Source organism: Cryptomeria japonica, unplaced genomic scaffold (genome assembly GCF_030272615.1).
Source record: "Cryptomeria japonica unplaced genomic scaffold, Sugi_1.0 HiC_scaffold_187, whole genome shotgun sequence".
Taxonomy (NCBI): Eukaryota; Viridiplantae; Streptophyta; class Pinopsida; order Cupressales; family Cupressaceae; genus Cryptomeria; species Cryptomeria japonica.
In genome coordinates this window covers 4,796-76,884 of record NW_026729009.1, presented here as the reverse complement: position 1 = coordinate 76,884, position 72,089 = coordinate 4,796, and the positions used below count along the sequence as shown (strand labels likewise).

The window sequence follows — 72,089 nt, the reverse complement described above, 5'->3', positions numbered from 1 at the left end:
ATTAGACACTGGAAAGGTTAAGAAAGTAAGAAAATAATTACTTCAATCTACTTCAAATACCTCACTTGTATGATTACATTTCTATTTTGAGCTTACTGTTTCCGTAGATTTGGGTGGCATTTGAGGAGATGGATTTAGGAGGGAAAAATGAACATTTTGTTTCATCATTTTTTTCTCTTTGTTCTCTATGTCTACTAGTGGTTGAAATAATAGAGTATAATCCTTTGAACTGATGCATTTGAGTTACATTTACTAACTGTGAGTTTCCAACATATGTGTCCTACACAACGAAGCATATGAAGTACATCTTCAAGTGGGATTGTGCGACAATCTAGCGGGCGATCATTATTATAGTGGGCGAAGAGGTTCTTAACCTGAAGGCTCCTCAATTTTTTTTTCCTTCTTAGGTTGTTTTTGTATTCCTATCTAATGCATTTGATTTGCTTCAGAATTATGGATCTCTGTTCCATTTGTGTTCTATATGTCAGGTACGGGTTTGTATCTACTGATCATGATATTGAAAGGGTTGTGAAAAAGCATGACTTGTTTAAAGGTAAGGGATGGATAGATGTATTTTCCCTAAATTTTTCTTTTGAAGAAGCCCCATTATGTTAGTCTAGATAATACTATGAAAATAGGTCTTGAATCAAACAACTGTAAGATCTTTGACAATGAACCAAGTTTGTTCTTTGAGCAGATTCCTTCTTCAGAGGCATCCCAAATTTCAGAACTCTTTTATTCACGTCATCACTTGGTTCTACATCAACTACGTCAACATAGGATCGAGAATATCTCAATTTGGCTACACTTTTAAAATATTCTTTTAATTATGAGGAATTATACATGCTCATTTAGACCCTTCTCAATAAAGTGTATTATTTTTTATAGAAATTAAAGAGGGATCTCTTAATAGGGCAAAAATATATTCAAGAAAATGCATGATGGCTAACTTCTTTGAGCCTTTATCACACATGGTTGGAATTAAATTTTATATGGTGCATGGTTTCAGCATACTAGTCGTTATGGTCTTTCAGAGCGTTGTTTTAGATTTAATAAATGGGGCTCAAAATTATGGGCTGCAATACAAAATATATATCAAATCTTTATATTGGTGACCTCCAGAAAGGGATTTACAAAAATGGTAGCTCTAATCTTGACTTATTTTGACAAAACAATTGGATTTTATTAAATTATTCCTTGCAAAATTCCTTTATTACTATGGTTGTTGGGGTTATTTCTATGAATATAGTTCTCTCTTGTGCTGTAGAATTGTGTTGTTTGGTGACTTTCCAGTGCAATCATCAAACCTCTAAAAGTAAGGATATTTCTCAATAGGAAAAATTCCATCCTTTTGAAGATGAGGATCTCCTTCATGTTTCATGTAAGTAGCGCATTTGTTTTCTGAATGAATTTTTGGACCATTAAGATGAATTTATTTGCCCTAACATCACGAATATCACGCTAGACTAAGAGTACGATTTTGATTAAACATTGGTAAACTTGATAAGTGACCAAGTATGAAATCCAGGGTTGAAAAATATAAAATGGAATCCCAAGCCTCTATTTGAAAGGCCTCTTAGTGGATCTCTCAAGCACTCCTTACCAAGAGAAAATTAAAGAAAAATAGTGAAGTCTTTTTGTCCTTTGACATTAAAGCAAAGTTACTTTTAGTCAAATTTTGGAAGGATGGTTTGTTAATATGTTTTAGCAAACTTAAACTTTGTCAACTTCCTCTGTCTTCTTCCTCTTCTTTTCTCCTCATTTTTCAATTAGATTTCACTCTCTATTTTATATGCCATTTTTTATATGAGTGGGCCCTCATTCCACAACTTGTCAATAAAAGAATTACCTATAAATATAAAATTGTAAACAATTATTTAAAAAAAAATCAAAATCATAAGAAGTAAATCAATATATTGCCAGGTGAATGAATGGGAACTTGTAGGGGAAGAAAATATAAAATGAAAATAAAACATCATATTTTCTTTAGAAAAATAAAATAATGTGGTATTCAAAAGCTACATAACCAATTGCACATCGGCGTGAAGGGTTTCTCTCTTCAGCCATTTGTTGATGGCTATAATGTGAATGATGCATTTTATTTATTGCTTTATTATTTCTTTCCAAGGTACTTGGGCTCATGGTAAAAGCATAATTGCTGTTTTCAACTTATTGGCGATTGAGTTTTTATTCATTAATATATTATTGTTGCGAGAATTATTGTCACATTGAGTTATTATTACTTGTATTTAAAAGAAATAGTGAGATGAGTGAATTAAATTGTTTAGAAAATATGCTTTAGAGTAAATAGGCACGGCTTCATTGAGCACCTATGAATTTGTGATAAAAAAGTGCGAGAGACAATGTACAATGCAACAAATAAATTGGTTGATGTATAATAATGTGAGAGACAATGTACAATCCAACAAATAAATTTGGCTCATGTATAATAATGAAGACATGGGATGGGGGATTTCCATTTTTTAGAGGGTGAAAGTATTATAATTAATTGATGACAATGGTTATTGTTGATGAATGTAATTTAAGAAAAAGTTTGTATGTGCACAAGTTATCACCATCCTTAATATAATCATATCACACCTTTGAGCACATTACACATTTCAATTTAGCAATTTTAACAATATTAAATTTCATATTAATAATTGTAACAATATTAAAAAGTAAACTAGTTTCATAATCAAGTAATAATGACCATGATTATTGTTCATCCATGTGATTTAAGGAGAAATTTGTATGTATACAAATTCTAACTACCCCTAATGAAATTGTATAATACCTATCAGCATAACAAAAAAATTAATAATATCACTTTTTTATTATATTAAAACATAAACTATTAATAATATTCAATTCTAATTCTAACATAAATAGATTTATATATTTTTTACTTTAGAACCAACATAAAAGCTGTAACTTGAAAATAATAATTTTTATTGTGTTAATAATGACATGATTCATCTTGGGGGCCTTTTCTCATATAGCCTCCCACAATTGTAAATACTCTAGTGCAACATAATCTGTCATTTCCAATGATTGATGGAAAGATTTTTCCTAGTTCTTTGATGTCCAAGAAAATCAACACTGCCTGTTAGTTTTGCATGTCATTCTGTACAATTTTGCAAGAACACCCACAAGAGGAGAATTTATGTATGTTGTAGGTTCAAGCATGCTAGATTTGGTCCTGAGGTCTACAAAACGATCATATTTATCTGGGCCCCCCACTATTGCCCCAATTAGTGTGTTTGGATTGGAAGAATCTTTGTGAAACCAGTTCATAAAACCTTCAATGCATTTGATCTTCCTTGGTTGTTGATGAATGGAAACTACAGATGCTCCTCTGTGATGTGGTTGCCTTGGATATTTGGAACCGTATCCTACCATATATGAAATGCCCAGAGGATTCCTTCCTAATAAATAATCAATCTGCAAAGGATATGATTAGGATTCGTTATATTGTATGCTCCAAAATACAAAAACAGATAATGTAGTGTGCTTACTTGTAGCTTTGCGAAGCCCATAACGTCGTTGGGTTTAAAGAGAGTGTTGCCGCATGACAATGTTCGCTTCTTAGCTGATAGTAAATCACTGTATCTTGCCATCAAAAAAGCAGCACTGGTAACATATTGAGTGTTGGCGCCATCTCTAACATACAACAAACCTCCTGTAACAAAAGAATTGTATTACAGATATCACTAAGAGAATTTTGAGGGCTATGATTAGAAGAGGAGTAGTAACAGAGGATTTATATGGTTGTGACTAGAAAAAGGATTGATTGTTAGTGGTACTGGTGAAGAGATAGAGAGTTCACCTGGGGTGGTTTTAACAGAACGAATGGGACTGCCTGGAAGAAGTGAACAAACAAAGCGTTCTGCATTACTTCTATAGGCTGAGAATTGAGCTTCCCCTTGGAAATATAACTGGTTGGTGAAGTGCATAAGTTAGCTTTAAGCTAGAGTATGTTTATATTACATTTTATTTAAAAAATTGCACCAATCAGTCTACGCTTACGTCTGTTAGAAGCACTTGAACTCCAGCATATTTGAGGTCCCAGTTGAATTCATTAACATATGCCTTTACATCGTCGTGCTGGATAATATAGTTGGAATAATATGAGGATTTGGTAGCTCTGTATAGCCAAGATGCAGCCCATAGAAGCTCGTCCTGAGATCATATTTACAAGTGCATATGTTAAAAGAAAACCAAATTCTGGTTACAAGTGCATATGTTAAGAGAAAACCAAAGTCTTCTTACATTGTAGCCTGAAACAGAGCAATAAAATGGACACTCTCCTCCGTAGGTGCCCTTGTATCGATCGGCAAAGCTGAAGAGCTGAAGGGAAACATGAATGGCCGGTTAGAAAGAAGATGGATGTATAAGGTTTTTCTCAAAATGGATGGATGAAACTTGTTGATTTTGCTGTGTTAGTTAACAGCTATGTTTTCTATTTTACTTGAGCACCCAAACATACCGATTGAGAACGTTGGAGGAGAAGGTGTGAGTAACGAGGGTTTGTGAATCTGAAAACAATGGAGGAGGCAGCCAAGGCTGCGGCCGTTTCTGCTGCAATTTCTGATCCAGGGGTGTCTTTATCAATCTTGTAAAGAGATCGAGGAGTGTCCATATCTTCTGGACGCTCCCAACAATTATGGTCTGCCTGGGGATCACCCACCTATTTCATGCATCAAGATCAACCTCGTCAGTTTTTCATAATCTTGAAGAATGAATGCTGAATATTTTAGATTAGATTTCTTTACCTGAACCCATAATTCATTTGGAGTTGCACTAGCCTTGAGAAAGTAGTCAGTTCCCCATCTAATAGCGTCCCTTGCATTCTGAATCTCTCCTGCAGCTTTCAACTCTTTCCCATAATCCAGTGTGCCCCAAGCGAGTGTGGTGATAGTGAATGCCATGGGAAGCCCATATTTCACGTTATCGCCTGCATCGTAGTAACCCCCAGCTAAATCAACCTGCAGTTGAGTTGCACATAAAATTTTGTATGGAGTCAATTTGGAATGATAGTATGATCCACTTCTATTTTTATTTCTAAATAAATTGAATAGGGATTTATTTCTGCTTCTACTTACGTTTTGCAACTTCCCATCTGTGAGGCCAGAATCTCCTCTCCACTTTACTCGCTGGGATTGTGGGAGTTTACCGGATCGTTGGGCCTCTAGAAAGAGGATAGACTTAGATAGAGCATCTCTGTAATCGAATTCTCCACGAACCACCTGCCACTCACCACAAAACAGCAACAACACCACTGCCAAAAGCGCTTCCATTGCCTTGGCCATATGGATTCTCTTCTTTCTTTGATATGCAATTTAGAATTGTGCGCTAAATTTATAGACTTGTTAGTCGTGGTATAAAGCTAGTATTTATAACGAGGACTGTGTATGAGTTTCTGTTGCTGAGTAATGCATGGGAACTGCAAGATTTAGAGCATGGGACACCACAAAATAAACGATAAATACTCAGCACCTCAAACAGTTAATACGAGAAATCAGGTTGATGCCTTATATCATTTGTCTTTTTTTCGATTGTTGTTCACAAGAATTATACGTTTCACAAGATATATACGTTTTACCTTCAATTTTGATTTGTTCTTGTTCACAAGAATTATAAGTTTTAGCATTTGTTTTGATTTGTATTATTTTCCGTCTGCACCGCAATGCTACCGTTAGTAATTATCGTTGTTCGTTGATGAATGGTAAGGGAGAAAACGATTCTAATTACAGGCTAAGGCAGGTGAAAGTTTGTAGTTTGATTTAAGATATAATACTATTGTTAAAATTCGGTTTTAGGATTAATGCTTTAATATAATATACATACGTGTAGTAAGTAATTATTGTATTATATATTTGTATCAAGTATTGGAAAAATATTTTTGGTTTACATGATGTTATACTATACTTTAAAAAATACAATCTGAATTTAATTGTTTATTGTAAGGTATTTGTCAATAGTATAGTCATTATCATTCAATATTTTCAATAGGAGTTGCATAAGAGAAAAGAGAAATGAAAGTTGCAATAAGCTGGTCTTTAGCCTCATCATAGTTCTCACCACTCTAGTTCAAAAAAAGAAAAGCCATTTAGAGGACACTCCCTACTTGTATCCTCCTTTGCTTGCAGTGGCTGGTTCAAGCCTCTTCCGTAGTGAAAAGTCATTTGAAGTAAAACAAGAGTTTCTCAATAAGGAGTGGTAGGCCATATAAGACCTACTATTGTTAGATCAATCTTAGTTTCTCTAGTGCTCGCATGTTGGTTTCCTCAATCTTCTATGGTTTCTAGTTGTTTTTTATTAGATTAAGTAAGGAATGACCCCAAACCATTAGACATCCAAATAAAATGGCGTGGGAGAGAGATGCGTCTTTCATCTTTAGAGGAAAATTTCCTTTTGGAACTACTAGGATGAGGAGGCTTCTGGTCATGATCATTAGGAGAATTATACGGTGCAGTGGGGTTGAGAGTGGGGTTTTATCCAAGCAGTAATTGTAAATGGTATAAATGAAGCCCTTATATAAGGGCGGGTAAAAATCTTTAAAAAAACACTTGTCCAGGGAAGAAAATAAAAATAATGGATAACTAACAAGCTTATTATGTCTTAAGTGATTAAGAATGGGGAAATTGTACCTGTGGATTGTTACAAATTGTCCCTCCAATATGAAGTACTTTATCATATGGTAGGTAATGGATCCTCACAATAATGAAATGTTTTCTTTTCTAAATCGATTCTAGTGTCTCTTTAGTCCCTCACCATTCTCTAGAAACATTGAAATGCACTCCTCATAAGAATTTGTTTACTTATTCGAGAGACTTTTTTTCCATCACACTTCAACGCAATCACTCGGACAATAATCTCTTCTGAAACCTCTAAATTGATACCACCCACCATAAATCTCCCACTTTTCATGCTATTCATAAACTAGGACAAGAGGTCATCATCACTACCTTTCATAATTATGAAGAATACAGTGATTCCTCTCCTATCATAGATGTCTCACACTTGTGTATTCTTTTTTAATAAGACATACAAGGTGCATTGAACAAGAAAATGTTGCCCACCACCCCCCCCCCCCCCCCCCCCTCCCCATGTGATTGTAACTTTCTCACACCCAAGAATAGAGCTACATGCCATTGGTCTTAATTATGGCGAACATTCCAGGAACCCTATTGTGCAACCATAGTTTGGAGAGTTGATACAAGTCCTCCTTTTAAGTAGCTTACCTCATGTTGGATGGAGAAGCGTTCCTGCCACTTGGGGCCAAGGTATCATGTTTTCCTCGTTAGATGCTCCACACTCTTGGGCTTAGTTATGGTGACTGTTCCAGGTGTCTTATCGTGCTTCTTCTCCAACCCCTATTATGGTTGATTATGGGAAATGGAGTTCTATATTCTATATTTGTAGGGTTAGTACCAAAGTTTACATTGGAAAGGAAATTTATAATTAATATTCTATATTTCTTATTTTTAATTGAACATTTGATTTTAGGGAAAGATTTAGGATCATCCCAAAAGGGAACATTACACGTTGACACTAACTGGGAATAAAAAATGAAGTAAATTTAGAAGACAATTATTTAGAATTAGACTGATATGAATGGTCTAAATAGGAAACTTATTTCTAGTTTATAATACCTGCATTATTTCTATTTCTCCATTGGGTTGGAGATAAGCTAATTTTCAAAATAGATGATAAAAGGTTTTCCCATTGAGATAACCCACTTCTTGAAAGAAATTTAGAGACATATCTTGGTTCAAGTTTCACAACTTGTGATGATATCAAAGGATCATAGTGAAAGTTGAATAGTGAAATGGTTCGTCCTAAAAAATCCTCTAAGAAAGTTAGAAGTAGTAGTAACAAAGAAATTAGTAGTTGAGTATCACTCAAAAAGATTTGCAGGACAATATGAATCATCAAGAAAAATCAATTGAAAACAAAAAAGTGTAATGTTCCCAATTCTTACGTGACATTTATAATTAAATTTACGTTTATTAAGTGGTAAAAATTATTAAAAATATTTAAATGATGATTTAATGTAATTATTTTAATTAAATTATATATATATATATATATATATCACTTTATTATAATAAAGTTCTCCAAAGTATAATTAACATTTTAATCAGCTAAGACGACCTAATGTTCTAGATGCTTCTTGGAGTTCTTTATAGGGAGATTGGATGGAAGAAGAAAGGCATGATTGATTTGATGAATTTGTCTAATGCTTTACATTATCTCATCAGTGAGGACAAAAACCTTCAATCATAAGGATGGTTGGATGGAAACTTGGATCTTCCAATGGATTAGAAGATTTCCTAGCCGATAAAGGATGTTGGCTAAATTTGGGCGAAATTTTGTTAATTTATGAAGAAATCCTCGTGGATGAAGAATTGACACCCTTAGCCATGTCACAACCATTTAATTAGCCTTATTTTGTTTTGATTATTTCAGGCGAACTGACGCATGCATCATATTTAACGGACATAAGACACAACACATTCAGATGAAGCATGGTAGTGAAGATTTAAAAGACTGTCATTCTTCTCACATCATAGGAAAAGTGTTCTTCAACATGACTGAGGTGGCATCTTTCCAACATTTGTGCAAGATTACCAAGTAGTGTGGGAAATATATATTGGTAACACCATTTAAGGCCGATTATAATTCCTTCTTTCTGATTTGACTGTCAAGTTGCTTTTCCTTAGGAAATCGTGGTACATTCCTAGCGCATCTCATAAAAATGGAAATGATTTTTCGATGTGCAATAGGTTTTGATCAGATACTGGCAAGGTTAAGAAAGTAGGAAAATAATTACTTCAATCTACTTCAAATCCCTCACTTGTATGATTACATTTCTATTTTGAGCTTACTGTTTCCGTAGATTTGGGTGGCATTTGAGGAGATGGATTTAGGAGGGAAAAATGAACATTTTGTTTCATCATTTTTTTCTCTTTGTTCTCTTTGTCTACTGCTGGTTGAAATAATAGAGTATAAGCATTTGAAATAATGCATTTCAATTACATTTACTGACTGTGAGTTTCCAACTCATGTGTCCCACACAATGAAGCATATGAAGTACATCTTCAAGTGGGATTGTGCGACAATCTAGAGGGCGATCATTATTATAGTGGGCGAAGAGGTTCTTAATCTAAAGGTTCCTCAACTTTTCTTCCTTCTCAGGTTGTTTTTGTATTCCTATCTAATATATTTGATTTTCTTCAGAATTATGGATCTTTGTTCCATTTGTGTTCTATATGTCATGGTCGGGTTCATATCTATTGATCATGATAATTAAAGGGTTGTGAAAAAGCATGACTTGTTTAATGGTAAGGGATGGATAGATGAATTTTCCCTAAGAAATGTTTGAAGAGGAAGCCCCATTATGTTGGTGTATATAATACTATGGAAATAGGTCTTGAATCAAACAACTGTAATATCTTTGACGATGAACTAGGTTTGTTCTTTAAGCAGATTTCTTTTTCAGAGGCATCACAAATTTCAAAACTCTTTTATTCACTGCATCACCTGGTTCTACATCAACTGCGTCAACATAGGATTGAGAATATCTCAATCTGGCTACACTTTTAAAATATTCTTTTAATTATGAGGAATTCTACATGCTCATTTAGACCCTTCTCAATAAAATGTATTATTTTTTATATAAATTCAAGAGGGATCTCTTAATAGGCCAAAAATATATTCAAGAAAATGTATGATGACTGACTTCTTTGAGCCCTTATCACACATGGTTTGAATTAAATTTTATCACACAAGATCCCTCCAAGGATCAAAAACCTCTAGGCTTCCTCATAGTCGGATCTAGGGCCATCTCTGTTAGTGTTTTCCACAATTCAATTCAAATCCGCTTCCTCCTTGGTTTGCAACACCACCTGTATTTCTCCATCTTCCAGAGTATCACTTCATTGTTCCTCCTGATCGGTGTTTTTCCGTTCTCTCTCGTATTTTCCTGTTTGATCCTCTTTCCCTTCTTCAACCATCTAGTTTTTGGGTTTTTCCATGTTAGTTTTCCCATGTTGCTTGAAGGTATCAGGGATGCTAACACTTTGGGGTTCTTCTGCCATTTTTTTCTTTTTCAGCAATCTTCGGTTGCTTAGAAGGTTTTTTGGCTCTCCATTGCGTTGTCTTATCTTTCTTCTCTTTCTATTTGACGACCTGTAGAGGGCATTTTCTAGAATTATGCCTCGATTTTTTGCAGTGAAAACATGCAAAAGGGACACTTTCATATTCTATAGGTTGGATCCACTTCCCCAATCTGGAGTTAATCTTGATAGATAATGGCATATTCGTGCCTTGCATAACTCCCATACAAATCCTTGCAAAGGTAAGTATTCTTCTAGCTATTGTGATAGGATCCATAGATAAGAGTTCCCAAAAGGAACTAGCGATTCCTTTAAAACATCCTCAACCCATAACTCTAGAGGAAGGCTCGACAATCTGACCCAAACAGGAGCTTGTACAAAAAAAAACTCATTTAGGTCCATCTTAGGCGACCATTTTGTGCAAGCGTAGATTTTCCAATCAAGCAAGGACCATCACAAAGCACCCTCAACATGTCTTCTTCACATGAAAATGGCATCAATAACGCACCTTTGGATATAGCCGTTATCTCCACTTGACCTTTATGCGTCCATTTATGTTTCACAAATGTCCCGACAACATCAATATTCAGCGTCGGGCACAAAATTTTTCCAACCCGAGTCATTGCCATAAGGCTAATGTTATGCTCAATTACTGGGTCTGGAACTGCAATAGAAGATCTACCCTTTTCTGGTTCTGAGATATTATGAACTGGGAGTAGCGAGGACTTTCCACTCGGTTTGACACCGAATAGAGACGTCTATGACCGACCGTTGTCCCTACAAATAGGTCCCTTCCTTGGGCTGTGTCTAGCACATGATGCTCCATCCCCCCCATCAGGATCGAGAAGCTTGTCACCAGCTTTTGGGTTCCCATCCACTAGGTCCTTTCCATTTGGCTCAGAGGAATCAGGCAGTCCTGAGATCCATCCTTTCCGCCCTCCCCCTGGTTTGCTTGTCCATTGCAGGGTTTCCCGCCTAGTCCTAATTTCAAATTCAAAGTCTCTCCCTTCTCTCGGTCCCGCATCGCTCTCTAATTTTTACTTTGATACAAATTGTTGAACACACCATGGGGGATTAATTGAAAGAGAACCGTGCACTAGTTTGTTGTTTCTAAGAGTGATCTCACTATATATCACAATTTATATTTCAATTGTGTGAGATATTTTTCACATCAACATTTTAGATTATACTCCATCATCCATCATCAAGATGGAGGAGTTTATAAAGATAAGGAAACCACATCTACCTTCCAATGTTTAATTTCATAGCTTACTAGATAGTAGAAAAGAAGGTCGAAATAGGTTCAAACATCATAAAAAGTAGTTTAGTCCAATAACTTGTTGAAATATGTGCAAACACCTCTAAATTAGTTTTTCCCAATAACATGTTATTGCGATAAACTAATTTTAGAGGTGTTTGCACCTATTTTAACCTTGTTATGAGGTATCTAGTAAGCTGTGAAATTAAACATTGGAAGGTAGATGTGTGTTCCTTCTATCTTGTATGATTTCTTATTTGGAGCTACGATATATCATAGATCAAGCATTTGGGGTTAAATTGTATTGAGGTTCCAATTCATATAGCTGTCATGATTGGTTTAGGAAGAGGACACGAAAACCATCATGCAAGTAATTGGAGATGCTAGTTGTGCTACAAGCCCTTTTATTCTTATGCAGCCCATATGTATTGTTTAGATTAGTTTCCTATACGTGTTGTAAAGACCAGAAGGATTTTGTTTTTGCATACTATAAGCTTCTTTTCATTCTTGGTAATTGTATGTTCTACTTGTTTTTTGCATGCTTCATTTATCCCATTTGACTATAGAGATTATTTTAAAAATTGTTAGTGCTAATCGAGGAAATGAATATGATAAAGTACTAAGTCAAGTGTGGTTCGAGGGTATTGTAATAATTGAACTTCAATAATGTTCCATCCTAGAGAAGATTCATGCATAAAAAGTTTAATTGCATATCATCTTCTTCTTGATGACAACTTGCATGAATTGTATCTAGATTATTTAGTTTTTCTTGAGCACATCATACTCATAACATCACACATTTTAGTACATTTGAGATAACATCTCATATTTAGAGCATTTGGTTAATGATCTTGAATATGTCATTTCATTTGCATCATGTCACATGTTAGTTTGAGGGTCATTCATTATGGTTAGTGTGCTTGAATCTTTGTGGTACTTGTTACCATATATCAGTTTTAGTCATAACTCAAGATCAACATCAAGGTAGGCATGAATATTCAAGACTTTTTCATTAACATATTATGGAGTTAATCTGCTTCCATCCTCTTTCCACATCAATGGGAAGTCTTTCCCACTAGGTCATTTCTCTTTAACAACTTTGTTAGGGTTTCTTTGTACTTTTCAAGACCCTAATCTCTTTGTATCCACCTAGTTGTGCATGGAGGGTGTTAGTGTAGATATTTTTTCTAGATAACCTTACTTGTGAATACTATGTACTTTTTATATGATTTGTTCCTGTGTGCTATCTTGTATGGTCATCACATGTCTCTATCCTAGATAGAAAACTTTCTATTCTAGATGACAAAAAATATTTCAATTTAAATTTATATCTTATTAAGTTAAATATTTCATTGAGTTAATGCATTAAGCTATTTATTTACATATTTTTTGTCTCTCACTATTGTCTCAGTTTGACTATACATGTGGTTGACTTATGTGGCTTTCTAATATTAGAGATATATTCAAAGGTTCTAGCCAATCCAAAAAAAAAAATCAATTTTTAATATGCATTGCCAAGTGTAAGCTGGTCAATGACGAGTGCAATATTATAAATGAAAAATGAATTAGGGAAAATGACATTGAGAGGGAAAAGGTGTTTTGTATAGGGTGGTCAACAGTGGCTAATGTAGGAAATTTCAGTCATTGAAATAATGGATTTGTTATGTAGGGAAAGACCTAAAAAAATAAAAAATCAATAGGGTGTTAAGGAGTAAATAACGTAAGGGTAAGAGTGAAATGAGTTGAATTTAAGGCAGTGAAATCACATGGAAATGATTGTGGACTCATTATCTGTTGTCCACAATAGTTGCATCTTTGATGAATTATTACTTGACACAATTACTAATTCCTTGCGGGAAACAATCTTGTCGTGCATTTTCCATTTTTATAGAATAATATGGTTAGATTGGAATGATCACAGAGAGGTCGATCTAAATATTTGTGTTCCCCCTAACAAAAATACAAGGACTCTAGTTCTATGTTTCTACCCTTAGCTCAAGCTACCTCTCTAGAGTCTCCCTTTTGGTAAAGGAGCCTTTACATCTATATTGATACACAACACTAAAAAAATGTTTCGAAGCCTTATTAGATATATAGTGTTTTTTAGAATCCCAAATTTATAAAATAGCCCACATTAGACATATGGTTAAATTATAAAGTTGAGGTTGTGTGTCCTCCTTATATGTATGGGGAGAACATTCCTCTTTCTCTCACTTTTCCTACCCTTCATTAGAACTGGAAATCAACCCTACCTTTTATCTCTTAGGGATATTAAGGTCACCTTTCCTTTTGAGCCTCTTGATTTTAAGATCTATGATGATTGTATCTAAGAAATGTTTTGGAAACTTGACTCTAGGATTATTATCTTGGAAATTATGGAAAAGCATCCTTTTGTGAAAGAGTTTTCAGGTCAATCCAAATGAAATTGGTTAAACATTGAGTCTCCAAAGGTTGACCTACTTTATTGTGCCCTCTTTTTGGTCATCTTCCACTATTTTGTTGCTATCATGAGAATCACTAATTTCTATTAGGACTCTATTTGATTGTCCCTAAAATTCTGAACAAGTGTTGGGATTGTGTTGGAAATAGAGATTTGTCAACTTAGTGTCTTGATTTATAACTTGCAATCAAATTTGTTATCAAAAGATACACATATAGTCCAACAAGTTATAAAGACAATTCTAATCATAATCCTAATAATTATAAATACATGTGAGTTTTCTTTGAGGATTTACCCAATGACTCATCCATGCTATGAAGCCCACGAGAGATCATATAAGGCTCCTTGAGCCTATCCATTAAGTTCAAGGACTTGAAAGTACATTTGTCATTTGACCTCCTAGCTTAACTTGAATGGACCATTTGTCTACTTTCTTTCCTTATATGCCCACATCTCGCCTCCATAATGGGATGACAAATTGGATGAAACTTTAAAGAAATTAATTATTTGTTTTATTATACAGTGATTATATACATACATATATGTATATATATGTATATATGTATATGTATACATACATACATACATATATATATATATATATATATATATATATATATATATATGTATGTATGTACATGCGTGCACGCACGTACACACAAACACACACACAGATATATGTATGTATGTATGTATGTATATATTAGTAACACCATTTAAGGTCGATTATAATTCCTTTTTTTTGATTTGAGTGTCAAGTGACTTTTCCTTAGGAAATCATGGTACTTTTCTAGCGCATCTCATTAAAATAGAAATGATTTTTTGATGTGCAATAGGTTTTGATTAGACACTGGAAAGGTTAAGAAAGTAAGAAAATAATTACTTCAATCTACTTCAAATACCTCACTTGTATGATTACATTTCTATTTTGAGCTTACTGTTTCCGTAGATTTGGGTGGCATTTGAGGAGATGGATTTAGGAGGGAAAAATGAACATTTTGTTTCATCATTTTTTTCTCTTTGTTCTCTATGTCTACTAGTGGTTGAAATAATAGAGTATAATCCTTTGAACTGATGCATTTGAGTTACATTTACTAACTGTGAGTTTCCAACATATGTGTCCTACACAACGAAGCATATGAAGTACATCTTCAAGTGGGATTGTGCGACAATCTAGCGGGCGATCATTATTATAGTGGGCGAAGAGGTTCTTAACCTGAAGGCTCCTCAATTTTTTTTTCCTTCTTAGGTTGTTTTTGTATTCCTATCTAATGCATTTGATTTGCTTCAGAATTATGGATCTCTGTTCCATTTGTGTTCTATATGTCAGGTACGGGTTTGTATCTACTGATCATGATATTGAAAGGGTTGTGAAAAAGCATGACTTGTTTAAAGGTAAGGGATGGATAGATGTATTTTCCCTAAATTTTTCTTTTGAAGAAGCCCCATTATGTTAGTCTAGATAATACTATGAAAATAGGTCTTGAATCAAACAACTGTAAGATCTTTGACAATGAACCAAGTTTGTTCTTTGAGCAGATTCCTTCTTCAGAGGCATCCCAAATTTCAGAACTCTTTTATTCACGTCATCACTTGGTTCTACATCAACTGCGTCAACATAGGATCGAGAATATCTCAATTTGGCTACACTTTTAAAATATTCTTTTAATTATGAGGAATTATACATGCTCATTTAGACCCTTCTCAATAAAGTGTATTATTTTTTATAGAAATTAAAGAGGGATCTCTTAATAGGGCAAAAATATATTCAAGAAAATGCATGATGGCTAACTTCTTTGAGCCCTTATCACACATGGTTGGAATTAAATTTTATATGGTGCATGGTTTCAGCATACTAGTCGTTATGGTCTTTCAGAGCGTTGTTTTAGATTTAATAAATGGGGCTCAAAATTATGGGCTGCAATACAAAATATATATCAAATCTTTATATTGGTGACCTCCAGAAAGGGATTTACAAAAATGGTAGCTCTAATCTTGACTTATTTTGACAAAACAATTGGATTTTATTAAATTATTCCTTGCAAAATTCCTTTATTACTATGGTTGTTGGGGTTATTTCTATGAATATAGTTCTCTCTTGTGCTGTAGAATTGTGTTGTTTGGTGACTTTCCAGTGCAATCATCAAACCTCTAAAAGTAAGGATATTTCTCAATAGGAAAAATTCCATCCTTTTGAAGATGAGGATCTCCTTCATGTTTCATGTAAGTAGCGCATTTGTTTTCTGAATGAATTTTTGGACCATTAAGATGAATTTATTTGCCCTAACATCACGAATATCACGCTAGACTAAGAGTACGATTTTGATTAAACATTGGTAAACTTGATAAGTGACCAAGTATGAAATCCAGGGTTGAAAAATATAAAATGGAATCCCAAGCCTCTATTTGAAAGGCCTCTTAGTGGATCTCTCAAGCACTCCTTACCAAGAGAAAATTAAAGAAAAATAGTGAAGTCTTTTTGTCCTTTGACATTAAAGCAAAGTTACTTTTAGTCAAATTTTGGAAGGATGGTTTGTTAATATGTTTTAGCAAACTTAAACTTTGTCAACTTCCTCTGTCTTCTTCCTCTTCTTTTCTCCTCATTTTTCAATTAGATTTCACTCTCTATTTTATATGCCATTTTTTATATGAGTGGGCCCTCATTCCACAACTTGTCAATAAAAGAATTACCTATAAATATAAAATTGTAAACAATTATTTAAAAAAAAATCAAAATCATAAGAAGTAAATCAATATATTGCCAGGTGAATGAATGGGAACTTGTAGGGGAAGAAAATATAAAATGAAAATAAAACATCATATTTTCTTTAGAAAAATAAAATAATGTGGTATTCAAAAGCTACATAACCAATTGCACATCGGCGTGAAGGGTTTCTCTCTTCAGCCATTTGTTGATGGCTATAATGTGAATGATGCATTTTATTTATTGCTTTATTATTTCTTTCCAAGGTACTTGGGCTCATGGTAAAAGCATAATTGCTGTTTTCAACTTATTGGCGATTGAGTTTTTATTCATTAATATATTATTGTTGCGAGAATTATTGTCACATTGAGTTATTATTACTTGTATTTAAAAGAAATAGTGAGATGAGTGAATTAAATTGTTTAGAAAATATGCTTTAGAGTAAATAGGCACGGCTTCATTGAGCACCTATGAATTTGTGATAAAAAAGTGCGAGAGACAATGTACAATGCAACAAATAAATTGGTTGATGTATAATAATGTGAGAGACAATGTACAATCCAACAAATAAATTTGGCTCATGTATAATAATGAAGACATGGGATGGGGGATTTCCATTTTTTAGAGGGTGAAAGTATTATAATTAATTGATGACAATGGTTATTGTTGATGAATGTAATTTAAGAAAAAGTTTGTATGTGCACAAGTTATCACCATCCTTAATATAATCATATCACACCTTTGAGCACATTACACATTTCAATTTAGCAATTTTAACAATATTAAATTTCATATTAATAATTGTAACAATATTAAAAAGTAAACTAGTTTCATAATCAAGTAATAATGACCATGATTATTGTTCATCCATGTGATTTAAGGAGAAATTTGTATGTATACAAATTCTAACTACCCCTAATGAAATTGTATAATACCTATCAGCATAACAAAAAAATTAATAATATCACTTTTTTATTATATTAAAACATAAACTATTAATAATATTCAATTCTAATTCTAACATAAATAGATTTATATATTTTTTACTTTAGAACCAACATAAAAGCTGTAACTTGAAAATAATAATTTTTATTGTGTTAATAATGACATGATTCATCTTGGGGGCCTTTTCTCATATAGCCTCCCACAATTGTAAATACTCTAGTGCAACATAATCTGTCATTTCCAATGATTGATGGAAAGATTTTTCCTAGTTCTTTGATGTCCAAGAAAATCAACACTGCCTGTTAGTTTTGCATGTCATTCTGTACAATTTTGCAAGAACACCCACAAGAGGAGAATTTATGTATGTTGTAGGTTCAAGCATGCTAGATTTGGTCCTGAGGTCTACAAAACGATCATATTTATCTGGGCCCCCCACTATTGCCCCAATTAGTGTGTTTGGATTGGAAGAATCTTTGTGAAACCAGTTCATAAAACCTTCAATGCATTTGATCTTCCTTGGTTGTTGATGAATGGAAACTACAGATGCTCCTCTGTGATGTGGTTGCCTTGGATATTTGGAACCGTATCCTACCATATATGAAATGCCCAGAGGATTCCTTCCTAATAAATAATCAATCTGCAAAGGATATGATTAGGATTCGTTATATTGTATGCTCCAAAATACAAAAACAGATAATGTAGTGTGCTTACTTGTAGCTTTGCGAAGCCCATAACGTCGTTGGGTTTAAAGAGAGTGTTGCCGCATGACAATGTTCGCTTCTTAGCTGATAGTAAATCACTGTATCTTGCCATCAAAAAAGCAGCACTGGTAACATATTGAGTGTTGGCGCCATCTCTAACATACAACAAACCTCCTGTAACAAAAGAATTGTATTACAGATATCACTAAGAGAATTTTGAGGGCTATGATTAGAAGAGGAGTAGTAACAGAGGATTTATATGGTTGTGACTAGAAAAAGGATTGATTGTTAGTGGTACTGGTGAAGAGATAGAGAGTTCACCTGGGGTGGTTTTAACAGAACGAATGGGACTGCCTGGAAGAAGTGAACAAACAAAGCGTTCTGCATTACTTCTATAGGCTGAGAATTGAGCTTCCCCTTGGAAATATAACTGGTTGGTGAAGTGCATAAGTTAGCTTTAAGCTAGAGTATGTTTATATTACATTTTATTTAAAAAATTGCACCAATCAGTCTACGCTTACGTCTGTTAGAAGCACTTGAACTCCAGCATATTTGAGGTCCCAGTTGAATTCATTAACATATGCCTTTACATCGTCGTGCTGGATAATATAGTTGGAATAATATGAGGATTTGGTAGCTCTGTATAGCCAAGATGCAGCCCATAGAAGCTCGTCCTGAGATCATATTTACAAGTGCATATGTTAAAAGAAAACCAAATTCTGGTTACAAGTGCATATGTTAAGAGAAAACCAAAGTCTTCTTACATTGTAGCCTGAAACAGAGCAATAAAATGGACACTCTCCTCCGTAGGTGCCCTTGTATCGATCGGCAAAGCTGAAGAGCTGAAGGGAAACATGAATGGCCGGTTAGAAAGAAGATGGATGTATAAGGTTTTTCTCAAAATGGATGGATGAAACTTGTTGATTTTGCTGTGTTAGTTAACAGCTATGTTTTCTATTTTACTTGAGCACCCAAACATACCGATTGAGAACGTTGGAGGAGAAGGTGTGAGTAACGAGGGTTTGTGAATCTGAAAACAATGGAGGAGGCAGCCAAGGCTGCGGCCGTTTCTGCTGCAATTTCTGATCCAGGGGTGTCTTTATCAATCTTGTAAAGAGATCGAGGAGTGTCCATATCTTCTGGACGCTCCCAACAATTATGGTCTGCCTGGGGATCACCCACCTATTTCATGCATCAAGATCAACCTCGTCAGTTTTTCATAATCTTGAAGAATGAATGCTGAATATTTTAGATTAGATTTCTTTACCTGAACCCATAATTCATTTGGAGTTGCACTAGCCTTGAGAAAGTAGTCAGTTCCCCATCTAATAGCGTCCCTTGCATTCTGAATCTCTCCTGCAGCTTTCAACTCTTTCCCATAATCCAGTGTGCCCCAAGCGAGTGTGGTGATAGTGAATGCCATGGGAAGCCCATATTTCACGTTATCGCCTGCATCGTAGTAACCCCCAGCTAAATCAACCTGCAGTTGAGTTGCACATAAAATTTTGTATGGAGTCAATTTGGAATGATAGTATGATCCACTTCTATTTTTATTTCTAAATAAATTGAATAGGGATTTATTTCTGCTTCTACTTACGTTTTGCAACTTCCCATCTGTGAGGCCAGAATCTCCTCTCCACTTTACTCGCTGGGATTGTGGGAGTTTACCGGATCGTTGGGCCTCTAGAAAGAGGATAGACTTAGATAGAGCATCTCTGTAATCGAATTCTCCACGAACCACCTGCCACTCACCACAAAACAGCAACAACACCACTGCCAAAAGCGCTTCCATTGCCTTGGCCATATGGATTCTCTTCTTTCTTTGATATGCAATTTAGAATTGTGCGCTAAATTTATAGACTTGTTAGTCGTGGTATAAAGCTAGTATTTATAACGAGGACTGTGTATGAGTTTCTGTTGCTGAGTAATGCATGGGAACTGCAAGATTTAGAGCATGGGACACCACAAAATAAACGATAAATACTCAGCACCTCAAACAGTTAATACGAGAAATCAGGTTGATGCCTTATATCATTTGTCTTTTTTTCGATTGTTGTTCACAAGAATTATACGTTTCACAAGATATATACGTTTTACCTTCAATTTTGATTTGTTCTTGTTCACAAGAATTATAAGTTTTAGCATTTGTTTTGATTTGTATTATTTTCCGTCTGCACCGCAATGCTACCGTTAGTAATTATCGTTGTTCGTTGATGAATGGTAAGGGAGAAAACGATTCTAATTACAGGCTAAGGCAGGTGAAAGTTTGTAGTTTGATTTAAGATATAATACTATTGTTAAAATTCGGTTTTAGGATTAATGCTTTAATATAATATACATACGTGTAGTAAGTAATTATTGTATTATATATTTGTATCAAGTATTGGAAAAATATTTTTGGTTTACATGATGTTATACTATACTTTAAAAAATACAATCTGAATTTAATTGTTTATTGTAAGGTATTTGTCAATAGTATAGTCATTATCATTCAATATTTTCAATAGGAGTTGCATAAGAGAAAAGAGAAATGAAAGTTGCAATAAGCTGGTCTTTAGCCTCATCATAGTTCTCACCACTCTAGTTCAAAAAAAGAAAAGCCATTTAGAGGACACTCCCTACTTGTATCCTCCTTTGCTTGCAGTGGCTGGTTCAAGCCTCTTCCGTAGTGAAAAGTCATTTGAAGTAAAACAAGAGTTTCTCAATAAGGAGTGGTAGGCCATATAAGACCTACTATTGTTAGATCAATCTTAGTTTCTCTAGTGCTCGCATGTTGGTTTCCTCAATCTTCTATGGTTTCTAGTTGTTTTTTATTAGATTAAGTAAGGAATGACCCCAAACCATTAGACATCCAAATAAAATGGCGTGGGAGAGAGATGCGTCTTTCATCTTTAGAGGAAAATTTCCTTTTGGAACTACTAGGATGAGGAGGCTTCTGGTCATGATCATTAGGAGAATTATACGGTGCAGTGGGGTTGAGAGTGGGGTTTTATCCAAGCAGTAATTGTAAATGGTATAAATGAAGCCCTTATATAAGGGCGGGTAAAAATCTTTAAAAAAACACTTGTCCAGGGAAGAAAATAAAAATAATGGATAACTAACAAGCTTATTATGTCTTAAGTGATTAAGAATGGGGAAATTGTACCTGTGGATTGTTACAAATTGTCCCTCCAATATGAAGTACTTTATCATATGGTAGGTAATGGATCCTCACAATAATGAAATGTTTTCTTTTCTAAATCGATTCTAGTGTCTCTTTAGTCCCTCACCATTCTCTAGAAACATTGAAATGCACTCCTCATAAGAATTTGTTTACTTATTCGAGAGACTTTTTTTCCATCACACTTCAACGCAATCACTCGGACAATAATCTCTTCTGAAACCTCTAAATTGATACCACCCACCATAAATCTCCCACTTTTCATGCTATTCATAAACTAGGACAAGAGGTCATCATCACTACCTTTCATAATTATGAAGAATACAGTGATTCCTCTCCTATCATAGATGTCTCACACTTGTGTATTCTTTTTTAATAAGACATACAAGGTGCATTGAACAAGAAAATGTTGCCCACCACCCCCCCCCCCCCCCCCCTCCCCATGTGATTGTAACTTTCTCACACCCAAGAATAGAGCTACATGCCATTGGTCTTAATTATGGCGAACATTCCAGGAACCCTATTGTGCAACCACAGTTTGGAGAGTTGATACAAGTCCTCCTTTTAAGTAGCTTACCTCATGTTGGATGGAGAAGCGTTCCTGCCACTTGGGGCCAAGGTATCATGTTTTCCTCGTTAGATGCTCCACACTCTTGGGCTTAGTTATGGTGACTGTTCCAGGTGTCTTATCGTGCTTCTTCTCCAACCCCTATTATGGTTGATTATGGGAAATGGAGTTCTATATTCTATATTTGTAGGGTTAGTACCAAAGTTTACATTGGAAAGGAAATTTATAATTAATATTCTATATTTCTTATTTTTAATTGAACATTTGATTTTAGGGAAAGATTTAGGATCATCCCAAAAGGGAACATTACACGTTGACACTAACTGGGAATAAAAAATGAAGTAAATTTAGAAGACAATTATTTAGAATTAGACTGATATGAATGGTCTAAATAGGAAACTTATTTCTAGTTTATAATACCTGCATTATTTCTATTTCTCCATTGGGTTGGAGATAAGCTAATTTTCAAAATAGATGATAAAAGGTTTTCCCATTGAGATAACCCACTTCTTGAAAGAAATTTAGAGACATATCTTGGTTCAAGTTTCACAACTTGTGATGATATCAAAGGATCATAGTGAAAGTTGAATAGTGAAATGGTTCGTCCTAAAAAATCCTCTAAGAAAGTTAGAAGTAGTAGTAACAAAGAAATTAGTAGTTGAGTATCACTCAAAAAGATTTGCAGGACAATATGAATCATCAAGAAAAATCAATTGAAAACAAAAAAGTGTAATGTTCCCAATTCTTACGTGACATTTATAATTAAATTTACGTTTATTAAGTGGTAAAAATTATTAAAAATATTTAAATGATGATTTAATGTAATTATTTTAATTAAATTATATATATATATATATATATATATCACTTTATTATAATAAAGTTCTCCAAAGTATAATTAACATTTTAATCAGCTAAGACGACCTAATGTTCTAGATGCTTCTTGGAGTTCTTTATAGGGAGATTGGATGGAAGAAGAAAGGCATGATTGATTTGATGAATTTGTCTAATGCTTTACATTATCTCATCAGTGAGGACAAAAACCTTCAATCATAAGGATGGTTGGATGGAAACTTGGATCTTCCAATGGATTAGAAGATTTCCTAGCCGATAAAGGATGTTGGCTAAATTTGGGCGAAATTTTGTTAATTTATGAAGAAATCCTCGTGGATGAAGAATTGACACCCTTAGCCATGTCACAACCATTTAATTAGCCTTATTTTGTTCTGATTATTTCAGGCGAACTGACGCATGCATCATATTTAACGGACATAAGACACAACACATTCAGATGAAGCATGGTAGTGAAGATTTAAAAGACTGTCATTCTTCTCACATCATAGGAAAAGTGTTCTTCAACATGACTGAGGTGGCATCTTTCCAACATTTGTGCAAGATTACCAAGTAGTGTGGGAAATATATATTGGTAACACCATTTAAGGCCGATTATAATTCCTTCTTTCTGATTTGACTGTCAAGTTGCTTTTCCTTAGGAAATCGTGGTACATTCCTAGCGCATCTCATAAAAATGGAAATGATTTTTCGATGTGCAATAGGTTTTGATCAGATACTGGCAAGGTTAAGAAAGTAGGAAAATAATTACTTCAATCTACTTCAAATCCCTCACTTGTATGATTACATTTCTATTTTGAGCTTACTGTTTCCGTAGATTTGGGTGGCATTTGAGGAGATGGATTTAGGAGGGAAAAATGAACATTTTGTTTCATCATTTTTTTCTCTTTGTTCTCTTTGTCTACTGCTGGTTGAAATAATAGAGTATAAGCATTTGAAATAATGCATTTCAATTACATTTACTGACTGTGAGTTTCCAACTCATGTGTCCCACACAATGAAGCATATGAAGTACATCTTCAAGTGGGATTGTGCGACAATCTAGAGGGCGATCATTATTATAGTGGGCGAAGAGGTTCTTAATCTAAAGGTTCCTCAACTTTTTTTCCTTCTCAGGTTGTTTTTGTATTCCTATCTAATATATTTGATTTTCTTCAGAATTATGGATCTTTGTTCCATTTGTGTTCTATATGTCATGGTCGGGTTCATATCTATTGATCATGATAATTAAAGGGTTGTGAAAAAGCATGACTTGTTTAATGGTAAGGGATGGATAGATGAATTTTCCCTAAGAAATGTTTGAAGAGGAAGCCCCATTATGTTGGTGTATATAATACTATGGAAATAGGTCTTGAATCAAACAACTGTAATATCTTTGACGATGAACTAGGTTTGTTCTTTAAGCAGATTTCTTTTTCAGAGGCATCACAAATTTCAAAACTCTTTTATTCACTGCATCACCTGGTTCTACATCAACTGCGTCAACATAGGATTGAGAATATCTCAATCTGGCTACACTTTTAAAATATTCTTTTAATTATGAGGAATTCTACATGCTCATTTAGACCCTTCTCAATAAAATGTATTATTTTTTATATAAATTCAAGAGGGATCTCTTAATAGGCCAAAAATATATTCAAGAAAATGTATGATGACTGACTTCTTTGAGCCCTTATCACACATGGTTTGAATTAAATTTTATCACACAAGATCCCTCCAAGGATCAAAAACCTCTAGGCTTCCTCATAGTCGGATCTAGGGCCATCTCTGTTAGTGTTTTCCACAATTCAATTCAAATCCGCTTCCTCCTTGGTTTGCAACACCACCTGTATTTCTCCATCTTCCAGAGTATCACTTCATTGTTCCTCCTGATCGGTGTTTTTCCGTTCTCTCTCGTATTTTCCTGTTTGATCCTCTTTCCCTTCTTCAACCATCTAGTTTTTGGGTTTTTCCATGTTAGTTTTCCCATGTTCCTTGAAGGTATTAGGGATGCTAACACTTTGGGGTTCTTCTGCCATTTTTTTCTTTTTCAGCAATCTTCGGTTGCTTAGAAGGTTTTTTGGCTCTCCATTGCGTTGTCTTATCTTTCTTCTCTTTCTATTTGACAACCTGTAGAGGGCATTTTCTAGAATTATGCCTCGATTTTTTGCAGTGAAAACATGCAAAAGGGACACTTTCATATTCTATAGGTTGGATCCACTTCCCCAATCTGGAGTTAATCTTGATAGATAATGGCATATTCGTGCCTTGCATAACTCCCATACAAATCCTTGCAAAGGTAAGTATTCTTCTAGCTATTGTGATAGGATCCATAGATAAGAGTTCCCAAAAGGAACTAGCGATTCCTTTAAAACATCCTCAACCCATAACTCTAGAGGAAGGCTCGACAATCTGACCCAAACAGGAGCTTGTACAAAAAAAAACTCATTTAGGTCCATCTTAGGCGACCATTTTGTGCAAGCGTAGATTTTCCAATCAAGCAAGGACCATCACAAAGCACCCTCAACATGTCTTCTTCACATGAAAATGGCATCAATAACGCACCTTTGGATATAGCCGTTATCTCCACTTGACCTTTATGCGTCCATTTATGTTTCACAAATGTCCCGACAACATCAATATTCAGCGTCGGGCACAAAATTTTTCCAACCCGAGTCATTGCCATAAGGCTAATGTTATGCTCAATTACTGGGTCTGGAACTGCAATAGAAGATCTACCCTTTTCTGGTTCTGAGATATTATGAACTGGGAGTAGCGAGGACTTTCCACTCGGTTTGACACCGAATAGAGACGTCTATGACCGACCGTTGTCCCTACAAATAGGTCCCTTCCTTGGGCTGTGTCTAGCACATGATGCTCCATCCCCCCCATCAGGATCGAGAAGCTTGTCACCAGCTTTTGGGTTCCCATCCACTAGGTCCTTTCCATTTGGCTCAGAGGAATCAGGCAGTCCTGAGATCCATCCTTTCCGCCCTCCCCCTGGTTTGCTTGTCCATTGCAGGGTTTCCCGCCTAGTCCTAATTTCAAATTCAAAGTCTCTCCCTTCTCTCGGTCCCGCATCGCTCTCTAATTTTTACTTTGATACAAATTGTTGAACACACCATGGGGGATTAATTGAAAGAGAACCGTGCACTAGTTTGTTGTTTCTAAGAGTGATCTCACTATATATCACAATTTATATTTCAATTGTGTGAGATATTTTTCACATCAACATTTTAGATTATACTCCATCATCCATCATCAAGATGGAGGAGTTTATAAAGATAAGGAAACCACATCTACCTTCCAATGTTTAATTTCATAGCTTACTAGATAGTAGAAAAGAAGGTCGAAATAGGTTCAAACATCATAAAAAGTAGTTTAGTCCAATAACTTGTTGAAATATGTGCAAACACCTCTAAATTAGTTTTTCCCAATAACATGTTATTGCGATAAACTAATTTTAGAGGTGTTTGCACCTATTTTAACCTTGTTATGAGGTATCTAGTAAGCTGTGAAATTAAACATTGGAAGGTAGATGTGTGTTCCTTCTATCTTGTATGATTTCTTATTTGGAGCTACGATATATCATAGATCAAGCATTTGGGGTTAAATTGTATTGAGGTTCCAATTCATATAGCTGTCATGATTGGTTTAGGAAGAGGACACGAAAACCATCATGCAAGTAATTGGAGATGCTAGTTGTGCTACAAGCCCTTTTATTCTTATGCAGCCCATATGTATTGTTTAGATTAGTTTCCTATACGTGTTGTAAAGACCAGAAGGATTTTGTTTTTGCATACTATAAGCTTCTTTTCATTCTTGGTAATTGTATGTTCTACTTGTTTTTTGCATGCTTCATTTATCCCATTTGACTATAGAGATTATTTTAAAAATTGTTAGTGCTAATCGAGGAAATGAATATGATAAAGTACTAAGTCAAGTGTGGTTCGAGGGTATTGTAATAATTGAACTTCAATAATGTTCCATCCTAGAGAAGATTCATGCATAAAAAGTTTAATTGCATATCATCTTCTTCTTGATGACAACTTGCATGAATTGTATCTAGATTATTTAGTTTTTCTTGAGCACATCATACTCATAACATCACACATTTTAGTACATTTGAGATAACATCTCATATTTAGAGCATTTGGTTAATGATCTTGAATATGTCATTTCATTTGCATCATGTCACATGTTAGTTTGAGGGTCATTCATTATGGTTAGTGTGCTTGAATCTTTGTGGTACTTGTTACCATATATCAGTTTTAGTCATAACTCAAGATCAACATCAAGGTAGGCATGAATATTCAAGACTTTTTCATTAACATATTATGGAGTTAATCTGCTTCCATCCTCTTTCCACATCAATGGGAAGTCTTTCCCACTAGGTCATTTCTCTTTAACAACTTTGTTAGGGTTTCTTTGTACTTTTCAAGACCCTAATCTCTTTGTATCCACCTAGTTGTGCATGGAGGGTGTTAGTGTAGATATTTTTTCTAGATAACCTTACTTGTGAATACTATGTACTTTTTATATGATTTGTTCCTGTGTGCTATCTTGTATGGTCATCACATGTCTCTATCCTAGATAGAAAACTTTCTATTCTAGATGACAAAAAATATTTCAATTTAAATTTATATCTTATTAAGTTAAATATTTCATTGAGTTAATGCATTAAGCTATTTATTTACATATTTTTTGTCTCTCACTATTGTCTCAGTTTGACTATACATGTGGTTGACTTATGTGGCTTTCTAATATTAGAGATATATTCAAAGGTTCTAGCCAATCCAAAAAAAAAAATCAATTTTTAATATGCATTGCCAAGTGTAAGCTGGTCAATGACGAGTGCAATATTATAAATGAAAAATGAATTAGGGAAAATGACATTGAGAGGGAAAAGGTGTTTTGTATAGGGTGGTCAACAGTGGCTAATGTAGGAAATTTCAGTCATTGAAATAATGGATTTGTTATGTAGGGAAAGACCTAAAAAAATAAAAAATCAATAGGGTGTTAAGGAGTAAATAACGTAAGGGTAAGAGTGAAATGAGTTGAATTTAAGGCAGTGAAATCACATGGAAATGATTGTGGACTCATTATCTGTTGTCCACAATAGTTGCATCTTTGATGAATTATTACTTGACACAATTACTAATTCCTTGCGGGAAACAATCTTGTCGTGCATTTTCCATTTTTATAGAATAATATGGTTAGATTGGAATGATCACAGAGAGGTCGATCTAAATATTTGTGTTCCCCCTAACAAAAATACAAGGACTCTAGTTCTATGTTTCTACCCTTAGCTCAAGCTACCTCTCTAGAGTCTCCCTTTTGGTAAAGGAGCCTTTACATCTATATTGATACACAACACTAAAAAAATGTTTCGAAGCCTTATTAGATATATAGTGTTTTTTAGAATCCCAAATTTATAAAATAGCCCACATTAGACATATGGTTAAATTATAAAGTTGAGGTTGTGTGTCCTCCTTATATGTATGGGGAGAACATTCCTCTTTCTCTCACTTTTCCTACCCTTCATTAGAACTGGAAATCAACCCTACCTTTTATCTCTTAGGGATATTAAGGTCACCTTTCCTTTTGAGCCTCTTGATTTTAAGATCTATGATGATTGTATCTAAGAAATGTTTTGGAAACTTGACTCTAGGATTATTATCTTGGAAATTATGGAAAAGCATCCTTTTGTGAAAGAGTTTTCAGGTCAATCCAAATGAAATTGGTTAAACATTGAGTCTCCAAAGGTTGACCTACTTTATTGTGCCCTCTTTTTGGTCATCTTCCACTATTTTGTTGCTATCATGAGAATCACTAATTTCTATTAGGACTCTATTTGATTGTCCCTAAAATTCTGAACAAGTGTTGGGATTGTGTTGGAAATAGAGATTTGTCAACTTAGTGTCTTGATTTATAACTTGCAATCAAATTTGTTATCAAAAGATACACATATAGTCCAACAAGTTATAAAGACAATTCTAATCATAATCCTAATAATTATAAATACATGTGAGTTTTCTTTGAGGATTTACCCAATGACTCATCCATGCTATGAAGCCCACGAGAGATCATATAAGGCTCCTTGAGCCTATCCATTAAGTTCAAGGACTTGAAAGTACATTTGTCATTTGACCTCCTAGCTTAACTTGAATGGACCATTTGTCTACTTTCTTTCCTTATATGCCCACATCTCGCCTCCATAATGGGATGACAAATTGGATGAAACTTTAAAGAAATTAATTATTTGTTTTATTATACAGTGATTATATACATACATATATGTATATATATGTATATATGTATATGTATACATACATACATATATATATATATATATATATATATATATATATATATATATATATATATATATGTATGTATGTACATGCGTGCACGCACGTACACACAAACACACACACAGATATATGTATGTATGTATGTATGTATATATTAGTAACACCATTTAAGGTCGATTATAATTCCTTTTTTTTGATTTGAGTGTCAAGTGACTTTTCCTTAGGAAATCATGGTACTTTTCTAGCGCATCTCATTAAAATAGAAATGATTTTTTGATGTGCAATAGGTTTTGATTAGACACTGGAAAGGTTAAGAAAGTAAGAAAATAATTACTTCAATCTACTTCAAATACCTCACTTGTATGATTACATTTCTATTTTGAGCTTACTGTTTCCGTAGATTTGGGTGGCATTTGAGGAGATGGATTTAGGAGGGAAAAATGAACATTTTGTTTCATCATTTTTTTCTCTTTGTTCTCTATGTCTACTAGTGGTTGAAATAATAGAGTATAATCCTTTGAACTGATGCATTTGAGTTACATTTACTAACTGTGAGTTTCCAACATATGTGTCCTACACAACGAAGCATATGAAGTACATCTTCAAGTGGGATTGTGCGACAATCTAGCGGGCGATCATTATTATAGTGGGCGAAGAGGTTCTTAACCTGAAGGCTCCTCAATTTTTTTTTCCTTCTTAGGTTGTTTTTGTATTCCTATCTAATGCATTTGATTTGCTTCAGAATTATGGATCTCTGTTCCATTTGTGTTCTATATGTCAGGTACGGGTTTGTATCTACTGATCATGATATTGAAAGGGTTGTGAAAAAGCATGACTTGTTTAAAGGTAAGGGATGGATAGATGTATTTTCCCTAAATTTTTCTTTTGAAGAAGCCCCATTATGTTAGTCTAGATAATACTATGAAAATAGGTCTTGAATCAAACAACTGTAAGATCTTTGACAATGAACCAAGTTTGTTCTTTGAGCAGATTCCTTCTTCAGAGGCATCCCAAATTTCAGAACTCTTTTATTCACGTCATCACTTGGTTCTACATCAACTGCGTCAACATAGGATCGAGAATATCTCAATTTGGCTACACTTTTAAAATATTCTTTTAATTATGAGGAATTATACATGCTCATTTAGACCCTTCTCAATAAAGTGTATTATTTTTTATAGAAATTAAAGAGGGATCTCTTAATAGGGCAAAAATATATTCAAGAAAATGCATGATGGCTAACTTCTTTGAGCCCTTATCACACATGGTTGGAATTAAATTTTATATGGTGCATGGTTTCAGCATACTAGTCGTTATGGTCTTTCAGAGCGTTGTTTTAGATTTAATAAATGGGGCTCAAAATTATGGGCTGCAATACAAAATATATATCAAATCTTTATATTGGTGACCTCCAGAAAGGGATTTACAAAAATGGTAGCTCTAATCTTGACTTATTTTGACAAAACAATTGGATTTTATTAAATTATTCCTTGCAAAATTCCTTTATTACTATGGTTGTTGGGGTTATTTCTATGAATATAGTTCTCTCTTGTGCTGTAGAATTGTGTTGTTTGGTGACTTTCCAGTGCAATCATCAAACCTCTAAAAGTAAGGATATTTCTCAATAGGAAAAATTCCATCCTTTTGAAGATGAGGATCTCCTTCATGTTTCATGTAAGTAGCGCATTTGTTTTCTGAATGAATTTTTGGACCATTAAGATGAATTTATTTGCCCTAACATCACGAATATCACGCTAGACTAAGAGTACGATTTTGATTAAACATTGGTAAACTTGATAAGTGACCAAGTATGAAATCCAGGGTTGAAAAATATAAAATGGAATCCCAAGCCTCTATTTGAAAGGCCTCTTAGTGGATCTCTCAAGCACTCCTTACCAAGAGAAAATTAAAGAAAAATAGTGAAGTCTTTTTGTCCTTTGACATTAAAGCAAAGTTACTTTTAGTCAAATTTTGGAAGGATGGTTTGTTAATATGTTTTAGCAAACTTAAACTTTGTCAACTTCCTCTGTCTTCTTCCTCTTCTTTTCTCCTCATTTTTCAATTAGATTTCACTCTCTATTTTATATGCCATTTTTTATATGAGTGGGCCCTCATTCCACAACTTGTCAATAAAAGAATTACCTATAAATATAAAATTGTAAACAATTATTTAAAAAAAAATCAAAATCATAAGAAGTAAATCAATATATTGCCAGGTGAATGAATGGGAACTTGTAGGGGAAGAAAATATAAAATGAAAATAAAACATCATATTTTCTTTAGAAAAATAAAATAATGTGGTATTCAAAAGCTACATAACCAATTGCACATCGGCGTGAAGGGTTTCTCTCTTCAGCCATTTGTTGATGGCTATAATGTGAATGATGCATTTTATTTATTGCTTTATTATTTCTTTCCAAGGTACTTGGGCTCATGGTAAAAGCATAATTGCTGTTTTCAACTTATTGGCGATTGAGTTTTTATTCATTAATATATTATTGTTGCGAGAATTATTGTCACATTGAGTTATTATTACTTGTATTTAAAAGAAATAGTGAGATGAGTGAATTAAATTGTTTAGAAAATATGCTTTAGAGTAAATAGGCACGGCTTCATTGAGCACCTATGAATTTGTGATAAAAAAGTGCGAGAGACAATGTACAATGCAACAAATAAATTGGTTGATGTATAATAATGTGAGAGACAATGTACAATCCAACAAATAAATTTGGCTCATGTATAATAATGAAGACATGGGATGGGGGATTTCCATTTTTTAGAGGGTGAAAGTATTATAATTAATTGATGACAATGGTTATTGTTGATGAATGTAATTTAAGAAAAAGTTTGTATGTGCACAAGTTATCACCATCCTTAATATAATCATATCACACCTTTGAGCACATTACACATTTCAATTTAGCAATTTTAACAATATTAAATTTCATATTAATAATTGTAACAATATTAAAAAGTAAACTAGTTTCATAATCAAGTAATAATGACCATGATTATTGTTCATCCATGTGATTTAAGGAGAAATTTGTATGTATACAAATTCTAACTACCCCTAATGAAATTGTATAATACCTATCAGCATAACAAAAAAATTAATAATATCACTTTTTTATTATATTAAAACATAAACTATTAATAATATTCAATTCTAATTCTAACATAAATAGATTTATATATTTTTTACTTTAGAACCAACATAAAAGCTGTAACTTGAAAATAATAATTTTTATTGTGTTAATAATGACATGATTCATCTTGGGGGCCTTTTCTCATATAGCCTCCCACAATTGTAAATACTCTAGTGCAACATAATCTGTCATTTCCAATGATTGATGGAAAGATTTTTCCTAGTTCTTTGATGTCCAAGAAAATCAACACTGCCTGTTAGTTTTGCATGTCATTCTGTACAATTTTGCAAGAACACCCACAAGAGGAGAATTTATGTATGTTGTAGGTTCAAGCATGCTAGATTTGGTCCTGAGGTCTACAAAACGATCATATTTATCTGGGCCCCCCACTATTGCCCCAATTAGTGTGTTTGGATTGGAAGAATCTTTGTGAAACCAGTTCATAAAACCTTCAATGCATTTGATCTTCCTTGGTTGTTGATGAATGGAAACTACAGATGCTCCTCTGTGATGTGGTTGCCTTGGATATTTGGAACCGTATCCTACCATATATGAAATGCCCAGAGGATTCCTTCCTAATAAATAATCAATCTGCAAAGGATATGATTAGGATTCGTTATATTGTATGCTCCAAAATACAAAAACAGATAATGTAGTGTGCTTACTTGTAGCTTTGCGAAGCCCATAACGTCGTTGGGTTTAAAGAGAGTGTTGCCGCATGACAATGTTCGCTTCTTAGCTGATAGTAAATCACTGTATCTTGCCATCAAAAAAGCAGCACTGGTAACATATTGAGTGTTGGCGCCATCTCTAACATACAACAAACCTCCTGTAACAAAAGAATTGTATTACAGATATCACTAAGAGAATTTTGAGGGCTATGATTAGAAGAGGAGTAGTAACAGAGGATTTATATGGTTGTGACTAGAAAAAGGATTGATTGTTAGTGGTACTGGTGAAGAGATAGAGAGTTCACCTGGGGTGGTTTTAACAGAACGAATGGGACTGCCTGGAAGAAGTGAACAAACAAAGCGTTCTGCATTACTTCTATAGGCTGAGAATTGAGCTTCCCCTTGGAAATATAACTGGTTGGTGAAGTGCATAAGTTAGCTTTAAGCTAGAGTATGTTTATATTACATTTTATTTAAAAAATTGCACCAATCAGTCTACGCTTACGTCTGTTAGAAGCACTTGAACTCCAGCATATTTGAGGTCCCAGTTGAATTCATTAACATATGCCTTTACATCGTCGTGCTGGATAATATAGTTGGAATAATATGAGGATTTGGTAGCTCTGTATAGCCAAGATGCAGCCCATAGAAGCTCGTCCTGAGATCATATTTACAAGTGCATATGTTAAAAGAAAACCAAATTCTGGTTACAAGTGCATATGTTAAGAGAAAACCAAAGTCTTCTTACATTGTAGCCTGAAACAGAGCAATAAAATGGACACTCTCCTCCGTAGGTGCCCTTGTATCGATCGGCAAAGCTGAAGAGCTGAAGGGAAACATGAATGGCCGGTTAGAAAGAAGATGGATGTATAAGGTTTTTCTCAAAATGGATGGATGAAACTTGTTGATTTTGCTGTGTTAGTTAACAGCTATGTTTTCTATTTTACTTGAGCACCCAAACATACCGATTGAGAACGTTGGAGGAGAAGGTGTGAGTAACGAGGGTTTGTGAATCTGAAAACAATGGAGGAGGCAGCCAAGGCTGCGGCCGTTTCTGCTGCAATTTCTGATCCAGGGGTGTCTTTATCAATCTTGTAAAGAGATCGAGGAGTGTCCATATCTTCTGGACGCTCCCAACAATTATGGTCTGCCTGGGGATCACCCACCTATTTCATGCATCAAGATCAACCTCGTCAGTTTTTCATAATCTTGAAGAATGAATGCTGAATATTTTAGATTAGATTTCTTTACCTGAACCCATAATTCATTTGGAGTTGCACTAGCCTTGAGAAAGTAGTCAGTTCCCCATCTAATAGCGTCCCTTGCATTCTGAATCTCTCCTGCAGCTTTCAACTCTTTCCCATAATCCAGTGTGCCCCAAGCGAGTGTGGTGATAGTGAATGCCATGGGAAGCCCATATTTCACGTTATCGCCTGCATCGTAGTAACCCCCAGCTAAATCAACCTGCAGTTGAGTTGCACATAAAATTTTGTATGGAGTCAATTTGGAATGATAGTATGATCCACTTCTATTTTTATTTCTAAATAAATTGAATAGGGATTTATTTCTGCTTCTACTTACGTTTTGCAACTTCCCATCTGTGAGGCCAGAATCTCCTCTCCACTTTACTCGCTGGGATTGTGGGAGTTTACCGGATCGTTGGGCCTCTAGAAAGAGGATAGACTTAGATAGAGCATCTCTGTAATCGAATTCTCCACGAACCACCTGCCACTCACCACAAAACAGCAACAACACCACTGCCAAAAGCGCTTCCATTGCCTTGGCCATATGGATTCTCTTCTTTCTTTGATATGCAATTTAGAATTGTGCGCTAAATTTATAGACTTGTTAGTCGTGGTATAAAGCTAGTATTTATAACGAGGACTGTGTATGAGTTTCTGTTGCTGAGTAATGCATGGGAACTGCAAGATTTAGAGCATGGGACACCACAAAATAAACGATAAATACTCAGCACCTCAAACAGTTAATACGAGAAATCAGGTTGATGCCTTATATCATTTGTCTTTTTTTCGATTGTTGTTCACAAGAATTATACGTTTCACAAGATATATACGTTTTACCTTCAATTTTGATTTGTTCTTGTTCACAAGAATTATAAGTTTTAGCATTTGTTTTGATTTGTATTATTTTCCGTCTGCACCGCAATGCTACCGTTAGTAATTATCGTTGTTCGTTGATGAATGGTAAGGGAGAAAACGATTCTAATTACAGGCTAAGGCAGGTGAAAGTTTGTAGTTTGATTTAAGATATAATACTATTGTTAAAATTCGGTTTTAGGATTAATGCTTTAATATAATATACATACGTGTAGTAAGTAATTATTGTATTATATATTTGTATCAAGTATTGGAAAAATATTTTTGGTTTACATGATGTTATACTATACTTTAAAAAATACAATCTGAATTTAATTGTTTATTGTAAGGTATTTGTCAATAGTATAGTCATTATCATTCAATATTTTCAATAGGAGTTGCATAAGAGAAAAGAGAAATGAAAGTTGCAATAAGCTGGTCTTTAGCCTCATCATAGTTCTCACCACTCTAGTTCAAAAAAAGAAAAGCCATTTAGAGGACACTCCCTACTTGTATCCTCCTTTGCTTGCAGTGGCTGGTTCAAGCCTCTTCCGTAGTGAAAAGTCATTTGAAGTAAAACAAGAGTTTCTCAATAAGGAGTGGTAGGCCATATAAGACCTACTATTGTTAGATCAATCTTAGTTTCTCTAGTGCTCGCATGTTGGTTTCCTCAATCTTCTATGGTTTCTAGTTGTTTTTTATTAGATTAAGTAAGGAATGACCCCAAACCATTAGACATCCAAATAAAATGGCGTGGGAGAGAGATGCGTCTTTCATCTTTAGAGGAAAATTTCCTTTTGGAACTACTAGGATGAGGAGGCTTCTGGTCATGATCATTAGGAGAATTATACGGTGCAGTGGGGTTGAGAGTGGGGTTTTATCCAAGCAGTAATTGTAAATGGTATAAATGAAGCCCTTATATAAGGGCGGGTAAAAATCTTTAAAAAAACACTTGTCCAGGGAAGAAAATAAAAATAATGGATAACTAACAAGCTTATTATGTCTTAAGTGATTAAGAATGGGGAAATTGTACCTGTGGATTGTTACAAATTGTCCCTCCAATATGAAGTACTTTATCATATGGTAGGTAATGGATCCTCACAATAATGAAATGTTTTCTTTTCTAAATCGATTCTAGTGTCTCTTTAGTCCCTCACCATTCTCTAGAAACATTGAAATGCACTCCTCATAAGAATTTGTTTACTTATTCGAGAGACTTTTTTTCCATCACACTTCAACGCAATCACTCGGACAATAATCTCTTCTGAAACCTCTAAATTGATACCACCCACCATAAATCTCCCACTTTTCATGCTATTCATAAACTAGGACAAGAGGTCATCATCACTACCTTTCATAATTATGAAGAATACAGTGATTCCTCTCCTATCATAGATGTCTCACACTTGTGTATTCTTTTTTAATAAGACATACAAGGTGCATTGAACAAGAAAATGTTGCCCACCACCCCCCCCCCCCCCCCCCTCCCCATGTGATTGTAACTTTCTCACACCCAAGAATAGAGCTACATGCCATTGGTCTTAATTATGGCGAACATTCCAGGAACCCTATTGTGCAACCACAGTTTGGAGAGTTGATACAAGTCCTCCTTTTAAGTAGCTTACCTCATGTTGGATGGAGAAGCGTTCCTGCCACTTGGGGCCAAGGTATCATGTTTTCCTCGTTAGATGCTCCACACTCTTGGGCTTAGTTATGGTGACTGTTCCAGGTGTCTTATCGTGCTTCTTCTCCAACCCCTATTATGGTTGATTATGGGAAATGGAGTTCTATATTCTATATTTGTAGGGTTAGTACCAAAGTTTACATTGGAAAGGAAATTTATAATTAATATTCTATATTTCTTATTTTTAATTGAACATTTGATTTTAGGGAAAGATTTAGGATCATCCCAAAAGGGAACATTACACGTTGACACTAACTGGGAATAAAAAATGAAGTAAATTTAGAAGACAATTATTTAGAATTAGACTGATATGAATGGTCTAAATAGGAAACTTATTTCTAGTTTATAATACCTGCATTATTTCTATTTCTCCATTGGGTTGGAGATAAGCTAATTTTCAAAATAGATGATAAAAGGTTTTCCCATTGAGATAACCCACTTCTTGAAAGAAATTTAGAGACATATCTTGGTTCAAGTTTCACAACTTGTGATGATATCAAAGGATCATAGTGAAAGTTGAATAGTGAAATGGTTCGTCCTAAAAAATCCTCTAAGAAAGTTAGAAGTAGTAGTAACAAAGAAATTAGTAGTTGAGTATCACTCAAAAAGATTTGCAGGACAATATGAATCATCAAGAAAAATCAATTGAAAACAAAAAAGTGTAATGTTCCCAATTCTTACGTGACATTTATAATTAAATTTACGTTTATTAAGTGGTAAAAATTATTAAAAATATTTAAATGATGATTTAATGTAATTATTTTAATTAAATTATATATATATATATATATATATATCACTTTATTATAATAAAGTTCTCCAAAGTATAATTAACATTTTAATCAGCTAAGACGACCTAATGTTCTAGATGCTTCTTGGAGTTCTTTATAGGGAGATTGGATGGAAGAAGAAAGGCATGATTGATTTGATGAATTTGTCTAATGCTTTACATTATCTCATCAGTGAGGACAAAAACCTTCAATCATAAGGATGGTTGGATGGAAACTTGGATCTTCCAATGGATTAGAAGATTTCCTAGCCGATAAAGGATGTTGGCTAAATTTGGGCGAAATTTTGTTAATTTATGAAGAAATCCTCGTGGATGAAGAATTGACACCCTTAGCCATGTCACAACCATTTAATTAGCCTTATTTTGTTCTGATTATTTCAGGCGAACTGACGCATGCATCATATTTAACGGACATAAGACACAACACATTCAGATGAAGCATGGTAGTGAAGATTTAAAAGACTGTCATTCTTCTCACATCATAGGAAAAGTGTTCTTCAACATGACTGAGGTGGCATCTTTCCAACATTTGTGCAAGATTACCAAGTAGTGTGGGAAATATATATTGGTAACACCATTTAAGGCCGATTATAATTCCTTCTTTCTGATTTGACTATCAAGTTGCTTTTCCTTAGGAAATCGTGGTACATTCCTAGCGCATCTCATAAAAATGGAAATGATTTTTCGATGTGCAATAGGTTTTGATCAGATACTGGCAAGGTTAAGAAAGTAGGAAAATAATTACTTCAATCTACTTCAAATCCCTCACTTGTATGATTACATTTCTATTTTGAGCTTACTGTTTCCGTAGATTTGGGTGGCATTTGAGGAGATGGATTTAGGAGGGAAAAATGAACATTTTGTTTCATCATTTTTTTCTCTTTGTTCTCTTTGTCTACTGCTGGTTGAAATAATAGAGTATAAGCATTTGAAATAATGCATTTCAATTACATTTACTGACTGTGAGTTTCCAACTCATGTGTCCCACACAATGAAGCATATGAAGTACATCTTCAAGTGGGATTGTGCGACAATCTAGAGGGCGATCATTATTATAGTGGGCGAAGAGGTTCTTAATCTAAAGGTTCCTCAACTTTTTTTCCTTCTCAGGTTGTTTTTGTATTCCTATCTAATATATTTGATTTTCTTCAGAATTATGGATCTTTGTTCCATTTGTGTTCTATATGTCATGGTCGGGTTCATATCTATTGATCATGATAATTAAAGGGTTGTGAAAAAGCATGACTTGTTTAATGGTAAGGGATGGATAGATGAATTTTCCCTAAGAAATGTTTGAAGAGGAAGCCCCATTATGTTGGTGTATATAATACTATGGAAATAGGTCTTGAATCAAACAACTGTAATATCTTTGACGATGAACTAGGTTTGTTCTTTAAGCAGATTTCTTTTTCAGAGGCATCACAAATTTCAAAACTCTTTTATTCACTGCATCACCTGGTTCTACATCAACTGCGTCAACATAGGATTGAGAATATCTCAATCTGGCTACACTTTTAAAATATTCTTTTAATTATGAGGAATTCTACATGCTCATTTAGACCCTTCTCAATAAAATGTATTATTTTTTATATAAATTCAAGAGGGATCTCTTAATAGGCCAAAAATATATTCAAGAAAATGTATGATGACTGACTTCTTTGAGCCCTTATCACACATGGTTTGAATTAAATTTTATCACACAAGATCCCTCCAAGGATCAAAAACCTCTAGGCTTCCTCATAGTCGGATCTAGGGCCATCTCTGTTAGTGTTTTCCACAATTCAATTCAAATCCGCTTCCTCCTTGGTTTGCAACACCACCTGTATTTCTCCATCTTCCAGAGTATCACTTCATTGTTCCTCCTGATTGGTGTTTTTCCGTTCTCTCTCGTATTTTCCTGTTTGATCCTCTTTCCCTTCTTCAACCATCTAGTTTTTGGGTTTTTCCATGTTAGTTTTCCCATGTTCCTTGAAGGTATTAGGGATGCTAACACTTTGGGGTTCTTCTGCCATTTTTTTCTTTTTCAGCAATCTTCGGTTGCTTAGAAGGTTTTTTGGCTCTCCATTGCGTTGTCTTATCTTTCTTCTCTTTCTATTTGACAACCTGTAGAGGGCATTTTCTAGAATTATGCCTCGATTTTTTGCAGTGAAAACATGCAAAAGGGACACTTTCATATTCTATAGGTTGGATCCACTTCCCCAATCTGGAGTTAATCTTGATAGATAATGGCATATTCGTGCCTTGCATAACTCCCATACAAATCCTTGCAAAGGTAAGTATTCTTCTAGCTATTGTGATAGGATCCATAGATAAGAGTTCCCAAAAGGAACTAGCGATTCCTTTAAAACATCCTCAACCCATAACTCTAGAGGAAGGCTCGACAATCTGACCCAAACAGGAGCTTGTACAAAAAAAAACTCATTTAGGTCCATCTTAGGCGACCATTTTGTGCAAGCGTAGATTTTCCAATCAAGCAAGGACCATCACAAAGCACCCTCAACATGTCTTCTTCACATGAAAATGGCATCAATAACGCACCTTTGGATATAGCCGTTATCTCCACTTGACCTTTATGCGTCCATTTATGTTTCACAAATGTCCCGACAACATCAATATTCAGCGTCGGGCACAAAATTTTTCCAACCCGAGTCATTGCCATAAGGCTAATGTTATGCTCAATTACTGGGTCTGGAACTGCAATAGAAGATCTACCCTTTTCTGGTTCTGAGATATTATGAACTGGGAGTAGCGAGGACTTTCCACTCGGTTTGACACCGAATAGAGACGTCTATGACCGACCGTTGTCCCTACAAATAGGTCCCTTCCTTGGGCTGTGTCTAGCACATGATGCTCCATCCCCCCCATCAGGATCGAGAAGCTTGTCACCAGCTTTTGGGTTCCCATCCACTAGGTCCTTTCCATTTGGCTCAGAGGAATCAGGCAGTCCTGAGATCCATCCTTTCCGCCCTCCCCCTGGTTTGCTTGTCCATTGCAGGGTTTCCCGCCTAGTCCTAATTTCAAATTCAAAGTCTCTCCCTTCTCCCGGTCCCGCATCGCTCTCTAATTTTTACTTTGATACAAATTGTTGAACACACCATGGGGGATTAATTGAAAGAGAACCGTGCACTAGTTTGTTGTTTCTAAGAGTGATCTCACTATATATCACAATTTATATTTCAATTGTGTGAGATATTTTTCACATCAACATTTTAGATTATACTCCATCATCCATCATCAAGATGGAGGAGTTTATAAAGATAAGGAAACCACATCTACCTTCCAATGTTTAATTTCATAGCTTACTAGATAGTAGAAAAGAAGGTCGAAATAGGTTCAAACATCATAAAAAGTAGTTTAGTCCAATAACTTGTTGAAATATGTGCAAACACCTCTAAATTAGTTTTTCCCAATAACATGTTATTGCGATAAACTAATTTTAGAGGTGTTTGCACCTATTTTAACCTTGTTATGAGGTATCTAGTAAGCTGTGAAATTAAACATTGGAAGGTAGATGTGTGTTCCTTCTATCTTGTATGATTTCTTATTTGGAGCTATGATATATCATAGATCAAGCATTTGGGGTTAAATTGTATTGAGGTTCCAATTCATATAGCTGTCATGATTGGTTTAGGAAGAGGACACGAAAACCATCATGCAAGTAATTGGAGATGCTAGTTGTGCTACAAGCCCTTTTATTCTTATGCAGCCCATATGTATTGTTTAGATTAGTTTCCTATACGTGTTGTAAAGACCAGAAGGATTTTGTTTTTGCATACTATAAGCTTCTTTTCATTCTTGGTAATTGTATGTTCTACTTGTTTTTTGCATGCTTCATTTATCCCATTTGACTATAGAGATTATTTTAAAAATTGTTAGTGCTAATCGAGGAAATGAATATGATAAAGTACTAAGTCAAGTGTGGTTCGAGGGTATTGTAATAATTGAACTTCAATAATGTTCCATCCTAGAGAAGATTCATGCATAAAAAGTTTAATTGCATATCATCTTCTTCTTGATGACAACTTGCATGAATTGTATCTAGATTATTTAGTTTTTCTTGAGCACATCATACTCATAACATCACACATTTTAGTACATTTGAGATAACATCTCATATTTAGAGCATTTGGTTAATGATCTTGAATATGTCATTTCATTTGCATCATGTCACATGTTAGTTTGAGGGTCATTCATTATGGTTAGTGTGCTTGAATCTTTGTGGTACTTGTTACCATATATCAGTTTTAGTCATAACTCAAGATCAACATCAAGGTAGGCATGAATATTCAAGACTTTTTCATTAACATATTATGGAGTTAATCTGCTTCCATCCTCTTTCCACATCAATGGGAAGTCTTTCCCACTAGGTCATTTCTCTTTAACAACTTTGTTAGGGTTTCTTTGTACTTTTCAAGACCCTAATCTCTTTGTATCCACCTAGTTGTGCATGGAGGGTGTTAGTGTAGATATTTTTTCTAGATAACCTTACTTGTGAATACTATGTACTTTTTATATGATTTGTTCCTGTGTGCTATCTTGTATGGTCATCACATGTCTCTATCCTAGATAGAAAACTTTCTATTCTAGATGACAAAAAATATTTCAATTTAAATTTATATCTTATTAAGTTAAATATTTCATTGAGTTAATGCATTAAGCTATTTATTTACATATTTTTTGTCTCTCACTATTGTCTCAGTTTGACTATACATGTGGTTGACTTATGTGGCTTTCTAATATTAGAGATATATTCAAAGGTTCTAGCCAATCCAAAAAAAAAAATCAATTTTTAATATGCATTGCCAAGTGTAAGCTGGTCAATGACGAGTGCAATATTATAAATGAAAAATGAATTAGGGAAAATGACATTGAGAGGGAAAAGGTGTTTTGTATAGGGTGGTCAACAGTGGCTAATGTAGGAAATTTCAGTCATTGAAATAATGGATTTGTTATGTAGGGAAAGACCTAAAAAAATAAAAAATCAATAGGGTGTTAAGGAGTAAATAACGTAAGGGTAAGAGTGAAATGAGTTGAATTTAAGGCAGTGAAATCACATGGAAATGATTGTGGACTCATTATCTGTTGTCCACAATAGTTGCATCTTTGATGAATTATTACTTGACACAATTACTAATTCCTTGCGGGAAACAATCTTGTCGTGCATTTTCCATTTTTATAGAATAATATGGTTAGATTGGAATGATCACAGAGAGGTCGATCTAAATATTTGTGTTCCCCCTAACAAAAATACAAGGACTCTAGTTCTATGTTTCTACCCTTAGCTCAAGCTACCTCTCTAGAGTCTCCCTTTTGGTAAAGGAGCCTTTACATCTATATTGATACACAACACTAAAAAAATGTTTCGAAGCCTTATTAGATATATAGTGTTTTTTAGAATCCCAAATTTATAAAATAGCCCACATTAGACATATGGTTAAATTATAAAGTTGAGGTTGTGTGTCCTCCTTATATGTATGGGGAGAACATTCCTCTTTCTCTCACTTTTCCTACCCTTCATTAGAACTGGAAATCAACCCTACCTTTTATCTCTTAGGGATATTAAGGTCACCTTTCCTTTTGAGCCTCTTGATTTTAAGATCTATGATGATTGTATCTAAGAAATGTTTTGGAAACTTGACTCTAGGATTATTATCTTGGAAATTATGGAAAAGCATCCTTTTGTGAAAGAGTTTTCAGGTCAATCCAAATGAAATTGGTTAAACATTGAGTCTCCAAAGGTTGACCTACTTTATTGTGCCCTCTTTTTGGTCATCTTCCACTATTTTGTTGCTATCATGAGAATCACTAATTTCTATTAGGACTCTATTTGATTGTCCCTAAAATTCTGAACAAGTGTTGGGATTGTGTTGGAAATAGAGATTTGTCAACTTAGTGTCTTGATTTATAACTTGCAATCAAATTTGTTATCAAAAGATACACATATAGTCCAACAAGTTATAAAGACAATTCTAATCATAATCCTAATAATTATAAATACATGTGAGTTTTCTTTGAGGATTTACCCAATGACTCATCCATGCTATGAAGCCCACGAGAGATCATATAAGGCTCCTTGAGCCTATCCATTAAGTTCAAGGACTTGAAAGTACATTTGTCATTTGACCTCCTAGCTTAACTTGAATGGACCATTTGTCTACTTTCTTTCCTTATATGCCCACATCTCGCCTCCATAATGGGATGACAAATTGGATGAAACTTTAAAGAAATTAATTATTTGTTTTATTATACAGTGATTATATACATACATATATGTATATATATGTATATATGTATATGTATACATACATACATATATATATATATATATATATATATATATATATATATATATATATATATATATATATATATATATATATATATATATATATATATATATATATATATATATATATATATATATGTATGTATGTACATGCGTGCACGCACGTACACACAAACACACACACAGATATATGTATGTATGTATGTATGTATATATTAGTAACACCATTTAAGGTCGATTATAATTCCTTTTTTTTGATTTGAGTGTCAAGTGACTTTTCCTTAGGAAATCATGGTACTTTTCTAGCGCATCTCATTAAAATAGAAATGATTTTTTGATGTGCAATAGGTTTTGATTAGACACTGGAAAGGTTAAGAAAGTAAGAAAATAATTACTTCAATCTACTTCAAATACCTCACTTGTATGATTACATTTCTATTTTGAGCTTACTGTTTCCGTAGATTTGGGTGGCATTTGAGGAGATGGATTTAGGAGGGAAAAATGAACATTTTGTTTCATCATTTTTTTCTCTTTGTTCTCTATGTCTACTAGTGGTTGAAATAATAGAGTATAATCCTTTGAACTGATGCATTTGAGTTACATTTACTAACTGTGAGTTTCCAACATATGTGTCCTACACAACGAAGCATATGAAGTACATCTTCAAGTGGGATTGTGCGACAATCTAGCGGGCGATCATTATTATAGTGGGCGAAGAGGTTCTTAACCTGAAGGCTCCTCAATTTTTTTTTCCTTCTTAGGTTGTTTTTGTATTCCTATCTAATGCATTTGATTTGCTTCAGAATTATGGATCTCTGTTCCATTTGTGTTCTATATGTCAGGTACGGGTTTGTATCTACTGATCATGATATTGAAAGGGTTGTGAAAAAGCATGACTTGTTTAAAGGTAAGGGATGGATAGATGTATTTTCCCTAAATTTTTCTTTTGAAGAAGCCCCATTATGTTAGTCTAGATAATACTATGAAAATAGGTCTTGAATCAAACAACTGTAAGATCTTTGACAATGAACCAAGTTTGTTCTTTGAGCAGATTCCTTCTTCAGAGGCATCCCAAATTTCAGAACTCTTTTATTCACGTCATCACTTGGTTCTACATCAACTGCGTCAACATAGGATCGAGAATATCTCAATTTGGCTACACTTTTAAAATATTCTTTTAATTATGAGGAATTATACATGCTCATTTAGACCCTTCTCAATAAAGTGTATTATTTTTTATAGAAATTAAAGAGGGATCTCTTAATAGGGCAAAAATATATTCAAGAAAATGCATGATGGCTAACTTCTTTGAGCCCTTATCACACATGGTTGGAATTAAATTTTATATGGTGCATGGTTTCAGCATACTAGTCGTTATGGTCTTTCAGAGCGTTGTTTTAGATTTAATAAATGGGGCTCAAAATTATGGGCTGCAATACAAAATATATATCAAATCTTTATATTGGTGACCTCCAGAAAGGGATTTACAAAAATGGTAGCTCTAATCTTGACTTATTTTGACAAAACAATTGGATTTTATTAAATTATTCCTTGCAAAATTCCTTTATTACTATGGTTGTTGGGGTTATTTCTATGAATATAGTTCTCTCTTGTGCTGTAGAATTGTGTTGTTTGGTGACTTTCCAGTGCAATCATCAAACCTCTAAAAGTAAGGATATTTCTCAATAGGAAAAATTCCATCCTTTTGAAGATGAGGATCTCCTTCATGTTTCATGTAAGTAGCGCATTTGTTTTCTGAATGAATTTTTGGACCATTAAGATGAATTTATTTGCCCTAACATCACGAATATCACGCTAGACTAAGAGTACGATTTTGATTAAACATTGGTAAACTTGATAAGTGACCAAGTATGAAATCCAGGGTTGAAAAATATAAAATGGAATCCCAAGCCTCTATTTGAAAGGCCTCTTAGTGGATCTCTCAAGCACTCCTTACCAAGAGAAAATTAAAGAAAAATAGTGAAGTCTTTTTGTCCTTTGACATTAAAGCAAAGTTACTTTTAGTCAAATTTTGGAAGGATGGTTTGTTAATATGTTTTAGCAAACTTAAACTTTGTCAACTTCCTCTGTCTTCTTCCTCTTCTTTTCTCCTCATTTTTCAATTAGATTTCACTCTCTATTTTATATGCCATTTTTTATATGAGTGGGCCCTCATTCCACAACTTGTCAATAAAAGAATTACCTATAAATATAAAATTGTAAACAATTATTTAAAAAAAAATCAAAATCATAAGAAGTAAATCAATATATTGCCAGGTGAATGAATGGGAACTTGTAGGGGAAGAAAATATAAAATGAAAATAAAACATCATATTTTCTTTAGAAAAATAAAATAATGTGGTATTCAAAAGCTACATAACCAATTGCACATCGGCGTGAAGGGTTTCTCTCTTCAGCCATTTGTTGATGGCTATAATGTGAATGATGCATTTTATTTATTGCTTTATTATTTCTTTCCAAGGTACTTGGGCTCATGGTAAAAGCATAATTGCTGTTTTCAACTTATTGGCGATTGAGTTTTTATTCATTAATATATTATTGTTGCGAGAATTATTGTCACATTGAGTTATTATTACTTGTATTTAAAAGAAATAGTGAGATGAGTGAATTAAATTGTTTAGAAAATATGCTTTAGAGTAAATAGGCACGGCTTCATTGAGCACCTATGAATTTGTGATAAAAAAGTGCGAGAGACAATGTACAATGCAACAAATAAATTGGTTGATGTATAATAATGTGAGAGACAATGTACAATCCAACAAATAAATTTGGCTCATGTATAATAATGAAGACATGGGATGGGGGATTTCCATTTTTTAGAGGGTGAAAGTATTATAATTAATTGATGACAATGGTTATTGTTGATGAATGTAATTTAAGAAAAAGTTTGTATGTGCACAAGTTATCACCATCCTTAATATAATCATATCACACCTTTGAGCACATTACACATTTCAATTTAGCAATTTTAACAATATTAAATTTCATATTAATAATTGTAACAATATTAAAAAGTAAACTAGTTTCATAATCAAGTAATAATGACCATGATTATTGTTCATCCATGTGATTTAAGGAGAAATTTGTATGTATACAAATTCTAACTACCCCTAATGAAATTGTATAATACCTATCAGCATAACAAAAAAATTAATAATATCACTTTTTTATTATATTAAAACATAAACTATTAATAATATTCAATTCTAATTCTAACATAAATAGATTTATATATTTTTTACTTTAGAACCAACATAAAAGCTGTAACTTGAAAATAATAATTTTTATTGTGTTAATAATGACATGATTCATCTTGGGGGCCTTTTCTCATATAGCCTCCCACAATTGTAAATACTCTAGTGCAACATAATCTGTCATTTCCAATGATTGATGGAAAGATTTTTCCTAGTTCTTTGATGTCCAAGAAAATCAACACTGCCTGTTAGTTTTGCATGTCATTCTGTACAATTTTGCAAGAACACCCACAAGAGGAGAATTTATGTATGTTGTAGGTTCAAGCATGCTAGATTTGGTCCTGAGGTCTACAAAACGATCATATTTATCTGGGCCCCCCACTATTGCCCCAATTAGTGTGTTTGGATTGGAAGAATCTTTGTGAAACCAGTTCATAAAACCTTCAATGCATTTGATCTTCCTTGGTTGTTGATGAATGGAAACTACAGATGCTCCTCTGTGATGTGGTTGCCTTGGATATTTGGAACCGTATCCTACCATATATGAAATGCCCAGAGGATTCCTTCCTAATAAATAATCAATCTGCAAAGGATATGATTAGGATTCGTTATATTGTATGCTCCAAAATACAAAAACAGATAATGTAGTGTGCTTACTTGTAGCTTTGCGAAGCCCATAACGTCGTTGGGTTTAAAGAGAGTGTTGCCGCATGACAATGTTCGCTTCTTAGCTGATAGTAAATCACTGTATCTTGCCATCAAAAAAGCAGCACTGGTAACATATTGAGTGTTGGCGCCATCTCTAACATACAACAAACCTCCTGTAACAAAAGAATTGTATTACAGATATCACTAAGAGAATTTTGAGGGCTATGATTAGAAGAGGAGTAGTAACAGAGGATTTATATGGTTGTGACTAGAAAAAGGATTGATTGTTAGTGGTACTGGTGAAGAGATAGAGAGTTCACCTGGGGTGGTTTTAACAGAACGAATGGGACTGCCTGGAAGAAGTGAACAAACAAAGCGTTCTGCATTACTTCTATAGGCTGAGAATTGAGCTTCCCCTTGGAAATATAACTGGTTGGTGAAGTGCATAAGTTAGCTTTAAGCTAGAGTATGTTTATATTACATTTTATTTAAAAAATTGCACCAATCAGTCTACGCTTACGTCTGTTAGAAGCACTTGAACTCCAGCATATTTGAGGTCCCAGTTGAATTCATTAACATATGCCTTTACATCGTCGTGCTGGATAATATAGTTGGAATAATATGAGGATTTGGTAGCTCTGTATAGCCAAGATGCAGCCCATAGAAGCTCGTCCTGAGATCATATTTACAAGTGCATATGTTAAAAGAAAACCAAATTCTGGTTACAAGTGCATATGTTAAGAGAAAACCAAAGTCTTCTTACATTGTAGCCTGAAACAGAGCAATAAAATGGACACTCTCCTCCGTAGGTGCCCTTGTATCGATCGGCAAAGCTGAAGAGCTGAAGGGAAACATGAATGGCCGGTTAGAAAGAAGATGGATGTATAAGGTTTTTCTCAAAATGGATGGATGAAACTTGTTGATTTTGCTGTGTTAGTTAACAGCTATGTTTTCTATTTTACTTGAGCACCCAAACATACCGATTGAGAACGTTGGAGGAGAAGGTGTGAGTAACGAGGGTTTGTGAATCTGAAAACAATGGAGGAGGCAGCCAAGGCTGCGGCCGTTTCTGCTGCAATTTCTGATCCAGGGGTGTCTTTATCAATCTTGTAAAGAGATCGAGGAGTGTCCATATCTTCTGGACGCTCCCAACAATTATGGTCTGCCTGGGGATCACCCACCTATTTCATGCATCAAGATCAACCTCGTCAGTTTTTCATAATCTTGAAGAATGAATGCTGAATATTTTAGATTAGATTTCTTTACCTGAACCCATAATTCATTTGGAGTTGCACTAGCCTTGAGAAAGTAGTCAGTTCCCCATCTAATAGCGTCCCTTGCATTCTGAATCTCTCCTGCAGCTTTCAACTCTTTCCCATAATCCAGTGTGCCCCAAGCGAGTGTGGTGATAGTGAATGCCATGGGAAGCCCATATTTCACGTTATCGCCTGCATCGTAGTAACCCCCAGCTAAATCAACCTGCAGTTGAGTTGCACATAAAATTTTGTATGGAGTCAATTTGGAATGATAGTATGATCCACTTCTATTTTTATTTCTAAATAAATTGAATAGGGATTTATTTCTGCTTCTACTTACGTTTTGCAACTTCCCATCTGTGAGGCCAGAATCTCCTCTCCACTTTACTCGCTGGGATTGTGGGAGTTTACCGGATCGTTGGGCCTCTAGAAAGAGGATAGACTTAGATAGAGCATCTCTGTAATCGAATTCTCCACGAACCACCTGCCACTCACCACAAAACAGCAACAACACCACTGCCAAAAGCGCTTCCATTGCCTTGGCCATATGGATTCTCTTCTTTCTTTGATATGCAATTTAGAATTGTGCGCTAAATTTATAGACTTGTTAGTCGTGGTATAAAGCTAGTATTTATAACGAGGACTGTGTATGAGTTTCTGTTGCTGAGTAATGCATGGGAACTGCAAGATTTAGAGCATGGGACACCACAAAATAAACGATAAATACTCAGCACCTCAAACAGTTAATACGAGAAATCAGGTTGATGCCTTATATCATTTGTCTTTTTTTCGATTGTTGTTCACAAGAATTATACGTTTCACAAGATATATACGTTTTACCTTCAATTTTGATTTGTTCTTGTTCACAAGAATTATAAGTTTTAGCATTTGTTTTGATTTGTATTATTTTCCGTCTGCACCGCAATGCTACCGTTAGTAATTATCGTTGTTCGTTGATGAATGGTAAGGGAGAAAACGATTCTAATTACAGGCTAAGGCAGGTGAAAGTTTGTAGTTTGATTTAAGATATAATACTATTGTTAAAATTCGGTTTTAGGATTAATGCTTTAATATAATATACATACGTGTAGTAAGTAATTATTGTATTATATATTTGTATCAAGTATTGGAAAAATATTTTTGGTTTACATGATGTTATACTATACTTTAAAAAATACAATCTGAATTTAATTGTTTATTGTAAGGTATTTGTCAATAGTATAGTCATTATCATTCAATATTTTCAATAGGAGTTGCATAAGAGAAAAGAGAAATGAAAGTTGCAATAAGCTGGTCTTTAGCCTCATCATAGTTCTCACCACTCTAGTTCAAAAAAAGAAAAGCCATTTAGAGGACACTCCCTACTTGTATCCTCCTTTGCTTGCAGTGGCTGGTTCAAGCCTCTTCCGTAGTGAAAAGTCATTTGAAGTAAAACAAGAGTTTCTCAATAAGGAGTGGTAGGCCATATAAGACCTACTATTGTTAGATCAATCTTAGTTTCTCTAGTGCTCGCATGTTGGTTTCCTCAATCTTCTATGGTTTCTAGTTGTTTTTTATTAGATTAAGTAAGGAATGACCCCAAACCATTAGACATCCAAATAAAATGGCGTGGGAGAGAGATGCGTCTTTCATCTTTAGAGGAAAATTTCCTTTTGGAACTACTAGGATGAGGAGGCTTCTGGTCATGATCATTAGGAGAATTATACGGTGCAGTGGGGTTGAGAGTGGGGTTTTATCCAAGCAGTAATTGTAAATGGTATAAATGAAGCCCTTATATAAGGGCGGGTAAAAATCTTTAAAAAAACACTTGTCCAGGGAAGAAAATAAAAATAATGGATAACTAACAAGCTTATTATGTCTTAAGTGATTAAGAATGGGGAAATTGTACCTGTGGATTGTTACAAATTGTCCCTCCAATATGAAGTACTTTATCATATGGTAGGTAATGGATCCTCACAATAATGAAATGTTTTCTTTTCTAAATCGATTCTAGTGTCTCTTTAGTCCCTCACCATTCTCTAGAAACATTGAAATGCACTCCTCATAAGAATTTGTTTACTTATTCGAGAGACTTTTTTTCCATCACACTTCAACGCAATCACTCGGACAATAATCTCTTCTGAAACCTCTAAATTGATACCACCCACCATAAATCTCCCACTTTTCATGCTATTCATAAACTAGGACAAGAGGTCATCATCACTACCTTTCATAATTATGAAGAATACAGTGATTCCTCTCCTATCATAGATGTCTCACACTTGTGTATTCTTTTTTAATAAGACATACAAGGTGCATTGAACAAGAAAATGTTGCCCACCACCCCCCCCCCCCCCCCCCCTCCCCATGTGATTGTAACTTTCTCACACCCAAGAATAGAGCTACATGCCATTGGTCTTAATTATGGCGAACATTCCAGGAACCCTATTGTGCAACCACAGTTTGGAGAGTTGATACAAGTCCTCCTTTTAAGTAGCTTACCTCATGTTGGATGGAGAAGCGTTCCTGCCACTTGGGGCCAAGGTATCATGTTTTCCTCGTTAGATGCTCCACACTCTTGGGCTTAGTTATGGTGACTGTTCCAGGTGTCTTATCGTGCTTCTTCTCCAACCCCTATTATGGTTGATTATGGGAAATGGAGTTCTATATTCTATATTTGTAGGGTTAGTACCAAAGTTTACATTGGAAAGGAAATTTATAATTAATATTCTATATTTCTTATTTTTAATTGAACATTTGATTTTAGGGAAAGATTTAGGATCATCCCAAAAGGGAACATTACACGTTGACACTAACTGGGAATAAAAAATGAAGTAAATTTAGAAGACAATTATTTAGAATTAGACTGATATGAATGGTCTAAATAGGAAACTTATTTCTAGTTTATAATACCTGCATTATTTCTATTTCTCCATTGGGTTGGAGATAAGCTAATTTTCAAAATAGATGATAAAAGGTTTTCCCATTGAGATAACCCACTTCTTGAAAGAAATTTAGAGACATATCTTGGTTCAAGTTTCACAACTTGTGATGATATCAAAGGATCATAGTGAAAGTTGAATAGTGAAATGGTTCGTCCTAAAAAATCCTCTAAGAAAGTTAGAAGTAGTAGTAACAAAGAAATTAGTAGTTGAGTATCACTCAAAAAGATTTGCAGGACAATATGAATCATCAAGAAAAATCAATTGAAAACAAAAAAGTGTAATGTTCCCAATTCTTACGTGACATTTATAATTAAATTTACGTTTATTAAGTGGTAAAAATTATTAAAAATATTTAAATGATGATTTAATGTAATTATTTTAATTAAATTATATATATATATATATATATATATCACTTTATTATAATAAAGTTCTCCAAAGTATAATTAACATTTTAATCAGCTAAGACGACCTAATGTTCTAGATGCTTCTTGGAGTTCTTTATAGGGAGATTGGATGGAAGAAGAAAGGCATGATTGATTTGATGAATTTGTCTAATGCTTTACATTATCTCATCAGTGAGGACAAAAACCTTCAATCATAAGGATGGTTGGATGGAAACTTGGATCTTCCAATGGATTAGAAGATTTCCTAGCCGATAAAGGATGTTGGCTAAATTTGGGCGAAATTTTGTTAATTTATGAAGAAATCCTCGTGGATGAAGAATTGACACCCTTAGCCATGTCACAACCATTTAATTAGCCTTATTTTGTTCTGATTATTTCAGGCGAACTGACGCATGCATCATATTTAACGGACATAAGACACAACACATTCAGATGAAGCATGGTAGTGAAGATTTAAAAGACTGTCATTCTTCTCACATCATAGGAAAAGTGTTCTTCAACATGACTGAGGTGGCATCTTTCCAACATTTGTGCAAGATTACCAAGTAGTGTGGGAAATATATATTGGTAACACCATTTAAGGCCGATTATAATTCCTTCTTTCTGATTTGACTATCAAGTTGCTTTTCCTTAGGAAATCGTGGTACATTCCTAGCGCATCTCATAAAAATGGAAATGATTTTTCGATGTGCAATAGGTTTTGATCAGATACTGGCAAGGTTAAGAAAGTAGGAAAATAATTACTTCAATCTACTTCAAATCCCTCACTTGTATGATTACATTTCTATTTTGAGCTTACTGTTTCCGTAGATTTGGGTGGCATTTGAGGAGATGGATTTAGGAGGGAAAAATGAACATTTTGTTTCATCATTTTTTTCTCTTTGTTCTCTTTGTCTACTGCTGGTTGAAATAATAGAGTATAAGCATTTGAAATAATGCATTTCAATTACATTTACTGACTGTGAGTTTCCAACTCATGTGTCCCACACAATGAAGCATATGAAGTACATCTTCAAGTGGGATTGTGCGACAATCTAGAGGGCGATCATTATTATAGTGGGCGAAGAGGTTCTTAATCTAAAGGTTCCTCAACTTTTTTTCCTTCTCAGGTTGTTTTTGTATTCCTATCTAATATATTTGATTTTCTTCAGAATTATGGATCTTTGTTCCATTTGTGTTCTATATGTCATGGTCGGGTTCATATCTATTGATCATGATAATTAAAGGGTTGTGAAAAAGCATGACTTGTTTAATGGTAAGGGATGGATAGATGAATTTTCCCTAAGAAATGTTTGAAGAGGAAGCCCCATTATGTTGGTGTATATAATACTATGGAAATAGGTCTTGAATCAAACAACTGTAATATCTTTGACGATGAACTAGGTTTGTTCTTTAAGCAGATTTCTTTTTCAGAGGCATCACAAATTTCAAAACTCTTTTATTCACTGCATCACCTGGTTCTACATCAACTGCGTCAACATAGGATTGAGAATATCTCAATCTGGCTACACTTTTAAAATATTCTTTTAATTATGAGGAATTCTACATGCTCATTTAGACCCTTCTCAATAAAATGTATTATTTTTTATATAAATTCAAGAGGGATCTCTTAATAGGCCAAAAATATATTCAAGAAAATGTATGATGACTGACTTCTTTGAGCCCTTATCACACATGGTTTGAATTAAATTTTATCACACAAGATCCCTCCAAGGATCAAAAACCTCTAGGCTTCCTCATAGTCGGATCTAGGGCCATCTCTGTTAGTGTTTTCCACAATTAAATTCAAATCCGCTTCCTCCTTGGTTTGCAACACCACCTGTATTTCTCCATCTTCCAGAGTATCACTTCATTGTTCCTCCTGATTGGTGTTTTTCCGTTCTCTCTCGTATTTTCCTGTTTGATCCTCTTTCCCTTCTTCAACCATCTAGTTTTTGGGTTTTTCCATGTTAGTTTTCCCATGTTGCTTGAAGGTATCAGGGATGCTAACACTTTGGGGTTCTTCTGCCATTTTTTTCTTTTTCAGTAATCTTCGGTTGCTTAGAAGGTTTTTTGGCTCTCCATTGCGTTGTCTTATCTTTCTTCTCTTTCTATTTGACGACCTGTAGAGGGCATTTTCTAGAATTATGCCTCGATTTTTTGCAGTGAAAACATGCAAAAGGGACACTTTCATATTCTATAGGTTGGATCCACTTCCCCAATCTGGAGTTAATCTTGATAGATAATGGCATATTCGTGCCTTGCATAACTCCCATACAAATCCTTGCAAAGGTAAGTATTCTTCTAGCTATTGTGATAGGATCCATAGATAAGAGTTCCCAAAAGGAACTAGCGATTCCTTTAAAACATCCTCAACCCATAACTCTAGAGGAAGGCTCGACAATCTGACCCAAACAGGAGCTTGTACAAAAAAAAACTCATTTAGGTCCATCTTAGGCGACCATTTTGTGCAAGCGTAGATTTTCCAATCAAGCAAGGACCATCACAAAGCACCCTCAACATGTCTTCTTCACATGAAAATGGCATCAATAACGCACCTTTGGATATAGCCGTTATCTCCACTTGACCTTTATGCGTCCATTTATGTTTCACAAATGTCCCGACAACATCAATATTCAGCGTCGGGCACAAAATTTTTCCAACCCGAGTCATTGCCATAAGGCTAATGTTATGCTCAATTACTGGGTCTGGAACTGCAATAGAAGATCTACCCTTTTCTGGTTCTGAGATATTATGAACTGGGAGTAGCGAGGACTTTCCACTCGGTTTGACACCGAATAGAGACGTCTATGACCGACCGTTGTCCCTACAAATAGGTCCCTTCCTTGGGCTGTGTCTAGCACATGATGCTCCATTCCCCCCATCAGGATCGAGAAGCTTGTCACCAGCTTTTGGGTTCCCATCCACTAGGTCCTTTCCATTTGGCTCAGAGGAATCAGGCAGTCCTGAGATCCATCCTTTCCGCCCTCCCCCTGGTTTGCTTGTCCATTGCAGGGTTTCCCGCCTAGTCCTAATTTCAAATTCAAAGTCTCTCCCTTCTCCCGGTCCCGCATCGCTCTCTAATTTTTACTTTGATACAAATTGTTGAACACACCATGGGGGATTAATTGAAAGAGAACCGTGCACTAGTTTGTTGTTTCTAAGAGTGATCTCACTATATATCACAATTTATATTTCAATTGTGTGAGATATTTTTCACATCAACATTTTAGATTATACTCCATCATCCATCATCAAGATGGAGGAGTTTATAAAGATAAGGAAACCACATCTACCTTCCAATGTTTAATTTCATAGCTTACTAGATAGTAGAAAAGAAGGTCGAAATAGGTTCAAACATCATAAAAAGTAGTTTAGTCCAATAACTTGTTGAAATATGTGCAAACACCTCTAAATTAGTTTTTCCCAATAACATGTTATTGCGATAAACTAATTTTAGAGGTGTTTGCACCTATTTTAACCTTGTTATGAGGTATCTAGTAAGCTGTGAAATTAAACATTGGAAGGTAGATGTGTGTTCCTTCTATCTTGTATGATTTCTTATTTGGAGCTACGATATATCATAGATCAAGCATTTGGGGTTAAATTGTATTGAGGTTCCAATTCATATAGCTGTCATGATTGGTTTAGGAAGAGGACACGAAAACCATCATGCAAGTAATTGGAGATGCTAGTTGTGCTACAAGCCCTTTTATTCTTATGCAGCCCATATGTATTGTTTAGATTAGTTTCCTATACGTGTTGTAAAGACCAGAAGGATTTTGTTTTTGCATACTATAAGCTTCTTTTCATTCTTGGTAATTGTATGTTCTACTTGTTTTTTGCATGCTTCATTTATCCCATTTGACTATAGAGATTATTTTAAAAATTGTTAGTGCTAATCGAGGAAATGAATATGATAAAGTACTAAGTCAAGTGTGGTTCGAGGGTATTGTAATAATTGAACTTCAATAATGTTCCATCCTAGAGAAGATTCATGCATAAAAAGTTTAATTGCATATCATCTTCTTCTTGATGACAACTTGCATGAATTGTATCTAGATTATTTAGTTTTTCTTGAGCACATCATACTCATAACATCACACATTTTAGTACATTTGAGATAACATCTCATATTTAGAGCATTTGGTTAATGATCTTGAATATGTCATTTCATTTGCATCATGTCACATGTTAGTTTGAGGGTCATTCATTATGGTTAGTGTGCTTGAATCTTTGTGGTACTTGTTACCATATATCAGTTTTAGTCATAACTCAAGATCAACATCAAGGTAGGCATGAATATTCAAGACTTTTTCATTAACATATTATGGAGTTAATCTGCTTCCATCCTCTTTCCACATCAATGGGAAGTCTTTCCCACTAGGTCATTTCTCTTTAACAACTTTGTTAGGGTTTCTTTGTACTTTTCAAGACCCTAATCTCTTTGTATCCACCTAGTTGTGCATGGAGGGTGTTAGTGTAGATATTTTTTCTAGATAACCTTACTTGTGAATACTATGTACTTTTTATATGATTTGTTCCTGTGTGCTATCTTGTATGGTCATCACATGTCTCTATCCTAGATAGAAAACTTTCTATTCTAGATGACAAAAAATATTTCAATTTAAATTTATATCTTATTAAGTTAAATATTTCATTGAGTTAATGCATTAAGCTATTTATTTACATATTTTTTGTCTCTCACTATTGTCTCAGTTTGACTATACATGTGGTTGACTTATGTGGCTTTCTAATATTAGAGATATATTCAAAGGTTCTAGCCAATCCAAAAAAAAAAATCAATTTTTAATATGCATTGCCAAGTGTAAGCTGGTCAATGACGAGTGCAATATTATAAATGAAAAATGAATTAGGGAAAATGACATTGAGAGGGAAAAGGTGTTTTGTATAGGGTGGTCAACAGTGGCTAATGTAGGAAATTTCAGTCATTGAAATAATGGATTTGTTATGTAGGGAAAGACCTAAAAAAATAAAAAATCAATAGGGTGTTAAGGAGTAAATAACGTAAGGGTAAGAGTGAAATGAGTTGAATTTAAGGCAGTGAAATCACATGGAAATGATTGTGGACTCATTATCTGTTGTCCACAATAGTTGCATCTTTGATGAATTATTACTTGACACAATTACTAATTCCTTGCGGGAAACAATCTTGTCGTGCATTTTCCATTTTTATAGAATAATATGGTTAGATTGGAATGATCACAGAGAGGTCGATCTAAATATTTGTGTTCCCCCTAACAAAAATACAAGGACTCTAGTTCTATGTTTCTACCCTTAGCTCAAGCTACCTCTCTAGAGTCTCCCTTTTGGTAAAGGAGCCTTTACATCTATATTGATACACAACACTAAAAAAATGTTTCGAAGCCTTATTAGATATATAGTGTTTTTTAGAATCCCAAATTTATAAAATAGCCCACATTAGACATATGGTTAAATTATAAAGTTGAGGTTGTGTGTCCTCCTTATATGTATGGGGAGAACATTCCTCTTTCTCTCACTTTTCCTACCCTTCATTAGAACTGGAAATCAACCCTACCTTTTATCTCTTAGGGATATTAAGGTCACCTTTCCTTTTGAGCCTCTTGATTTTAAGATCTATGATGATTGTATCTAAGATATGTCTTGGAAACTTGACTCTAGGATTATTATCTTGGAAATTATGGAAAAGCATCCTTTTGTGAAAGAGTTTTCAGGTCAATCCAAATGAAATTGGTTAAACATTGAGTCTCCAAAGGTTGACCTACTTTATTGTGCCCTCTTTTTGGTCATCTTCCACTATTTTGTTGCTATCATGAGAATCAATAATTTCTATTAGGACTCTATTTGATTGTCCCTAAAATTCTAAACAAGTGTTGGGATTGTGTTGGAAATAGAGATTTGTCAACTTAGTGTCTTGATTTATAACTTGCAATCAAATTTGTTATCAAAAGATACACATATAGTCCAACAAGTTATAAAGACAATTCTAATCATAATCCTAATAATTATAAATACATGTGAGTTTTCTTTGAGGATTTACCCAATGACTCATCCATGCTATGAAGCCCACGAGAGATCATATAAGGCTCCTTGAGCCTATCCATTAAGTTCAAGGAATTGAAAGTACATTTGTCATTTGACCTCCTAGCTTAACTTGAATGGACCATTTGTCTACTTTCTTTCCTTATATGCCCACATCTCGCCTCCATAATGGGATGACAAATTGGATGAAACTTTAAAGAAATTAATTATTTGTTTTATTATACAGTGATTATATACATACATATATGTCTATATATGTATATATGTATATGTATACATACATACATATATATATATATATATATATATATATATATATATATATATATATATATATATATATATATATATATATATATATATATATATATATATATATATATATATGTATGTATGTACATGCGTGCACGCACGTACACACAAACACACACACAGATATATGTATGTATGTATGTATGTATATATTAGTAACACCATTTAAGGTCGATTATAATTCCTTTTTTTTTATTTGAGTGTCAAGTGGCTTTTCCTTAGGAAATCATGGTACTTTTCTAGCGCATCTCATTAAAATAGAAATGATTTTTTGATGTGCAATAGGTTTTGATTAGACACTGGAAAGGTTAAGAAAGTAAGAAAATAATTACTTCAATCTACTTCAAATACCTCACTTGTATGATTACATTTCTATTTTGAGCTTACTGTTTCCGTAGATTTGGGTGGCATTTGAGGAGATGGATTTAGGAGGGAAAAATGAACATTTTGTTTCATCATTTTTTTCTCTTTGTTCTCTATGTCTACTAGTGGTTGAAATAATAGAGTATAATCCTTTGAACTGATGCATTTGAGTTACATTTACTAACTGTGAGTTTCCAACATATGTGTCCTACACAACGAAGCATATGAAGTACATCTTCAAGTGGGATTGTGCGACAATCTAGCGGGCGATCATTATTATAGTGGGCGAAGAGGTTCTTAACCTGAAGGCTCCTCAATTTTTTTTTCCTTCTTAGGTTGTTTTTGTATTCCTATCTAATGCATTTGATTTGCTTCAGAATTATGGATCTCTGTTCCATTTGTGTTCTATATGTCAGGTACGGGTTTGTATCTACTGATCATGATATTGAAAGGGTTGTGAAAAAGCATGACTTGTTTAAAGGTAAGGGATGGATAGATGTATTTTCCCTAAATTTTTCTTTTGAAGAAGCCCCATTATGTTAGTCTAGATAATACTATGAAAATAGGTCTTGAATCAAACAACTGTAAGATCTTTGACAATGAACCAAGTTTGTTCTTTGAGCAGATTCCTTCTTCAGAGGCATCCCAAATTTCAGAACTCTTTTATTCACGTCATCACTTGGTTCTACATCAACTGCGTCAACATAGGATCGAGAATATCTCAATTTGGCTACACTTTTAAAATATTCTTTTAATTATGAGGAATTATACATGCTCATTTAGACCCTTCTCAATAAAGTGTATTATTTTTTATAGAAATTAAAGAGGGATCTCTTAATAGGGCAAAAATATATTCAAGAAAATGCATGATGGCTAACTTCTTTGAGCCCTTATCACACATGGTTGGAATTAAATTTTATATGGTGCATGGTTTCAGCATACTAGTCGTTATGGTCTTTCAGAGCGTTGTTTTAGATTTAATAAATGGGGCTCAAAATTATGGGCTGCAATACAAAATATATATCAAATCTTTATATTGGTGACCTCCAGAAAGGGATTTACAAAAATGGTAGCTCTAATCTTGACTTATTTTGACAAAACAATTGGATTTTATTAAATTATTCCTTGCAAAATTCCTTTATTACTATGGTTGTTGGGGTTATTTCTATGAATATAGTTCTCTCTTGTGCTGTAGAATTGTGTTGTTTGGTGACTTTCCAGTGCAATCATCAAACCTCTAAAAGTAAGGATATTTCTCAATAGGAAAAATTCCATCCTTTTGAAGATGAGGATCTCCTTCATGTTTCATGTAAGTAGCGCATTTGTTTTCTGAATGAATTTTTGGACCATTAAGATGAATTTATTTGCCCTAACATCACGAATATCACGCTAGACTAAGAGTACGATTTTGATTAAACATTGGTAAACTTGATAAGTGACCAAGTATGAAATCCAGGGTTGAAAAATATAAAATGGAATCCCAAGCCTCTATTTGAAAGGCCTCTTAGTGGATCTCTCAAGCACTCCTTACCAAGAGAAAATTAAAGAAAAATAGTGAAGTCTTTTTGTCCTTTGACATTAAAGCAAAGTTACTTTTAGTCAAATTTTGGAAGGATGGTTTGTTAATATGTTTTAGCAAACTTAAACTTTGTCAACTTCCTCTGTCTTCTTCCTCTTCTTTTCTCCTCATTTTTCAATTAGATTTCACTCTCTATTTTATATGCCATTTTTTATATGAGTGGGCCCTCATTCCACAACTTGTCAATAAAAGAATTACCTATAAATATAAAATTGTAAACAATTATTTAAAAAAAAATCAAAATCATAAGAAGTAAATCAATATATTGCCAGGTGAATGAATGGGAACTTGTAGGGGAAGAAAATATAAAATGAAAATAAAACATCATATTTTCTTTAGAAAAATAAAATAATGTGGTATTCAAAAGCTACATAACCAATTGCACATCGGCGTGAAGGGTTTCTCTCTTCAGCCATTTGTTGATGGCTATAATGTGAATGATGCATTTTATTTATTGCTTTATTATTTCTTTCCAAGGTACTTGGGCTCATGGTAAAAGCATAATTGCTGTTTTCAACTTATTGGCGATTGAGTTTTTATTCATTAATATATTATTGTTGCGAGAATTATTGTCACATTGAGTTATTATTACTTGTATTTAAAAGAAATAGTGAGATGAGTGAATTAAATTGTTTAGAAAATATGCTTTAGAGTAAATAGGCACGGCTTCATTGAGCACCTATGAATTTGTGATAAAAAAGTGCGAGAGACAATGTACAATGCAACAAATAAATTGGTTGATGTATAATAATGTGAGAGACAATGTACAATCCAACAAATAAATTTGGCTCATGTATAATAATGAAGACATGGGATGGGGGATTTCCATTTTTTAGAGGGTGAAAGTATTATAATTAATTGATGACAATGGTTATTGTTGATGAATGTAATTTAAGAAAAAGTTTGTATGTGCACAAGTTATCACCATCCTTAATATAATCATATCACACCTTTGAGCACATTACACATTTCAATTTAGCAATTTTAACAATATTAAATTTCATATTAATAATTGTAACAATATTAAAAAGTAAACTAGTTTCATAATCAAGTAATAATGACCATGATTATTGTTCATCCATGTGATTTAAGGAGAAATTTGTATGTATACAAATTCTAACTACCCCTAATGAAATTGTATAATACCTATCAGCATAACAAAAAAATTAATAATATCACTTTTTTATTATATTAAAACATAAACTATTAATAATATTCAATTCTAATTCTAACATAAATAGATTTATATATTTTTTACTTTAGAACCAACATAAAAGCTGTAACTTGAAAATAATAATTTTTATTGTGTTAATAATGACATGATTCATCTTGGGGGCCTTTTCTCATATAGCCTCCCACAATTGTAAATACTCTAGTGCAACATAATCTGTCATTTCCAATGATTGATGGAAAGATTTTTCCTAGTTCTTTGATGTCCAAGAAAATCAACACTGCCTGTTAGTTTTGCATGTCATTCTGTACAATTTTGCAAGAACACCCACAAGAGGAGAATTTATGTATGTTGTAGGTTCAAGCATGCTAGATTTGGTCCTGAGGTCTACAAAACGATCATATTTATCTGGGCCCCCCACTATTGCCCCAATTAGTGTGTTTGGATTGGAAGAATCTTTGTGAAACCAGTTCATAAAACCTTCAATGCATTTGATCTTCCTTGGTTGTTGATGAATGGAAACTACAGATGCTCCTCTGTGATGTGGTTGCCTTGGATATTTGGAACCGTATCCTACCATATATGAAATGCCCAGAGGATTCCTTCCTAATAAATAATCAATCTGCAAAGGATATGATTAGGATTCATTATATTGTATGCTCCAAAATACAAAAACAGATAATGTAGTGTGCTTACTTGTAGCTTTGCGAAGCCCATAACGTCGTTGGGTTTAAAGAGAGTGTTGCCGCATGACAATGTTCGCTTCTTAGCTGATAGTAAATCACTGTATCTTGCCATCAAAAAAGCAGCACTGGTAACATATTGAGTGTTGGCGCCATCTCTAACATACAACAAACCTCCTGTAACAAAAGAATTGTATTACAGATATCACTAAGAGAATTTTGAGGGCTATGATTAGAAGAGGAGTAGTAACAGAGGATTTATATGGTTGTGACTAGAAAAAGGATTGATTGTTAGTGGTACTGGTGAAGAGATAGAGAGTTCACCTGGGGTGGTTTTAACAGAACGAATGGGACTGCCTGGAAGAAGTGAACAAACAAAGCGTTCTGCATTACTTCTATAGGCTGAGAATTGAGCTTCCCCTTGGAAATATAACTGGTTGGTGAAGTGCATAAGTTAGCTTTAAGCTAGAGTATGTTTATATTACATTTTATTTAAAAAATTGCACCAATCAGTCTACGCTTACGTCTGTTAGAAGCACTTGAACTCCAGCATATTTGAGGTCCCAGTTGAATTCATTAACATATGCCTTTACATCGTCGTGCTGGATAATATAGTTGGAATAATATGAGGATTTGGTAGGTCTGTATAGCCAAGATGCAGCCCATAGAAGCTCGTCCTGAGATCATATTTACAAGTGCATATGTTAAAAGAAAACCAAATTCTGGTTACAAGTGCATATGTTAAGAGAAAACCAAAGTCTTCTTACATTGTAGCCTGAAACAGAGCAATAAAATGGACACTCTCCTCCGTAGGTGCCCTTGTATCGATCGGCAAAGCTGAAGAGCTGAAGGGAAACATGAATGGCCGGTTAGAAAGAAGATGGATGTATAAGGTTTTTCTCAAAATGGATGGATGAAACTTGTTGATTTTGCTGTGTTAGTTAACAGCTATGTTTTCTATTTTACTTGAGCACCCAAACATACCGATTGAGAACGTTGGAGGAGAAGGTGTGAGTAACGAGGGTTTGTGAATCTGAAAACAATGGAGGAGGCAGCCAAGGCTGCGGCCGTTTCTGCTGCAATTTCTGATCCAGGGGTGTCTTTATCAATCTTGTAAAGAGATCGAGGAGTGTCCATATCTTCTGGACGCTCCCAACAATTATGGTCTGCCTGGGGATCACCCACCTATTTCATGCATCAAGATCAACCTCGTCAGTTTTTCATAATCTTGAAGAATGAATGCTGAATATTTTAGATTAGATTTCTTTACCTGAACCCATAATTCATTTGGAGTTGCACTAGCCTTGAGAAAGTAGTCAGTTCCCCATCTAATAGCGTCCCTTGCATTCTGAATCTCTCCTGCAGCTTTCAACTCTTTCCCATAATCCAGTGTGCCCCAAGCGAGTGTGGTGATAGTGAATGCCATGGGAAGCCCATATTTCACGTTATCGCCTGCATCGTAGTAACCCCCAGCTAAATCAACCTGCAGTTGAGTTGCACATAAAATTTTGTATGGAGTCAATTTGGAATGATAGTATGATCCACTTCTATTTTTATTTCTAAATAAATTGAATAGGGATTTATTTCTGCTTCTACTTACGTTTTGCAACTTCCCATCTGTGAGGCCAGAATCTCCTCTCCACTTTACTCGCTGGGATTGTGGGAGTTTACCGGATCGTTGGGCCTCTAGAAAGAGGATAGACTTAGATAGAGCATCTCTGTAATCGAATTCTCCACGAACCACCTGCCACTCACCACAAAACAGCAACAACACCACTGCCAAAAGCGCTTCCATTGCCTTGGCCATATGGATTCTCTTCTTTCTTTGATATGCAATTTAGAATTGTGCGCTAAATTTATAGACTTGTTAGTCGTGGTATAAAGCTAGTATTTATAACGAGGACTGTGTATGAGTTTCTGTTGCTGAGTAATGCATGGGAACTGCAAGATTTAGAGCATGGGACACCACAAAATAAACGATAAATACTCAGCACCTCAAACAGTTAATACGAGAAATCAGGTTGATGCCTTATATCATTTGTCTTTTTTTCGATTGTTGTTCACAAGAATTATACGTTTCACAAGATATATACGTTTTACCTTCAATTTTGATTTGTTCTTGTTCACAAGAATTATAAGTTTTAGCATTTGTTTTGATTTGTATTATTTTCCGTCTGCACCGCAATGCTACCGTTAGTAATTATCGTTGTTCGTTGATGAATGGTAAGGGAGAAAACGATTCTAATTACAGGCTAAGGCAGGTGAAAGTTTGTAGTTTGATTTAAGATATAATACTATTGTTAAAATTCGGTTTTAGGATTAATGCTTTAATATAATATACATACGTGTAGTAAGTAATTATTGTATTATATATTTGTATCAAGTATTGGAAAAATATTTTTGGTTTACATGATGTTATACTATACTTTAAAAAATACAATCTGAATTTAATTGTTTATTGTAAGGTATTTGTCAATAGTATAGTCATTATCATTCAATATTTTCAATAGGAGTTGCATAAGAGAAAAGAGAAATGAAAGTTGCAATAAGCTGGTCTTTAGCCTCATCATAGTTCTCACCACTCTAGTTCAAAAAAAGAAAAGCCATTTAGAGGACACTCCCTACTTGTATCCTCCTTTGCTTGCAGTGGCTGGTTCAAGCCTCTTCCGTAGTGAAAAGTCATTTGAAGTAAAACAAGAGTTTCTCAATAAGGAGTGGTAGGCCATATAAGACCTACTATTGTTAGATCAATCTTAGTTTCTCTAGTGCTCGCATGTTGGTTTCCTCAATCTTCTATGGTTTCTAGTTGTTTTTTATTAGATTAAGTAAGGAATGACCCCAAACCATTAGACATCCAAATAAAATGGCGTGGGAGAGAGATGCGTCTTTCATCTTTAGAGGAAAATTTCCTTTTGGAACTACTAGGATGAGGAGGCTTCTGGTCATGATCATTAGGAGAATTATACGGTGCAGTGGGGTTGAGAGTGGGGTTTTATCCAAGCAGTAATTGTAAATGGTATAAATGAAGCCCTTATATAAGGGCGGGTAAAAATCTTTTAAAAAACACTTGTCCAGGGAAGAAAATAAAAATAATGGATAACTAACAAGCTTATTATGTCTTAAGTGATTAAGAATGGGGAAATTGTACCTGTGGATTGTTACAAATTGTCCCTCCAATATGAAGTACTTTATCATATGGTAGGTAATGGATCCTCACAATAATGAAATGTTTTCTTTTCTAAATCGATTCTAGTGTCTCTTTAGTCCCTCACCATTCTCTAGAAACATTGAAATGCACTCCTCATAAGAATTTGTTTACTTATTCGAGAGACTTTTTTTCCATCACACTTCAACGCAATCACTCGGACAATAATCTCTTCTGAAACCTCTAAATTGATACCACCCACCATAAATCTCCCACTTTTCATGCTATTCATAAACTAGGACAAGAGGTCATCATCACTACCTTTCATAATTATGAAGAATACAGTGATTCCTCTCCTATCATAGATGTCTCACACTTGTGTATTCTTTTTTAATAAGACATACAAGGTGCATTGAACAAGAAAATGTTGCCCACCACCCCCCCCCCCCCCCCCCTCCCCATGTGATTGTAACTTTCTCACACCCAAGAATAGAGCTACATGCCATTGGTCTTAATTATGGCGAACATTCCAGGAACCCTATTGTGCAACCACAGTTTGGAGAGTTGATACAAGTCCTCCTTTTAAGTAGCTTACCTCATGTTGGATGGAGAAGCGTTCCTGCCACTTGGGGCCAAGGTATCATGTTTTCCTCGTTAGATGCTCCACACTCTTGGGCTTAGTTATGGTGACTGTTCCAGGTGTCTTATCGTGCTTCTTCTCCAACCCCTATTATGGTTGATTATGGGAAATGGAGTTCTATATTCTATATTTGTAGGGTTAGTACCAAAGTTTACATTGGAAAGGAAATTTATAATTAATATTCTATATTTCTTATTTTTAATTGAACATTTGATTTTAGGGAAAGATTTAGGATCATCCCAAAAGGGAACATTACACGTTGACACTAACTGGGAATAAAAAATGAAGTAAATTTAGAAGACAATTATTTAGAATTAGACTGATATGAATGGTCTAAATAGGAAACTTATTTCTAGTTTATAATACCTGCATTATTTCTATTTCTCCATTGGGTTGGAGATAAGCTAATTTTCAAAATAGATGATAAAAGGTTTTCCCATTGAGATAACCCACTTCTTGAAAGAAATTTAGAGACATATCTTGGTTCAAGTTTCACAACTTGTGATGATATCAAAGGATCATAGTGAAAGTTGAATAGTGAAATGGTTCGTCCTAAAAAATCCTCTAAGAAAGTTAGAAGTAGTAGTAACAAAGAAATTAGTAGTTGAGTATCACTCAAAAAGATTTGCAGGACAATATGAATCATCAAGAAAAATCAATTGAAAACAAAAAAGTGTAATGTTCCCAATTCTTACGTGACATTTATAATTAAATTTACGTTTATTAAGTGGTAAAAATTATTAAAAATATTTAAATGATGATTTAATGTAATTATTTTAATTAAATTATATATATATATATATATATATCACTTTATTATAATAAAGTTCTCCAAAGTATAATTAACATTTTAATCAGCTAAGACGACCTAATGTTCTAGATGCTTCTTGGAGTTCTTTATAGGGAGATTGGATGGAAGAAGAAAGGCATGATTGATTTGATGAATTTGTCTAATGCTTTACATTATCTCATCAGTGAGGACAAAAACCTTCAATCATAAGGATGGTTGGATGGAAACTTGGATCTTCCAATGGATTAGAAGATTTCCTAGCCGATAAAGGATGTTGGCTAAATTTGGGCGAAATTTTGTTAATTTATGAAGAAATCCTCGTGGATGAAGAATTGACACCCTTAGCCATGTCACAACCATTTAATTAGCCTTATTTTGTTCTGATTATTTCAGGCGAACTGACGCATGCATCATATTTAACGGACATAAGACACAACACATTCAGATGAAGCATGGTAGTGAAGATTTAAAAGACTGTCATTCTTCTCACATCATAGGAAAAGTGTTCTTCAACATGACTGAGGTGGCATCTTTCCAACATTTGTGCAAGATTACCAAGTAGTGTGGGAAATATATATTGGTAACACCATTTAAGGCCGATTATAATTCCTTCTTTCTGATTTGACTGTCAAGTTGCTTTTCCTTAGGAAATCGTGGTACATTCCTAGCGCATCTCATAAAAATGGAAATGATTTTTCGATGTGCAATAGGTTTTGATCAGATACTGGCAAGGTTAAGAAAGTAGGAAAATAATTACTTCAATCTACTTCAAATCCCTCACTTGTATGATTACATTTCTATTTTGAGCTTACTGTTTCCGTAGATTTGGGTGGCATTTGAGGAGATGGATTTAGGAGGGAAAAATGAACATTTTGTTTCATCATTTTTTTCTCTTTGTTCTCTTTGTCTACTGCTGGTTGAAATAATAGAGTATAAGCATTTGAAATAATGCATTTCAATTACATTTACTAACTGTGAGTTTCCAACTCATGTGTCCCACACAATGAAGCATATGAAGTACATCTTCAAGTGGGATTGTGCGACAATCTAGAGGGCGATCATTATTATAGTGGGCGAAGAGGTTCTTAATCTAAAGGTTCCTCAACTTTTTTTCCTTCTCAGGTTGTTTTTGTATTCCTATCTAATATATTTGATTTTCTTCAGAATTATGGATCTTTGTTCCATTTGTGTTCTATATGTCATGGTCGGGTTCATATCTATTGATCATGATAATTAAAGGGTTGTGAAAAAGCATGACTTGTTTAATGGTAAGGGATGGATAGATGAATTTTCCCTAAGAAATGTTTGAAGAGGAAGCCCCATTATGTTGGTGTATATAATACTATGGAAATAGGTCTTGAATCAAACAACTGTAATATCTTTGACGATGAACTAGGTTTGTTCTTTAAGCAGATTTCTTTTTCAGAGGCATCACAAATTTCAAAACTCTTTTATTCACTGCATCACCTGGTTCTACATCAACTGCGTCAACATAGGATTGAGAATATCTCAATCTGGCTACACTTTTAAAATATTCTTTTAATTATGAGGAATTCTACATGCTCATTTAGACCCTTCTCAATAAAATGTATTATTTTTTATATAAATTCAAGAGGGATCTCTTAATAGGGCAAAAATATATTCAAGAAAATGTATGATGACTGACTTCTTTGAGCCCTTATCACACATGGTTTGAATTAAATTTTATCACACAAGATCCCTCCAAGGATCAAAAACCTCTAGGCTTCCTCATAGTCGGATCTAGGGCCATCTCTGTTAGTGTTTTCCACAATTCAATTCAAATCCGCTTCCTCCTTGGTTTGCAACACCACCTGTATTTCTCCATCTTCCAGAGTATCACTTCATTGTTCCTCCTGATTGGTGTTTTTCCGTTCTCTCTCGTATTTTCCTGTTTGATCCTCTTTCCCTTCTTCAACCATCTAGTTTTTGGGTTTTTCCATGTTAGTTTTCCCATGTTCCTTGAAGGTATTAGGGATGCTAACACTTTGGGGTTCTTCTGCCATTTTTTTCTTTTTCAGCAATCTTCGGTTGCTTAGAAGGTTTTTTGGCTCTCCATTGCGTTGTCTTATCTTTCTTCTCTTTCTATTTGACGACCTGTAGAGGGCATTTTCTAGAATTATGCCTCGATTTTTTGCAGTGAAAACATGCAAAAGGGACACTTTCATATTCTATAGGTTGGATCCACTTCCCCAATCTGGAGTTAATCTTGATAGATAATGGCATATTCGTGCCTTGCATAACTCCCATACAAATCCTTGCAAAGGTAAGTATTCTTCTAGCTATTGTGATAGGATCCATAGATAAGAGTTCCCAAAAGGAACTAGCGATTCCTTTAAAACATCCTCAACCCATAACTCTAGAGGAAGGCTCGACAATCTGACCCAAACAGGAGCTTGTACAAAAAAAAACTCATTTAGGTCCATCTTAGGCGACCATTTTGTGCAAGCGTAGATTTTCCAATCAAGCAAGGACCATCACAAAGCACCCTCAACATGTCTTCTTCACATGAAAATGGCATCAATAACGCACCTTTGGATATAGCCGTTATCTCCACTTGACCTTTATGCGTCCATTTATGTTTCACAAATGTCCCGACAACATCAATATTCAGCGTCGGGCACAAAATTTTTCCAACCCGAGTCATTGCCATAAGGCTAATGTTATGGTCAATTACTGGGTCTGGAACTGCAATAGAAGATCTACCCTTTTCTAGTTCTGAGATATTATGAACTGGGAGTAGCGAGGACTTTCCACTCGGTTTGACACCGAATAGAGACGTCTATGACCGACCGTTGTCCCTACAAATAGGTCCCTTCCTTGGGCTGTGTCTAGCACATGATGCTCCATCCCCCCCATCAGGATCGAGAAGCTTGTCACCAGCTTTTGGGTTCCCATCCACTAGGTCCTTTCCATTTGGCTCAGAGGAATCAGGCAGTCCTGAGATCCATCCTTTCCGCCCTCCCCCTGGTTTGCTTGTCCATTGCAGGGTTTCCCGCCTAGTCCTAATTTCAAATTCAAAGTCTCTCCCTTCTCCCGGTCCCGCATCGCTCTCTAATTTTTACTTTGATACAAATTGTTGAACACACCATGGGGGATTAATTGAAAGAGAACCGTGCACTAGTTTGTTGTTTCTAAGAGTGATCTCACTATATATCACAATTTATATTTCAATTGTGTGAGATATTTTTCACATCAACATTTTAGATTATACTCCATCATCCATCATCAAGATGGAGGAGTTTATAAAGATAAGGAAACCACATCTACCTTCCAATGTTTAATTTCATAGCTTACTAGATAGTAGAAAAGAAGGTCGAAATAGGTTCAAACATCATAAAAAGTAGTTTAGTCCAATAACTTGTTGAAATATGTGCAAACACCTCTAAATTAGTTTTTCCCAATAACATGTTATTGCGATAAACTAATTTTAGAGGTGTTTGCACCTATTTTAACCTTGTTATGAGGTATCTAGTAAGCTGTGAAATTAAACATTGGAAGGTAGATGTGTGTTCCTTCTATCTTGTATGATTTCTTATTTGGAGCTACGATATATCATAGATCAAGCATTTGGGGTTAAATTGTATTGAGGTTCCAATTCATATAGCTGTCATGATTGGTTTAGGAAGAGGACACGAAAACCATCATGCAAGTAATTGGAGATGCTAGTTGTGCTACAAGCCCTTTTATTCTTATGCAGCCCATATGTATTGTTTAGATTAGTTTCCTATACGTGTTGTAAAGACCAGAAGGATTTTGTTTTTGCATACTATAAGCTTCTTTTCATTCTTGGTAATTGTATGTTCTACTTGTTTTTTGCATGCTTCATTTATCCCATTTGACTATAGAGATTATTTTAAAAATTGTTAGTGCTAATCGAGGAAATGAATATGATAAAGTACTAAGTCAAGTGTGGTTCGAGGGTATTGTAATAATTGAACTTCAATAATGTTCCATCCTAGAGAAGATTCATGCATAAAAAGTTTAATTGCATATCATCTTCTTCTTGATGACAACTTGCATGAATTGTATCTAGATTATTTAGTTTTTCTTGAGCACATCATACTCATAACATCACACATTTTAGTACATTTGAGATAACATCTCATATTTAGAGCATTTGGTTAATGATCTTGAATATGTCATTTCATTTGCATCATGTCACATGTTAGTTTGAGGGTCATTCATTATGGTTAGTGTGCTTGAATCTTTGTGGTACTTGTTACCATATATCAGTTTTAGTCATAACTCAAGATCAACATCAAGGTAGGCATGAATATTCAAGACTTTTTCATTAACATATTATGGAGTTAATCTGCTTCCATCCTCTTTCCACATCAATGGGAAGTCTTTCCCACTAGGTCATTTCTCTTTAACAACTTTGTTAGGGTTTCTTTGTACTTTTCAAGACCCTAATCTCTTTGTATCCACCTAGTTGTGCATGGAGGGTGTTAGTGTAGATATTTTTTCTAGATAACCTTACTTGTGAATACTATGTACTTTTTATATGATTTGTTCCTGTGTGCTATCTTGTATGGTCATCACATGTCTCTATCCTAGATAGAAAACTTTCTATTCTAGATGACAAAAAATATTTCAATTTAAATTTATATCTTATTAAGTTAAATATTTCATTGAGTTAATGCATTAAGCTATTTATTTACATATTTTTTGTCTCTCACTATTGTCTCAGTTTGACTATACATGTGGTTGACTTATGTGGCTTTCTAATATTAGAGATATATTCAAAGGTTCTAGCCAATCCAAAAAAAAAAATCAATTTTTAATATGCATTGCCAAGTGTAAGCTGGTCAATGACGAGTGCAATATTATAAATGAAAAATGAATTAGGGAAAATGACATTGAGAGGGAAAAGGTGTTTTGTATAGGGTGGTCAACAGTGGCTAATGTAGGAAATTTCAGTCATTGAAATAATGGATTTGTTATGTAGGGAAAGACCTAAAAAAATAAAAAATCAATAGGGTGTTAAGGAGTAAATAACGTAAGGGTAAGAGTGAAATGAGTTGAATTTAAGGCAGTGAAATCACATGGAAATGATTGTGGACTCATTATCTATTGTCCACAATAGTTGCATCTTTGATGAATTATTACTTGACACAATTACTAATTCCTTGCGGGAAACAATCTTGTCGTGCATTTTCCATTTTTATAGAATAATATGGTTAGATTGGAATG

The 72,089-nt window shown here is 34.3% G+C and overlaps 5 protein-coding genes across 5 annotated transcripts; all 5 read right to left on the bottom strand.

Annotated features, from left to right (window-relative positions):
* Nucleotides 1–3,096: 3,096 nt before the first annotated feature.
* LOC131073302 (endoglucanase 16-like) lies at nt 3,097–5,312 on the bottom strand. The gene is made up of 8 exons (XM_058009708.2): nt 5,106–5,312; nt 4,776–4,988; nt 4,490–4,690; nt 4,273–4,350; nt 4,030–4,182; nt 3,830–3,938; nt 3,519–3,682; nt 3,097–3,444 (listed from the first exon to the last, which is right to left on the bottom strand). Exons 1-8 carry the CDS (start codon nt 5,310–5,312, stop codon nt 3,097–3,099), a joined length of 1,473 nt encoding a protein of 490 aa, XP_057865691.2.
* Nucleotides 5,313–17,760: 12,448 nt separating this feature from the next.
* On the bottom strand, nt 17,761–19,976 carry LOC131867873 (endoglucanase 16-like). The gene is made up of 8 exons (XM_059215552.1): nt 19,770–19,976; nt 19,440–19,652; nt 19,154–19,354; nt 18,937–19,014; nt 18,694–18,846; nt 18,494–18,602; nt 18,183–18,346; nt 17,761–18,108 (listed from the first exon to the last, which is right to left on the bottom strand). The coding sequence occupies exons 1-8, from the start codon at nt 19,974–19,976 to the stop codon at nt 17,761–17,763; spliced, it is 1,473 nt and encodes a 490-aa protein (XP_059071535.1).
* A 12,458-nt stretch (nt 19,977–32,434) lies between these two features.
* Nucleotides 32,435–34,650, bottom strand: LOC131867872 (endoglucanase 16-like). The gene is made up of 8 exons (XM_059215551.1): nt 34,444–34,650; nt 34,114–34,326; nt 33,828–34,028; nt 33,611–33,688; nt 33,368–33,520; nt 33,168–33,276; nt 32,857–33,020; nt 32,435–32,782 (listed from the first exon to the last, which is right to left on the bottom strand). The coding sequence occupies exons 1-8, from the start codon at nt 34,648–34,650 to the stop codon at nt 32,435–32,437; spliced, it is 1,473 nt and encodes a 490-aa protein (XP_059071534.1).
* A 12,518-nt stretch (nt 34,651–47,168) lies between these two features.
* LOC131073298 (endoglucanase 16-like) lies at nt 47,169–49,384 on the bottom strand. The gene is made up of 8 exons (XM_058009704.2): nt 49,178–49,384; nt 48,848–49,060; nt 48,562–48,762; nt 48,345–48,422; nt 48,102–48,254; nt 47,902–48,010; nt 47,591–47,754; nt 47,169–47,516 (listed from the first exon to the last, which is right to left on the bottom strand). Exons 1-8 carry the CDS (start codon nt 49,382–49,384, stop codon nt 47,169–47,171), a joined length of 1,473 nt encoding a protein of 490 aa, XP_057865687.2.
* Nucleotides 49,385–54,955: 5,571 nt separating this feature from the next.
* Nucleotides 54,956–64,107, bottom strand: LOC131867871 (endoglucanase 16-like). Its single transcript, XM_059215550.1, has 8 exons — nt 63,901–64,107; nt 63,571–63,783; nt 63,285–63,485; nt 63,068–63,145; nt 62,825–62,977; nt 62,625–62,733; nt 62,314–62,477; nt 54,956–55,225 (listed from the first exon to the last, which is right to left on the bottom strand). Exons 1-8 carry the CDS (start codon nt 64,105–64,107, stop codon nt 54,956–54,958), a joined length of 1,395 nt encoding a protein of 464 aa, XP_059071533.1.
* Nucleotides 64,108–72,089: the final 7,982 nt, after the last annotated feature.

What these genes read in the sequence shown, in the direction of transcription:
- LOC131867873 (XM_059215552.1), bottom strand. Translation starts at nt 19,976, where the DNA reads ATGGCCAAGGCAATGGAAGCGCTTTTGGCAGTGGTGTTGTTGCTGTTT. An exon ending in CAGATGGGAAGTTGCAAAAC is followed by an intron (nt 19,653 to 19,769) that starts GTAAGTAGAAGC and finishes ACTCAACTGCAG; the next exon opens with GTTGATTTAGCTGGGGGTTA. An exon ending in TCCTCCAACGTTCTCAATCG is followed by an intron (nt 19,015 to 19,153) that starts GTATGTTTGGGT and finishes GTTTCCCTTCAG; the next exon opens with CTCTTCAGCTTTGCCGATCG.
- LOC131867871 (XM_059215550.1), bottom strand. Translation starts at nt 64,107, where the DNA reads ATGGCCAAGGCAATGGAAGCGCTTTTGGCAGTGGTGTTGTTGCTGTTT. An exon ending in GCTCTGTTTCAGGCTACAAT is followed by an intron (nt 62,978 to 63,067) that starts GTAAGAAGACTT and finishes ATATGATCTCAG; the next exon opens with GACGAGCTTCTATGGGCTGC. An exon ending in TTCAAGTGCTTCTAACAGAC is followed by an intron (nt 62,734 to 62,824) that starts GTAAGCGTAGAC and finishes TTCACCAACCAG; the next exon opens with TTATATTTCCAAGGGGAAGC.
- LOC131867872 (XM_059215551.1), bottom strand. Translation starts at nt 34,650, where the DNA reads ATGGCCAAGGCAATGGAAGCGCTTTTGGCAGTGGTGTTGTTGCTGTTT. An exon ending in TTCAAGTGCTTCTAACAGAC is followed by an intron (nt 33,277 to 33,367) that starts GTAAGCGTAGAC and finishes TTCACCAACCAG; the next exon opens with TTATATTTCCAAGGGGAAGC. An exon ending in TGGGCTTCGCAAAGCTACAA is followed by an intron (nt 32,783 to 32,856) that starts GTAAGCACACTA and finishes TATCCTTTGCAG; the next exon opens with ATTGATTATTTATTAGGAAG.
- LOC131073298 (XM_058009704.2), bottom strand. Translation starts at nt 49,384, where the DNA reads ATGGCCAAGGCAATGGAAGCGCTTTTGGCAGTGGTGTTGTTGCTGTTT. An exon ending in GCTCTGTTTCAGGCTACAAT is followed by an intron (nt 48,255 to 48,344) that starts GTAAGAAGACTT and finishes ATATGATCTCAG; the next exon opens with GACGAGCTTCTATGGGCTGC. An exon ending in TGGGCTTCGCAAAGCTACAA is followed by an intron (nt 47,517 to 47,590) that starts GTAAGCACACTA and finishes TATCCTTTGCAG; the next exon opens with ATTGATTATTTATTAGGAAG.
- LOC131073302 (XM_058009708.2), bottom strand. Translation starts at nt 5,312, where the DNA reads ATGGCCAAGGCAATGGAAGCGCTTTTGGCAGTGGTGTTGTTGCTGTTT. An exon ending in TCCTCCAACGTTCTCAATCG is followed by an intron (nt 4,351 to 4,489) that starts GTATGTTTGGGT and finishes GTTTCCCTTCAG; the next exon opens with CTCTTCAGCTTTGCCGATCG. An exon ending in TTCTGTTAAAACCACCCCAG is followed by an intron (nt 3,683 to 3,829) that starts GTGAACTCTCTA and finishes CTTTTGTTACAG; the next exon opens with GAGGTTTGTTGTATGTTAGA.